At 34.9% G+C, this 72089-nt stretch overlaps 1 pseudogene; it reads left to right on the top strand.

Moving 5' to 3' along the window:
- The first annotated feature begins 12404 nt into the window (after positions 1-12404).
- On the top strand, positions 12405-40796 carry LOC149203992 (DExH-box ATP-dependent RNA helicase DExH6 pseudogene; annotated as a pseudogene).
- Positions 40797-72089: the final 31293 nt, after the last annotated feature.

Raw genomic sequence — 72089 nt, 5'->3', positions numbered from 1 at the left:
ACTTTGTTTACATCTAAACATGTGTCATACATGTGTCATACCACTTCGTTTACATCTAAACATGTGTCATACATTCAAAAGTTGACAACACTGTGTCGTACACTTCCACTTCAGCCCTCTATCACACCAAGAGCCCTTTATCACACCAAGAGAAACCAATATTTTTTAAGAAAAAACAAGTAGATGGTTAGCAAGTAGGATAGTAGGAAACCAGATAGATGGTTAACAGGTTAACAAGTAGGATAGCAGGAAGGCAGAAACCAGGCAAATAGTTAGCATAATTGGAACGCAGAAACCAGGGAGACGGTTAGCACATAACATGAAGGAAGAAACTAGGTAGATGGTTAGCAAGAAGATAAAAAAAGTCGTACATATGTGTATCGCATGCCTGTGTGTATAACATGCCTATATTGCAGAACACTCATGCTCTGTCACTTTTTTTCTTGTGAGTCTTTGTGTTGTCAGTGCATTAAGGTCAATTAGATCTGAAGCTATACTGAAACTAGCTGGGACAACTAGCCAACAAGGACACTATGGACTTGAAACTAGCCAGGATGTTACGGACTTGACTTTGTCTGGTCCCATATCAATTGGATCCATTGAACCCTACCACGGACTATGTATTCTTTGGTTCACCTTGGGTGCATGCTAATATGCTGGTTCCTCATCAATAGGGGAAATTACTACAAGTCTATATCAATCAATATTGTAGTGCTTCCTCCCGCTAGCAATAAATATTGTAGCATTGTCTCCCACAAATAGAAGAAATATTAAAGTGATCTGAGCGTGGTGGCTATTGGCTCTATTGCTCCTTTCACTCGATCAATAGAATAAGAAACTGCTGCTAGCTAATAATGGTGGTCACACTGCTAGTTTTTTTAAAGGCCTTCTAATTTGCGGCTTGCCGCTTAATCTTCTCCTTCAACTGCCAAGTTGGCTTGAGCTTAATCTGTCCATCCATCAGGCTCAATCCTCGGAAGAGAAAGCCACCCACTAAGGAGTTGCTACAAAAAAACAACACTGAACCTGAGCGTCAGTAGTCAAGAGGAAATCACTGATTTCTTGAATGGGGGAGCTAACCTTATATTTGCATATGATGACTTACCGTCCAGCAACATTCTCTGCAACTAATGAACGGATGAATCTGATGATTGGACACAAGAAATGATTGGAGTAAAGGTAAAAAAAAGGTAATATTCTTCCCCAACAGAATATACTAATTCTTTAGGAGGCACTAGTTTGATTTTTGGTCCAGTCAAAGATCCAACACAACACAAGTAGATTCACCACCTTGCCTCGCATCTCTTCCTATCCCAACAACTGATTCAGTTGTTTAAGCCAGTGATTTTGTATATTATTAAGACCCAGCACCAGTAATAGGAGCATATACAACACCAATAACAGAGCCAATCCCCAGTGAATAACCAGCAGATTAAAATGTGTTCCTAGTTTTGGTACATTCACCCTTGTTCCTCTATGCACATTCTAGTATGCCTACCCTTTTAATTCCCATGCCTTACCTACTACCAAGAATAGAGGTAGAAAAGGTAGGAGCTTATCCATAGTGAGCTTATCCACATCCACCTAATCCCATATCCATTTATAGAAGAGACTCAAAGTGAAGGTAAGCCCCTGTACTAGTTTCATATCCTTCAGTAGGAGTAGATGTAGCATATACTGTTGGAGACCCACCAGCAAAAGGTGATCCACCAGCATAAGTCGATCCAGCACCAGTGTTAGTAGATCTAGTAGCAGAGATAGCATCAGCTTAAGTCCCAGCCATAGAGGGAGCTTAAGTAGAATAGGCAAAGGTAGTAGCAGATCCAGATGTTCCAGATCCCCCAGGAGCAGATGCAGTTGACCGAGCACAACCACTAGCAAAGGTAGATATATCTACTGTACCTCAAGCAGTAGCATAAGTAGATCTACAACCAGCAACAAAGACAATAGCGCAAGAAGTTCCAGATCCAGCTGCAGTACTAGCTCTAGTTCCAGCACCAATAACAGAGTAGTACTCCAATTCCAGCGCCAGCAACAGAGGCATAGAAAAGAGCAGAGGCAGCAGCACTGGTGGTTAAAGCAACAAAGGCATTGGGAAACTTTTTTATTTATTCATTGGATCCAGCACCTTACATGCCCTCACACTACTATTCTGGTGTGTCAAAGTGTCCATCTAGAGAGAAACTTGAGAATCAGTTCCTGTGACGCCTATGATGCATGCATGGTCAGCGTCACCATAGTCTAATTTTAATTTAATTTTACTTTATTTATTAGTTTTTTTTTATTATAACTTTCCCATTCATTGTATCTATTCAAATGTAATTTAAGTGCAGAGCAATATTCCGATCTCAATCAAGTGGTGGATAAACACAACGATCAATCAGGGATCTAACCTAGGAGTGTTGAATGCTTTTTCCTTGTGAATAGTGGAGTCCAAAGAGAATAAGCCTCTGACTACAGAGGATTTCAATAAAGCTATGGTTGATTTGGTACGAGGATCACTTTTCTCAGTAGATTCATTTGTTGATTCCTCTTCGTGATTGAATGTGCTTTAAATGCCGTAAAATTTCATGGTTTTGAATAATACTTGTGGGGATGCATTTCAGGAATGTGTGCCTTTGGACGAGATGATTGAATAGCTATGATGTAGTTGTTCAAGAGCAAGACTTACATCTCAAGAAAGGGCGTTTCATTTGCAAATTTTTGGTTTCAACAAATTAGAAGAGAAACCCTAAGTATCCCATACTTTCTATGAGATTCACTACCCTCGCAAATGTCAACTTTTACTTTCTCAAATACAGGACATTATAGTCTATCCAGTGTTTGTAAAATGGAAATGTCTATATTAAGTATAGCGTGACATGTTTTTTTAGCATCCACAGTTTGACTATTTACTGCCGCTAGTATGTGTTTTCATTCATAATGATGATGGAATAAAAAAATAAATTAGTAATCAATCAAATCATGTTGTGTTGTTTATCATACAACTCACATCACATGTTCTCATACATTTTTTTTCACAAACTCATTGTAACTAGTTGCAATACACTTATTTTTGTCCACAACTTGTTGTAAAGAATGAAAATACTGGAACTCACCAGAAAACATGGAATCCAATATGACGATTTCCCTTTTAAACAATGTCGAAAATAGTTTTCTGACCTAACATCCCATGGAGGCAGTTCTTTGTTTTACACTATTTAAGTAAAATTAGGAGTATAAGAGTTGCTCGAGTCAAATCCCTTGATAGAAAAATAAAGGAGAAATTACAAAGTGCAAGACTATTAAACTGGATTAGGTGTATCAAGGCTCTCATCCATTTTTATATCTTTCCAAGAAAACGCATTCACTCTTACCCTGGGATCCTCAGGGCTGAAAAATCTATTCCATTTTTCCATAGTTTCTCAGAAATTAAAAAACAAAAAATCCTATTTTATCTCAATTCCCTCTTCTTGGATTGTAGTGGTAAAAAAAACATTTTGGCATAGAGAATCTCAAATTTATAATGCTCAACAGAACATTTTACATTTTCACAGCGTCGTTAAGTTTATCATTTTTAGTATTATTTTCAAATTTTGACCTACAAGCTCAGATTCAGGGTCTCGTATATATTGTTGACCCATCTATAGTTTTACAATTTATATAATTTTTTCCCATTTTTTTCTTTATATTTATATTGTTTCCCCAATCAATCAGCAATTTTGGATGCCCAAAAATTTTCACTCTTCCATCCATCGTAATGTCCTTATCTTACTTGGAAACTCGAAGAGATATTTTCCTTTGTACATATTTTAATAGGTCTGGTAGTGTATTTGTGGGTATTGTTCTCACATGTGGCCTTTTGACAACATCACTCGATTCTTGGATTAATAATTTTAAATTTCTGTTTTCGCTATCAAGGAATGAAAATGAAGGAGAATTGATCCAAATGTCAAAATAGAACATTCTTCCCAGCAGAGGTATTCTATTTTGAATAATAATATGCCAGAGTTGTTTACTAGTTATCTGTCAGCACTTAAGGCTATTGTTCTTGCTAATGGAGCAGTAAGATTGGACAAGTTTGTGCAAACCTTTCTTACATTCTGGTCAGTTTACTTGTTTAATCTTGTTAATTTGGAGGAATCAATTAATTGCAATCATTTTTCTGTTGTTTATAAAATCAACAATCAGCTTCCTAGAAGAGAAAAATGAAGGTAATGTTGCAGCTGCTCTCATGGTGTGTTTAGCTCCTAAAATGAAGGTCTGGATTCTCCTCTTTTATAAACAAAGTCAGCCAAAACAAGGAAGATTACAAGCTAGATAATGCAACTTATACATTATCACGACAACCGTAATCAGTGAATTGTTTTTATTTAGGTTCTCGGAGATGGGCAATGGCAAGAACAAGATGCAACAATTCTGGTTCCAAGGGATGTTATTAGCATTAAACTATGAGATATTGTTCCTGCAGATGCTAGTTTAGGTGATCCTTTAAAAAATGACTAGGTATGAGCACGCGTACCACTTATCGTGTATGTCATGCCAATTAAAGCATCAGTTCCTCTTTTTTGAGTGTAATATATCGATGTAGGGATACATGCCCCTGTTTTGATAGAGTCGGGTTTTTTTTTCTCTCTTTCGTAATGGATTTATGTTTTCCTCTTACAAAGAAGCCTCAAGATGAAGTCTTCTCCTATTCAATGTGTAAGCGAGGAGATTTTTCATTGCTACTGTTGTTCATACATTCTTTGGTAAAGCTTCCCATCTTGTTGATTTGACAGAAGTTGTGGGGCATTTCCAAAAGGTAAGAGGATCATTAACTTGAAGATCAAAGTGTCGAATTGGTGGGTTCTCAGTCATGTAGACGTACTAAATTTAATGAAATATCATACATTCAATCCTATATTTTACTGACTTAAGCCAAAGCACTTTAAGTCTGATTTTGCAGTGGAAAAACTAGTCAACTTGTTGGATGCAGGGTTTCCTGACATTTCAAAGTAAGTGAAGTCGGAAATGCCTTCAACTACAGTCACCTTTCATGAAATATCTTGTGATGCCCCGGGATAAAAATGTAAATATTTAATTTATTGTGGTAAATGTAAACTGAACCTGTTATTTTTGTCTATTTAAAAATTTAAATATAATTTGTTTTCATGATGAGATAAAGAAAAGTGTTTCCTTAAAAGGAGGAAAAATTCTCAAGGAGGAAGTTGTCCTCTTGAGGTGGAAAGATAGTTGTTGTGAAAGCAACCCTAACTACCTCCCCTAACTGGAAAAGTTTCCAGAGAAAAGGAGGGGAGGAGGGAAAAATCTGCGCTGTAGGGACAGGCAGAGGAAAAGGAAAAAAAAGAATCCAAAAGGAAAGGAATGTGGCTAATTCTGGTGATGACTAAATAGCCCTGCTCACTACACAAGCACTTGCAGAAGACTGCGGTCTACAAAGAAGAAAGGGGGGAGATTCTGGTCCCGAAGGACAAATCTCATGGAAAAGTGGATTGAAAGACAGCAGACCCTGATTCAGGTGACTGTCAGGAACAACTCTTCAGCCGGAGGACTCCAAGTATGTAGGAAAACTATGTGTTGGGACTTTTTAGAAAGCTATATAATGTTATTCTTGTTTTCCCTCCTTGTTTTCCTCTTTATGTTGTGCAAGGGGAATGGGAGGAATTTTCTTACAGGAAATCAGGACAAGTAACTGAGCAGAGGATTGACTGTCCTCCTGGGGAAACCTTTACTGACAATAGTGTTTGTAGCTTGTGAAGATTTGCATCTTGTTTTTTATTCTTCTTTTTTTAAATTCTGAGAGTCAAATACGAGAGTAGTCTACTGGGAAATTCTTTCAGAGATTATAGAAGAAAAATAGTAAAACAGAACAATAAAACCACAGGTTCACCATAGATTCAGAATCTTCCAAAGATTGCCATTGTAGTAAAATGAAATGCATTCTATTAACAACAAGAGGACCAACAGAGCTCTTTCTTTAATTCTCTTCACATGCTTTATCACAGAGGAAATGTAGAAAAATATAATGTTTCAAATTAGAACCCTGAAGCATTTGCGGAATAATGATATATTAAAAAAAAAAGATTCTGAGTAGCATAGTCGCGACTGCGAGGGATGCATACTTCATAACTAGTGTTTAGTTGCTCCTTCTCGCATACAAATAAATCTATGAGACAGCGAGGTAAGTACTTCAATATATATATATATATATATATATATATATATATATATATATATATATATATATATATATATATACAAAATGACCGCAAAGCAAATCTTTTAAGTCTGGGCCTCAAGCAGAAACAAATAATTCAGAGAGAATGCATAAAAGAATGAACCAAACTCTGAGGGCAAAATCAGGTAATAATCATGTAGGTTATACAACAAGAATCTAGTGGTGTGCAGAGCCAAATTCTTATTCAGTGTCAAGAAAAAACATAAATCTGTGTAGCAAAAACCCTTTGCCATCATGCGGTGTGCAATATGCCATACATCATATGTTATGAAATTTCCGTGCACCATTTAATACAAAATGAAAACCCCGCTGGCAATGGAGGAGTGTACAAAACAACAATATATATATATATATATATATATATATATATATATATATATATATATATATATATTTGCAAGGATGCACAGTTACAGTGATAAATACACCATAATTCCATAACTTATGAAACTTAACGAGGGTTTGTAGATACAGATAATTTCAAGGAAAAAGGTAATACGCCACAGGGTAGGCATTTACCACTTAACCGACAAAACTTAGGTCGTAAAGACCAGACCAATAGTAGGAAAACTAGAGGTATACATAAATACATTGTGTGCATGAACAATCTTAAAAACATAGGAGCCACAAAATGTTCTCCAATGGTAAGAACCTGAATAAAATTACTTAACAAAGTATCCATTACATGAGAAAATGTATAACAGAGCCTGAGGGCTCTTCAAAGCATAGTTAATAGTTTAAAAACCCTTTCGAAGGATGGATTCCCAACCCTTACATGAGCTAGGCAAACCTGTCAGTCTCAAATCCTGCCAACACTCCGTACATTAAGCAAAAGAGAGAAGTTGTAAGGGATGGTTCAGAGGGCCATCACTAGTTGACAGAGATAAGGAGCTCTTCTTAACATACTAAGAGGCCTTTCACTTATTGTTGTAGCTAAGTAATAAATAGAACGCAAAGAAAACAAGAGAACATACCCGTCTGCCGAACTTTGAGAGAATAGAACCTGGAAGCTGGGTAGCAACACCAGTACCCATGCATCACTCGCTAGAGCAAGAACTGTAACCCTCATCCATAGAGAAACAAAGATAATCCTATAATATGTTAGAAATTCGGGCCGAACAAAAATCAACAAGAAAATAAAACTTACAGACAGACATCATAGTAATAGAGTTCAGGATTCTATGATCCATATCAAGTTAAGAAAGATTCTTCGGCGAAAATCACATGGAATATCATTTGTCGACGCGTTTCGAACCAACTAGTGTGGCTCATCGTCAGGACAAGTTGAAGAAACAGATCCAGCTTAGCATGATAAATAGTCTGAGCAGAATCTCCAACGGCTAAATTAACGGCTAATTTTGACCTTAGGACCCAGGTCAAATTCTTATTTACTAATTTAATCAGAGGATTAGCGAGCACACAGCGGATCTTAAGCATAGGAGAGCTAAGTCTTCCGCTTTGGCTGAACATGCTGAGAAAACCAATCATCATGTTTGTATTGAAGAGGCCAGTGTTATTGCTAAGGTTTCGCATTTCCACCATCGGAAATTCAGGGAAGCGCTTGAGATTGAAAAGAGACCAAGAAATCTCAATAGGGATGATGGATGGAAAGTCAGTAGGTGTTGGGTCCCTGCGCTCTCGTCGTAGTCGTTTTTTCATCCTCTTTGTTTTTTTGTCGTTTTTCGTTACTATTATTTTATTTTATTTTATTTTATATATATATAATTATTTTATTTATTTATTTATTATTTATTTATTTATTTTTATTTTTATTTTATTTTTTTAATTCATTTCTTTTTTTAACTAATTTATTTTTATTTTAATTTTAGTGTCATTTCTATTTTTTGTTTTCTCCTTTCTTTCTATGTCTTCTGATATTTTGTAGCCCTCTTATTTTGATTTCCTTCTTTTAACTAATTTTGTCCTTGTTGTTCTTATAAGGTCCTTTTTTACCTTTTCTGTATGATTCTTCTAAATAATATTAATTTATTTTATTATATCTTGTTCCTTTAACTTATGGTAATAATTTCCTTTTATTTATTAATGAAATTTAAATTAAATTATTATTTTTATATTAATAAAATGGAAATAAAATTATTATTTTAGGTCATTTATTTAACTAACTTTAAATTATTAATCAAATGATTCTTTTAATTAACATTATTTTATTTATATATTCTATTGAGGCATTTACTAATTTTCCCATTAACTTATAATAGTTATCTTTGATTTTCTAACTTAATTACCTTTTATCTATTAATAAAAATTAAATAAAATTATTATTATTTTTATATTAATATAATTTAAATAAAATTATTATTTCTATATTTATTTTTTATTATAATATCTAGTCAACTTATAATATGAATAAAAATACAAGTCAATTTATGATTTTAATTAAAATATATATATATATATATATATATATATATATATATATATATATATATATAGAATACCAATAATAATTATTTAATAATTTGAATAAAAAATAAATAAATAAATAAATTATCTAACCAACCATTAAAATTATTAATCCTACCTTTATAACCTAAAATATATATATATATATATATATATATATATATATATATATATTAATTTAAATAAATAAATAGATTCCCTTTTTAAAACCAACCTTTTTACCTAATTTAACTTATTTCCATAAGAAAGATAATAATAATTATAATTATAATAATATCATTAAATTAGTAAATAAGAATTTGACCTGGGTCCTAAGGTCAAAATTAGCCGTTAATTTAGTCGTTGGAGACTCTGCTCAGACTATTTATCATGCTAAGCTCGATCTGTTTCTTCAACTTGTCCTGACGATGAGCCACACTAGTTGGTTCGAAACGCGTCGACAAAAGACAGCGTAGTGTTAACACTTACCACAAGGCAACCGCCGTTAAATGAAAACATGTCCAAGTCGATCCGAAACGTAGCTAAGCATCAGGGCCATAACCATTCCTTGTCAAGCATAGGTTCTGAGCATGTTCAGCAACGGGAAGAAAATGGAGTAGTGCAGAGCCGAAGCCAATTGTTTTGTTTTTTGGAAGCCTTAATGGAGCAATAAACTGAGTTGATGTGTATCGAGCCAGTCTCACCCTCGGATGGGCTATCTCACCTTCCCACCGTCGATGCAAGGAGGAGTCCGAGGGCGCGGAGGCAAAGGGTTCATAGACCACGCCCTCATCACGTGAATGAGCCAGCAAACATAAATGCCATAGGCCAGGTGTAAGGAAACAACATGCCAACATTAAATCTGGCTGACAATTCCCTACCCTCCACGGGATATTTCCAAATACATTCATAGATGACCAGATAATTCTACACATAGCCCTTTTCTATGGTGTTGCCACATGTAGGTGGCGTTAAAATTGAAACGTTTGCATACAGAATCATGCAGGGTGGTATAAAATATGTGTAGATATTAAAAAAAAAATTATTATCATGTAGGTTATTTCGTGGGCTCATTACAAGTGGTATCAGAGCCAAGTTATCAAAAATTGTGGCCTTTGGGGGATTGGAGTTGATATACAGATCAAATATAATTTATTTCCATCTCTACTGAGCACTTAAAAAAAAAGTTGATGCGTGACTACTCACCTGTTATTTTTATGTTTAAGTATAGGACAAATATTGACATCATGAGGAGAATAGATAGTGCGTCACACAGATTTGTAGTGGGACAGGGACCTGCAGAGAATAACCCTGAATTATGGGTACAGCTTGGAGAGGAGGCTCGCAATACAAACCTTGCAATTTTGGAGACAGTGCAGGAATTGAAAAATGAGATGGCCCGATTAAGGGAGGATAACGCAAGGTTAACAATGGAACAGGAAAGAATTATAAAGAGCCTATCTGACAAGCAAAATCAGCAACCACTGAATCCCAGTGCTGAACAACAAAGGATGTTAGGGGAACAGAATCAAAATACAGAACCTGAAGAGTCAGAAGGAAGGGAAGAGGAACGATCTGATAATGCCTCCGAATAGCAAACATCAAAAAGGCAACGGATAGAGTTGCAAGGGGAATTCCGCAAGATCAAACCGCCACATTTTGATGGAGAACAGGAGGAGGCAGCTGAGGCGTGGTTGATTAATATGAACAAATATTTTCAATTGTATGAATATGATCACAATCTTAAGGCAAGGTTGGCCATTTTCCAATTGTAGGGGAAAGCCACCCTGTGGTGGGAGGAGGTTAAAATGGTAAAAGGAGTGAGTGAACAGACTATCACTTGGGAAAATTTTCAAAAATACTTTAAAGAAAGATACTTGACAGAACGCTTCTATGATGAAAAGGCAAGAGAGTTCCATGACCTACGATTGGGACAGCAAACTATGGATGATTTCATCACTCGTTTTGCTTCAATACTACGTTATGTGCCTTATATTTGGGAAGAAAAAGCTAAAGTACAAAGGTTTGTCAGCAATTTAACCTTGAGTATGAGAGAAAGAATCGAATTTGACAACCCAAAGACTATGGATGAGGCTATACGCAAAGCCCAAATTTGCTACCAGCAAAGCAAACAGAAGGGAGAAATCCTGGGTAAGAGATGGGCCGATAAGAAAAGAAGCAAGCTGGATGGAAGTACTGAGGGTAATCACGGAGGTGGTAACAAAGGATTTGCCAAGGGACAAAACAACAGAAGCATATAGAAAAACTCACTCCAATTAAAGCCCCCCATTGATTCCAAAACAAATGAACAACCCAAAAAAATAGACAACGAAGGGACAGCAAGACCTCCTGTGCAATGTTGGGGCTGTGGTGGACCCCATTACGTTAAAAACTGCCCTCAATGAAAAGGAACTGAACAAGTTTCCCAATTCTATGAAGCTTCTACGGTTGGTGATGTAGGACGGAGTCTACCGAAGATTAATGTTGCTCTAGAGGATCGTCAAGTGGAGTACCAGTCGACCATGGTGGAATTTGAAGGTAAACTCTTAGACATTGTTGTAACTATTTTAATTGACCCTGGTGCAACGTTAAGTTATATTAGTCCTAGAATTGTGGAGATATGTAAGTTGCAACCCGTTAAGTTTAAGGACCCTTGGCTAGTTCAATTGGCAACAGGGGCAAAAAGACAGGTAAATGCTAAGATCAAAAATTGCCCTTTAAAAATAGCAGGACAATCAGTTACAGCAGATTTAAATGTGCTTCCCCTTGGTTCGTACGATGTATTAATTGGTATGGACTGGTTGGAGAAACACTGGTCCATAATTAATTGTAAAACCAAGACTATCAGTTATAAGGATGAGCTTGGAATAAAGCAAGAAATGCAGGGAATCAAGTGGCCAGTGCAAATTCGGCCCATAACCGCCTCACAGTTAACAAAATGTATTAGGAAAGGATGTTGGATTTATGTTGTCCAAGTGGGCTATGCCAACTCGAAAGATAAAACAACCACAATGGAGAATATTCCTGTGATACAGGAATTTGTTGATGTGTTTCTGGAGGAGATTCCCGGATTACCACCTAAAAGAGATATAGACTTTACCATTGAATTAGTGCCAGGAGTAGCCCGATATCCCAGGCACCCTACAGAATGAGCATACCAGAATTGACAGAATTAAAAATGCAATTACAGGAGCTGTTGGACAAAAACTATATCCGCCCCAGTGTGTCACCCTAGGGAGCCCCGGTGTTGTTCGTTAAGAAGAAAGACGGGACCCTTTGCATGTGTATAGATTACCATCAATTAAACAAATTGACGATAAAAAACAAATATCCTTTGCCCCGTATCGATGAACTATTTGATCAGGTAAAGGGAGCAACAGTTTTCTCAAAGATTGACTTGCGATCAGGATATCACCAAGTCAGGATTAAAGAAGAGGATATAGCTAAGACAACCTTTAGAACACGATATGGCCATTATGAATTTGTGGTGTTACCCTTTGGATTGACTAATGCCCCCACAACTTTTATGTGTCTAATGAACAGTGTCTTTCACCAGTGTTTGGATGAGTTCATACTGCTTTTCATTGATGATGTATTGATTTATTCTCGAACTATGGAGGAGCACCAGGAGCACCTCAAATTAGTGTTACAAACCCTCCGAGAACACCAACTATATGTTAAGTTTGGAAAATGTGAATTTTACAAAGAACAAATATAATATTTGGGGCATATAATTTCTAAGGAAGGAATCACAGTGGATCCTGAAAAGATAAGGACTATAATGGAATGGCCGGTGCCTAAGGATGTGACGGACATCCGATCCTTCATGGGGTTAGTAGGCTATTACAGACGGTTTGTGGAAGGATTTTCGAGGGTAGCTTATCCCATTACTTCCTTACAGAAAAAGGGAAGGGCCTTTAGGTGGACCCCTGAATGTCAAAACAATTTCGAGCAACTTAAGTACATGCTCACCAATGCACCCATTTTGACCATAGCAGACCCCAACAAAGATTATGTGGTGTGCACAGATGCAAGTAAAGAAGGAGTAGGTGGTGTGTTGATGCAGAAAGGGAAGGTAATAGCTTATGAATCAAGAAAATGAAAGGAGCATGAGCAGAAATATTCTGCTTACGATCTAGGGTTGGCAGCTGTGATTCACGCCATGAAAATGTGGTGCCATTACCTTATGGGAAGAAAATTTATGTTGTTGACAAATCACCATAGTCTGACCAATTATTTTAGCCAGCCCACTCTAAATGCAAGGCAAGCACGGTGGGTGCATTTCCTAAGTGGTTTTCATTTTGAGATCAAGCATTTAAAAGGGAAAGAGAATCGGGTGGCAAACGCTTTGAGTTGGAAATTGCAATGCCTATACGAAATTTCTTGCAGTGAAGGGAAAAGCCCCTTCGAGGAAATGATTAAAAAGGCAACAAAACAAGATGTTGTTTATCAGAAAATAAAACAGCAAGTGCAGCAACCAACCAGCAAAGAAAAACAGTTGGATTATGCCTTGGATGATGCTGGAATGTTGTATTATAAAGGAAGGTTGTACGTGCCCAATCAAAACAACATTAAAAATCTAATATTGGATGAGTATCATAAGAGTCATTACGCTGGACACCAAGGATATCAAAATATGGTTATGGCACTTCGAAAAGAATATTATTGGCTGGGAATGAAGAAAGATGTGGCTGGTTATTTGGCATGCTATCTAGAATGTCAACAAATTAAAGCAGAACATCAACATCCTGCGGGTTTATTACAACCATTACCCATTTCAGAATGGAAGTGGGAAACCATCTCTATGGATTTTATAACCGGTTTGCCTAGGTCAAAGAAAAATAACGACTCCATAATGGTGGTGGTGGACAAGCTGAGTAAGTCAACACACTTTATACCAGTACAATCTACCTACAGAGCTGTGCAGATTGCCCACATGTTCATGCAAAATATATTTAAGCTGCATGGGTTACCAAAGACAACATTGTTTGAAGAATTAGGAACTCCGTTGAACTTTAGCACGGCTTATCACCCTCAATATGACGGGCGAACTGGACGGATGAACCAGGTGGTGGAAGATATGTTGAGAGCATATGTGATGCAACAACCAACCAGGTGGGAGGACTATCTACACTTGGTTGAATTCGCATACAATAATGGCTACCACACATCATTGCTAATGAGCCCTTTTGAAGTATTGTATGGACGGAAGTGCCGCACCCCCTCGAGCTGGAGTGGACAGGAAGACAAATTGATGTTAGGTCCTGAAATGCTTAAGGAGATGGAGGAACTGGTTAAAAGGGTACGATCTAATCTGAAGGCAGCTCAGGATAGGCAAAAGAACTTCGCTGACCAGAAAAGGAGGTTTAAGGAATATCAGGTCGGTGATCATGTGTATGTGAGAATTCGAGCAAAAAAGAGCACATTACAGTGGAGCGGGTGCGCTAAGTTGGCACCTCGATACTGTGGACCATTTTAGATCTTAGCAAGAATTGGGTCGGTAGCTTACCAACTCACTCTGCCAAGTCACATACGAGTCCACAATATCTTTCACGTCTCCATGTTAAAGAAATATGTATATGATCCTAAACATGTGATTGAATGGTAGAATATTTAGATAGAACCGGAAGGAGAAATCCAGGTCGAACCGCTGAGCATCCTCAACCACAGAGAAGTAGCGCTGCAGAAGCAGGATATTACCCAAGTTAAAGTGCAGTGCCAGCACTTTGGGCCTGATGAGGCCACTTGGGAAGATGAAGAACTTATGAAAAGGGCTTATCCATGGCTATTCATAGCTGAAAGACATCAGGACAATGTCCAATCTCAGGGGGGAAGATGTGATGCCCCAGGAGAAAAATGTAAATATTTAATTTACTGTGGTAAATGTAAACTGAACCTGTTATTTTTGTCTATTTAAAAATTTAAATATAATTTGTTTTCATGATGAGATAAAGAAAAGTGTTTCCTTAAAAAGAGGAATTTGTCCTCTTGAGGTGGAAAGACAGTTGTTGTGAAAGCAACCCTAACTACCTCCCCTAGCTGGAAAAGATTCTAGAGAAAAGGAGGGGAGGAGGGAAAAATCTGCGTTGTAGGGACAGGCAAAGGAAAAAGAAAAAAAAAGAATCCAAAAGGAAAGGAATGTGGCTAAGTCTAGTGATGACCAGATAGCCCTGCTCGTTGCACGAGCACTTGCAGAATACTGTGGTCTAGCAAGAAGCAAGGGGATAGATTCTGGTGTCGAAGGACGAATCTCATGGTCGGGTGGATTGAAAGACAACAGACCTTGATTCGGGTGACTGTTAGAAACAACTCTTCAGCCGGAGGACTCCAGGTACATAGGAAAACTATGTGTTGGGACTGTTTAGAAAGTTGTATAATGTTATTCTTGTTTTCCCTCCTTGTTTTCCTCTTTATATTGTGCAAGGGGAATGGGAGGAATTTTCTTACAGGAAATCAGGACAGGTAACTGAGCAGAGGATTGACTGTCCTCCTGGGGAAACCTATACTGACAATAGTGTTTGTAGCTTGTGAAGAATTTGAATCTTGTTTTTTCTTCTTCTTTTTTTAAAGTTCTGAGAGTCAAATGCGAGAGTAATCTACTTGGAAATTCTTTCAGAGATTATAGAAGAAAAATAGTAAAACAGAACAAGAAAACCACAGGTTCACCATAGATTCAGAATCTTTCAAAGATTGCAATTGTAGTAAAACGAAATGCATTCTATTAACAACAGGAGGACCAACAGAGCTCTTTCTTTAATTATCTTCACATGGTTTATCACAGAGGAAATGTAGAAAAATATAATGTTTCAAATTAGAACCCTGAAGCATTTGCGGAATAACAATATATTAAAAAAAAAAATTCTGAGTAGCATAGTCATGACTTCGAGGGATGCAGACTTCATAACTAGGGTTTAGCTGCTCCTTCTCGCAAGCAAATAAATCTATGAGACATCGAGCTAAGCACTCAAATATATAGATATACAAAATGACCGCAAAGGAAATCTTGTAAGTCTCGGCCTCAAACATAAACGAATAATTCAAAGAGAATGCATAAAAGAATGAACCAGACTCTGAGGGTGAAATCAGGTAATAATCCTATAGGTTATACAACAAGAATCTAGTGGTGTGCAGAGCCAGATTCTTGTTCAGTGTCAAGCAAAAACATAAACCTGTGTAGCACAAACCCTTTTCCATCATGTGGTGTGCAATATGCCATACATCATACGTTATGAAATTGTCGTGCACCATATAATACAAAATGAAAACCCCGCTGACAACGGAGGAGTGTATAGAACAACAACAATATATATATATATATATATATATATATATATATTTGCAAGGATGCACTGTTATAGTGATAAATACACCATATTTGCATAACTTATTAAACTTAATGAGGGTTTGTAGATACAGAGAATTTCAAGGAAAACGATAATGCATCATAGGGTAGGAATTTACCCCTTAACAGACAGAACTCGAGTCATAGAGACCAGACCAATAGCAGGAAAACTGGAGGTATACATAAATACATTGTGTGCATGAACAATCTTAAAAATGTGGGAGCCACAAAATGTTCTCCAAGGGTAAGAACCTGAATAAAATTACTTAACAGAGTATCCATTACATAAGAAAATGTATAACAGAGCTTAAGGGCTCTTCAAAACATAGTTAACAATTTAAAAACCCTTTCGAAGGATGGATTCCCAACCCTTACATGAGTTGGGCAGACCTGTCAGGCTCAAATCCTGCCAACACTTTGTACATTAAGCAAAAGAGAGAAGCTGTAAGGGATGGGTCAGAGGGCCATCACTAGTTGACAGAGATAAGGAGCTCTTCTTAATGTACTAAGAGGCCTTTCACTTCTTGTTGTAGCTAAGTAATAAATAGAACGCGGAGAAGGCATGAGAACATACCCGTCTGCCGAACTTTGAGAGAATAGAACTTGGAAGCTGGGCAGCAACACCAGTACCCATGCATCACTCACTGGAGCAAGGATTGTAACCCTCGTCCATAGAGAAACAAAGACAAGCCCGTAATGTGTTAGAAATTCGGGCCAAACAAAAATCAAAAGGAAAATAAAACTTACAGATAGACAACGTAGTGTTAACACTTACCACAAGGCAACTGTCGCTAAACAAAAATAGGTCCAAGTCGATCCAGAACGTGGCTAAGCATCAGGGCCATAACCATTCCTCGTCAAGTAGAGGTTCTGAGCATGTTCGACGCTAGGAAGAAAATGGAGCAGTGCAGAGCCGAAGCCAAGTGTTTTATTTTTTGGAAGCCTTAATGGAGCAATAAACTAAGTTAATGTGTATTGAGCCAGTCTCACCCTCGGATGGGCTATCTCACCTTCCCACCATCGATGCAGGGAGGAGTCCGATGGTGTGGAGGCAAAGGGTTCATAGACCATGCCCTCATCACGTGAACGAGCCAGCAAACATAAATGCCATAGGCGAGGTGTAAGGAAACAGCATGCCAACATTAAATCCCATTGACAATTCCCTACCCTCCACGGAATATTTCCAAATACGTTCTTAAATGCGCTGATAATTCTACACATAGCCCTTTTCTATGGTGTTGCCGCGTGTAGGTGGTGTTAAAATTGAAACGCTTGCATACAAAATCATGCAGGGTGGTATAAAATATGTGTAGATATTAAAAAAAATTATTATCATGTAGGTTATTTCGTGGGGTCATTACATATCTATACCTTCCATAGTGGACAGACGAAGTTTTCTTGTGTGGCTTACAAAGAAAGAACTGGAAAAATCCTCGTGATCAAATCCAGAAAAGACTTCTTTGCAATCATTCACAGGAGTACAAAGTTAGTGATTGCAATCATTCACAGGAGTACAAAGTTAGTGATTACAAGCGGTTCAGAGAAATAGCCTTCCAATCTATACCTTTTCTCGTGTTGGTGGGTCAACCATGATCTAAATCTGGCTTTCGCTGATTGCCTTTGTCGTTTATTATATCATTGTCTGACACTTATGACTCTCCCAGCGAAAAGCAGGGAGTAGCTGCGATGCAACTTCTCCTGTTTGAATTACATTTTTGCCCGCCCCTTTTATCATGGGGGATTTGGGCTGGCTCTAAACGCAAAAGTTTTCCATGAAAAATCCACCATAATGCCTGAACGAGTGGCTGGGCAATCCATTGCAATATTTTCTATGTTTTGACGCATCGGAATCTCATTTTTCATAAGAAACTATTGACCAATCCTTTTCGTGGAGCCGTTTTATACATTTCTGCAAATCACTATTTTAAAATGAAAAAGTGGTTTGCTTCGTGGAACCAATAATTTCTCTGAGCTCACGAGTCCATCCTTTTCGTGGAGCCGTTTTATACATTTAGGCACATCACTTTTTAAAAATGAAAATGTGGTTTCGTCGTGGAACCAATAATTTCTCTGAGCTCACGAGTCTTAAGCTACGGTTGTTTTTTTGGTGTTATTGAACAGAATGTTCATAAAATACAAATTTTAAGTGACACCAAGATTGTAATAAATTGGTTAACAACATTGGTAGATGTCATATGTATACACTATACCCTATTATTGAAGAAATATATGTCTTAAATCAATCTTTTGACTATGCCTCATGCTGCCACATCAATTCTTTCGTTGACTCCCTGGTTTCCTATTATTGAAGAAATATATTTCTTAAATCAATCTTTTGACTATGTCTCATGCTGCCACATCAATTCTTTCGTTGACTCCCTGTTTAAAGGAGGGGCTGCTGAGGTTATGGGAAAATGCCAGATTCTGAATTTGTAGACGATCGGGAGCTAGATTCATATCACTTGCTATGCAGGGAGGGCATGTTTCAGGACACATGAGTTTATATGTCTTCATATTTTTGAGATTTAAATAGATAGAGATGTCATTCTTTTTGGACCTCTACATAGATCAGTTTAGTCGATTTATTTTGTTTACAATTTATCTATATTTTGAATATGGGAAAAGTTTGATGTTTTTTTAAAGGACTGAACAGTCCGAGTTTTGCTGAATTACTATAGACTAGATTTGACCGGTGGATTATCCCAGTGCACAACTGGATTTGGCTGGTGGATTATCAGTTATAATAGAAGTTGTAATTTTTTTTTTTAAAAATACATTTTTAACTATAAAAATACATTTTTAAATATAAAAATAAGTTTATTCTAACCAAAATTATTAAACATTCATATTAACCTTATTAAATAATTATATTCTTAAATATAAAAATAAATTTAACCATAATTAAACATTCAAATTAAGCCAATTAAATAATTTAAAATTACAACCATTAAATTGTATTTTTGAACTTATACATAAATTCAGTACTTTCAAAATTTCTTCGCATTTAAAATATACGAACTAAACCATTTAAAATTACAATTAATCTAATTCGCCAGCTCCAGAAATCATCTCTTTAGACCCCAGCGTTCTGCGTTCTCAATGTAATTAAAGTTCAGTTGTTGTTTTTATTTTTATTATTATTATTATTATATGTTAGAGAATTTTACGTAGGTTATAGCTACCGCTATGGCTACACCAGGTTTTGTTGGGAAATTTTCATTATGGTAATTTGTTTGGTTGTAAAATTTTAAATTTTATATTATTTTTTTTGTTTTTTTATTAAATATTTTTAAAAATAAATTTGTAAAATTTTTTGGAAATAAGAAGTAAATTCAAAGTTATAATAGTAATTTTATTAAAAACTGAGGTTAAATTTTATTAAAATAAAATAACAATACAAAATAATTTGAATTTTTCTGGTTAGTGTTTGAGAAATTATGATAAAAATAATACAAGTGTTACTTAAACATGTTATGTTTTGGAGTTTTTTTTTTTAAATCTAACCAATCTTATGTTTTGGAATTTTATTAAATTTAACGGATATTTTTTATTAATTAAAATAAATTTTTTAATTATATATAAATTCAACATCCTAAAAATTATGAAAAACACAATTAAAATAAATTTTTTAATTATATATAAATTCAACATCCTAAAAATTATGAAAAACACTCCAATTATAAAACATTTACAACTCAAAAATATTATTGCAAGAAAACCCTAAAATTCTAAACAAATTAAACCATAAAATAAGAAAGAATACCTTAAAAAAATAAATGAAAGAGATAGACTACGTCATATACACCAAAACAAACACGATACAATGCACACATATCTAAATTGTCCAATGCCAATTTATCGAAATTGCCTTGGTTAATGCTCATTTATTGAAATAAGAGCATTAAGGTGGCGAATTAAGGTGAAACTTGGTGCATGTTGGTATTCATTAGTTGGCTTATATCCCCAAGTTTAGTTACCATAACGAACGCAATTTCCGCACACAACAATCTAAGTGGCTCTCCTCAATGCAGGGAAAAGTGGGTGGGACAAGGGATTCACGGATATATATATATATATATATATATATATATATATATATATATATGGGGGAGGACAAGGGATTCACGGATATACATATAAAACTTGTAATCTTTTTAGTTTTAAATTGTAATCATTAATAAAAAACAAAAATTAATTAATTAATTAACATAAACCTTAAATACACACCAAAAGCTTTTATACCATCACATGCGCAATGCTCATAGTCCAGTACGAACAGGCTGTCTTTGTCGTTCTATTTGGGTAGAAGAGGAAGTCTTAACCAATGGAGAAAACTACGTAAAGTCTTTAACATTGTGTATAAGAATAGAGGAAAACAACGCTTTGGTCGGCCTCTTGATTGAGTACGATGCACAACAAAATTCATATTTGAATCTTCAACCGCAAATGAAAACAGTTGAAGCCTCTCCAAAATGTCCAGTAGACTGAACAGATAGGAGATGTATACCCTTGATCCTATTTCCATCATCCACTTTTACATAGTGCCATTGTTCTTTCTGACTTGTAGTTGTTCATAGCGCCCTTAATATATTGTCAGGATTATTGGTTTTCATGTGCAACCAATAATCTAATTCCTGGATGGCTTGTGATTTGATAATTGGGTACCAATTTCAATTTCATCACTATTTCCCTGTAGTTTGACAGTTCCTTGATGCAATGACCAATACCTTTTTGTCCAAAATGTCCTCGGGATGTCAGCAGCCAAGGGAAAAGCTTCCATAACCATGAATCGTAGAAGGGAACACGGTAAATAAAATCTATTGACAGACCAATGGTGGACCGTCATGAGATACATGATCAGGTTATTACACCAACTGGGTTGGAGTTTCACAATATAGCATAAATTTTATTTGAAAAAGTGGAATTCAACTATTCGTTTTCACAGACATGTTTTAAACCCGTTTTTTCTCTTTTTATTGTATTTTTTAAATTATATTGTTATTATTATAAATATAAATTATATTGTTATTATTACTGGTAGAATGTAGGTGGGAAGGATAATAGTTTTTTCTCCCCATTACTCATAATAAATTTAATTGACAAAGTTATATATTAACATAGATCTATCTCCAATACAGATTTAACATGAGCCCAGAAAGATCTAATTTTTTCACATGCAATTTTTTGTGAGACTACATTATTTAAATCTTTTGTATAGTTCTTTGATTTTTTAATTTTATTTTCATTTTGGCCAATATGAGAAAAATTTCAACTAACTATGATGACAGACGTACATGGTTACACATCATAGTGCACTGTAGAATGACCCTCTCTACTTAATGATGACACATGAACATGGTTACACATCATACTGGGTTGTAGAATGACCCTATGGTTACACATCATAGTGCACTGTAGAATGACCCTCTCTACTTAATGATGACACACGAACATGGTTACACATCATACTGGGTTGTAGAATGAGCCTCTCGACTCAATAAATATATATATTTAGCTTAAACATATGTTAACTCTAAAAATATCATAGAATAAAATTCCTCAAATAAACCTTTCTTAAATCTAAAAAATTTAAAAAAATATTTGCTTTCTAATAAATTTCATCTCCCTCCACACATAATAAATTTCAAATTAAAATGAATCTCTAATTATATATACAATAAAATATATCATTTAAAAAATCAAAAATCTAAATAAATTAAATAAAAATATTACAATACTTTTATACCAAAAAAATTATGACAATGAAACTCAACAAATGCCATATTAATACCGTGAACCAAAATCTTTACTACAACAACAACAAAGAATAATCAAAGTTTTCACTACCTCATTATTACTACCTCATTATTATTGTGTACACAATTTATAATATCACAATAATCCAAAGTAGTAATTTAACCCTTTAAAGGATATAGATATAACAAGCCTCTTAATAATACACGGAAACGTATCACTATTTTGTATTCATTTCTTAAATTAGTTTTTTATTTTCCAGATAATGGAATATATTTTTTTTTATAAATGTATTTTATTGGTACATTTGGTTTTCAGTATTAATATGAATAAATGGATGGATCAAATTTATTTAAGTGCAATACATCAATTTCATAATTAGAATGAAAAGAAACATGAATCTTTTTCATTTTAGGAAACACAATAATAAAATATTATGTTAAATTTTTTTTAGGATTGTAATTTTTTTTTAGCTTAAATTGTATTAATTAAGGTATAAATGAATGACAGAATTCTTACTCGTAATTCTAAGAGTTTTTATGTAGGAGCATTAGAGTTACCCAAAATTATTAAGTTTTTTTTAAGAAAAGTTTCAAGATTAGCTTCAATATCGTAAAGAAATTATATTTTCTTTTAAGAAAAGTTTCAAGATTAGTTTTAATATTATAAAGAAATTATATTTCTTTTATTGTAAACATTGATAGCTTCTTTTAATTATTATAGAATAGTTTTAGAAAAACTATAGATAGGAGAGAATTTTTAAATAAGACAAAAGAAAAGCTATCTTAAAAATCATATTAATTTTAGTGAAAAAATCATGAGAGATTTAGGGAATAAAAGAATGGTTGATTTAGGGATTTAGGAAATGCTATTTTTCTTCTAGATTTGTATTTAGTCATTATAAGCCTAAGGGAAATTCTAATGGCCAAATAAATATAGAATGAGGTCAAGAGAGGAAGATAGTTTATCTAAGTATCTTTGTATGTAGATATTTTCATTTAGTGGAATATATTTTCATACTTTCTGTGAATGAATTATCTACATGCATGATTTCTTGAAGAATTCTTATTTGTCTATGAAATTTGCAATTAATATAAAATTCAATCTCTGAATTGGTGTGTTTCTTAAATATAATTGACAGCGTTTGAAAGAATTACCATATGGAATTCTAGGTAAAATTAAGACAAAATTTGATAGAGGCTATATAGGTTCCAAATTCTATTGAAGTATCCATGACTTACAAGAATCTAGTGATGGATTATGGATTTTAGTGTGAATAAATCTAGAGAATAAGTATGAGACTTGTTCTTTTAAAGAATTCTTTATTTTGTGGATAGAAGGGTTGCAAGAAAGAATTGTCGTATGGAATTCTAGCTAAAATCAAGATAGAATTTGGGCAGAACCTATATCCAAATTATGTAGAAGTCTCCATGACTTACAAGAATCTAGTGATGGATTTCTAGGTAAAATTAAGACAAAATTTGGGTAGAACCTATATAGGTTCCAAATTCTACATAAGTCTCCATGACTTACAACAATCTAGTGATGGATTATGGATTTTAGTGTGAATAAATCCAAGGAATAAGTATGAGACTTATTGTTTTAAAGAATTTTTGTTTTTTGGATTGAAGCGTTGCAGGAAAGAATTACCTTATGGAATTCCAGCTAAAATCAAGATAGAATTTGGGTAGAACCTATATAGATTCCAAATTCTATAGAAGTCTTCATGACTTACAAGAATCTAGTGATGGATTATGGATTTCAGTGTGAGAAAATCCAGGGAATAAGTATTAAAATTTTTGTTTTAAAGAATTATTTGTTTTGTGGATGGAAGGGTTGCAGGAGAATTAGATTTTTCCTGCATCAAATTCTTTGCTAGATTTTCAAATTTTGTGTGAAAATATTTACTCTTACTAGATTTATATCAATATTCACCTAAAATTATACTTGAAAAAGGGTCAAAACTTAGAATAGTTAGACCATACTAAATGTTTTAATCACGGAAATTTATCTTCAAATTACTTTATATAATATATATGCTGAGCCTAGATATCACAATAAGAATGTTGCCACTCACAAGGCTACAAACTTTAATTATCAATCTGGAATTCGTACAAACATAAGAATATATGATGAGCCATGATATTACAATAAGAATGTTGCAACTCCCAAGGCTACCAACTTTAATTATCAATCTGGAATTCGTACAAACATAAGAGTCGTAAGTTCTATCTCCACAGGGAGCAAGGTTCTACTTAAGATGATTTGAAGCAATGAACCAAATGAGGATGCACAGAGACCACTTTGGAAAATCCAGTCACAAGCAAACTACTTAACTTATCTTTGCAAGAAAAGGGATGGCCAAAACATAACATATTCTAGTGTGGAGATTATGGAAGAAACCTCTGCGTGTTTGAATGAAATTAAATTCCAGAAAGTAACTTTGATATATTTTGTAGGAAACAAGCCTATTATATTGAAGAAAAAACAAATTCTATTATACTTGCTAAAAGACAACCAAATGCTCAAGAGTGTTGAAGGTAAATCATTTTAATTCTATCTAACACGCAACATAAACAATATGACCTAGTTGTTGGACTGAATATACAACTATGAAAGTAAAGTATCTAATAGGTATTTGGTCTTATAATGTTTATATTCAAGGCTTAAAGGATATTGTGGAGTGATGAGAAATGAATGGAAAGCTTTGGAGGAAATTTTGGACACGTTTTGAAGGAACTTATGTATTACTATAGGATTTCTATAGGATGACTTGATTAGCTACAAGAAAGAATCCAAGAGCAATCTTCTGGGGCCTATGAGTGGTTTGAAGATGGAAGAAGGTGTTCGGAGGTTACAGCAGGGTGCAAGAGACCTTACCAAGCGAAGTTCTACTTAGTAAGGTAATTTTTGCAAGGAAGGAGAAAGACTAAAAGTCTCTTGCACCTTCGTGATGAAATTTTGAGTGCGCCAACAATTTACAGAAATGAGAGGTAATGGAAGGAAAGGTGTTGAAGGAAATGATGATCATGCATTAAAAATGATGTCAATCTACCCTATGAATGAATATTTTCCATCTACACATAAAGCACATGTTTAGCTAGTAGAAAAAAGATGATCAAATGACTATCAAACTAGTAACTGCAAAAAAAAAAAAATTACAGGGAAAGGTTGAGTTGGATCTGGAATAGAATCTACTCATTACATAAAAGAAAACTAGTTTTGGTTCTTGTCAACATATAGTACACAACCAAGCTTCTAGTGAAATCACACTTATCAACCAGTAGAGACAATGTTTTTCTAATTAACTACATTTGCATAAAACCATAGCTAGACTAATTGCATGAACAAGAAATGCATAAAGAAATGTAAAAAGGAAGGGGTTTGAGCCCATGGGTTGGGCCCTAACACAAGGAGTCTCAAGTCCCTTGAAGGAAACTCAGGTTGAGAACAAAATTATTCTTTTCATTAACCTCAAAATTCTTTAAACATGTAACATAACAATGGAAATAATAAGAAGACGTCTCCTTCTTTGATAGCGACTATATTCTCTATAGAATTTGAATCCCTAATGCGTTGCTAAGATTGGTTATTTATTAAAAAAGGTGAGTGAGGGGTAGTCTCCTTGAAGGGATGACAAATTCCCTGCAAAACTCCTAAAAAGGTGGATCTGGTATATTGGTTTACTCAAAACCATTGACGGGTAGTAGTTGTTCATGAGCCAACTAAGTTTTTGATGGGCCTGAAGCAAGGAACAAGAGTCCCTAATATTATATTGTTGGCCTCTAATGTGTTATGCACAATAAATCATTAATGTCATGAAAATTTAACGCATTAAGCCACATGATATAGCATATATCTCATAAAATTCGTAAGAACACTCTCTAGCTTGGAAAAGATTTTATCAAATGAAAAAGGAGAGGATAAAATGTGCCAAATTATGGTCAAATGGGCCTTGAATTGTACCTACTTGAATTTTACCTATTTAGGAGACTCATCAGTATGCATAATTGACACTGAAATATTTTATTCAACATGAAATTCAATTATCTTATTTATGTTCTAGATTGTCCGCATAATTTTTTTGTTATTTATATATTTTAAAATACAAAGAAATATTACTTATTTCTAAGTATTGAAATATTTTTCTTATAATACATATTGTCACATTAAAAAAAAATCTTCTAATTAATATATTTTAAAATACACATCAATATTACTCAATTTTACTTATTGAAACATTTGGTTTATTATCCATATTAAATTTTTTTATTCTTAATATTTTTAAAATTTCTCATACCAAATTTAAAAATTGAATGGACTACACATCTTCCTCTTATTACTTTCAATTACTTTTTCTCTTTTCTCTTTAGTGAACACACATATATCATAGTGATATATATATATTAATTAATAGATATTAAGTTAATATATTTAAAGTTTGTATTTAAAATTATCACAGTAAGTGAAATATTTCTATTTTATTTTTGTAAATATTACATGTCAGCTCTAATAATCATAAAAAAAAAATAACACATCCTATATCCTTTATAATGAGTTTCAATATCAACTAGTTGAATGAGATGTTTTACAATATTTCTATAATATTTTGATTTAACTAATCAAATACGTCTATTTATTTTTGTTTTTATTATAATTAATATTTATTTTCTATTTATCAAATAATTTATTTTAATTTTAAAAATAATATGTGTAAATTCCACATTAAACATGAAAACAATCCATTTATAAAATACACCTCAATACAATTAATAATCACTTTAACTTCTAAATATTGTGACAGTACAATTTTTTCTTCTAACTCTACTACACAATAACCACTTCACTTTAACTTCTAAATATTGTGACTCAGTACAATTTTTTCTTCTCACTCTACTACACAATAACCACACTAACGCTCAAAACAAAATTCAACTAACCACACTAACCATCAAAACGAAATTCAACTAAAACAATTAAATATTTTTTTAATTTCTTAATTTGCCCATAGGCATATATATGTGAACTTTGAGTGCAAAGAAGTTTATTGACTTTTGTGTTTCATTAATAATAGAGGAACATATTTTATGGGGAGCTAATATGCTACTTGTATGAAGGCGAAATCGAAAGCTCAAACGAAGAAATGCTATTTTAAATTAATTTAATTAATTAATTTAAAAATGTGCGGAGACGCATCATACAATTGACTTTCGAAGTATTGACAGTAATCTTAAACATAATTAAAGTTAAAAAATGTATTATGTAGTACTACTTCGTACTCTCTATTGAGATAACTATTTTTTCTACCATTTGTTACTTTTTTAGAATGTCATGTATCTTTTTAAAATGTGAGGTAACTTTATGGTTCATTTTTTGTTAGTTCAAGATTAGATTTTATATTTTAATTTTTTTTTGTAATTTCTGTAGCACGCTTTCGTCTTTATGGAATGGGCATATATATTACGAAATTAAATCCTTACCTTTAATTAGAATGGGCAGATATTACGAAATCAAATATTTATTTTTAATGATTGGTTAAGTGTTTTTATTATAATTTAAATATTAAATAAAATCATTAATATAGAATTATTAAATGAAATCCACTATGATTCTTTTCACATCGTTTATCGAATCTCTATATTAAGCGAAAGATGGAAAAGCATAAAACTTTATCATTAAATATGGATTGGTCAAGTGTCTTATCATCATCAAAATATTGAATAAAATTATTTGATTTTAGATTCAGAATGTAAAATTAATAAAATATTAAAATAGAATTGTTTGTGTATATGATATATAATTAAAATACTTTTGCGTCAAATGACGCAAAACTAGTGCATACGATATAGAATTAATATACTTTTGCATCAAATGATGCAAAACTAAATCATCATTTCACATCGAGAAAAATGAGCATTGTATTTTAAAAATTTGTTATAATTTCTGTACCTCTCGGATGTAAAAAACATAGCAAGAGTCGTAAAATGGAATCCCTCGAGGAGTTTTAATAAATTAACTAATAAATAAAAAATTAGTTATCATGGAAGTTAAAATTGGTGCCATCGTGGTGGATTCTAAAATGAGTTAAATGATGTTGCATGCAAAAAAAAATGGGTGGCATCATGGTGGATTCTAAAATGGGTGGGATGGTGTTGCATGCAAAAAAAATAGGTGGCATCATGGTGGATTCTAAAATGGGTGGGATGGTGTTGCATGCTATAATCAATTGAACGTGGGTGGAATTTCATCAATTGAACGTGGGTGGAATTTCATCTTTCTTCAACTTTCCAGTTGCGTTTGCTAACATTAGCGTTGCAGGAGTTGGGTTTACATTGCAGAGGTTGGATGGTCATGTTTCAATCCTTGTGGAATTTTTAAATAACTTGTCACATATGCAAGTTGATAGCAAGGGTATGAAAACCGTCCTTAATTAGACAATTGAGTTTGTCGAATTTTGTTTTTCCAGTGGTGTTTATTCCGAAGAAATCCTCTTGTGGTTGTTTACCATTACATTGTATGGTGTCGTCAAGCAATGGTGCTATTATCTACCCACTACTTCTATCTCATATTTTAAATAAACGGTTAACGAGCTTCGTTTCGTCTTCAAAAAATATGAATATGAACACATTCTTAATGAAATTGATCAGCTTGGAATGGAATCGAATGAATCTCTTTAATATTTCGCTAATCGTTTCCTTCATATTTGTTATGAATTTTTGGATGAGGATGAGGACCGGTAGTTCCTGGTTGAGAAGTTTCATTTCTTATTCTCAATGTTAAGAATTTTTTTTGAATCTGATCCATTATTTCCTCCTTATCAAAAAAAGATTCAGCATCCCAAGGAAGAACCAGATATGCCTTTTTTCCCATATCCCCCTCCTATTGATGTTACGTGTTTTCGACCTGAACCAATCATCAAACCAGAATATCAATTTGTTGATGAAGAATTATTTTTTCTTTCACATATTCCCTTGATGGTTATTCAGCTGACCTTATCAATCAACCATCTACAAATATTGATACCTCACCAGTCAATATTCTACCCATTAATGAAGTTGAATCCTTGGAAAACCATCACCCTCATGATTTCCTTTTCTCTGAATTATACATTAAAGATTATTCAAGTAACATGGATGAACCTTGGTTCCTACAAGAAGATTTATATTGCAGTAATTCCAATTAGAGTTTGATGTGATTATCGATGATTTTATTTGATGTATAATTCATTTTGATCAAGAATATGACATGATTATCACTAAGAATTTTTTTGGTAATCTAAAAAATATATTTGATCAACATGAATCCTTTTCTGAATCTCATCATTGAAATAAAGACTCTTGTTTCAATAAGAAGGTGATTGTGTTTTCTCAAAATTCAAAGTTAAGTTAGGTGAGTAGGACACTTCAGCCTACACTGATAGTTATGTCAGGCTTCTATCACCATGAGGGTATTTTTGATTTCAGTCATTTCATGATTCTTTTGCAAAATTTCATCTCTAATGTCATCATGTAGGATGTCAACTCTGTCCTAAGGGATGCTCATTTTCTTCACGTAAATTTTTTTGACCCTTTGAGGAAGAAAATTTAATTTTATAAATTAACTACCACTGCTACATCACAACTCAAGCAAATATTTAACATGTGATGTGGGAATAGAGAGTGATTTTAATGAATGTCAAATATTTGAATCTAACCTATATTCTGCATCATCCATTAAATAATTTCTCTTACACAACAACATTGATTGTGGTCAGCCTGTTAATGTTGCTTATTATGTGGATCTGTCTTTGATCAATTTTTCCTGTTGTAGTTTCCCCAAAGGTTGTTCCGTGATCCTATTGAAAATTACCTAGAAGAATCTTATCAGTTTGGACCAATGTGTCGTGGCCTATACCTGCATGTGCTTCATCGAGTTTGGTATGGTCATGGACTTGGTAATTACTATTGTTGTTTGAAAAAATCCGTCGAGTTTTTGTCATCGTTGCAATTTTACTTCTTGTTCATGTTTTTTAGTTCGTATATTTGCATGGTTTGTCCTTTTCCTTGCGCTCCATTTTATTTTTGTTCTACACGAAAATATCCTTCAACCCAAAGATTGGGAGAAACTTCTTTGGATGTACTAGAAATTCCATTTCACATGACCCAACCCTGTATTATTTAGCTTTAGGATAGGATAGGCTACATTTAGTTAGATGTATTACATTCTTGTTTTATGTTTTTGTTTTTCCTATTTTTATTCTTTGGCTTATATGTATTCTTGAATAAATCCAATTTGAACTTCGAGATGATGTGCCTCATATTTTGTGAAAGGAAAGTTATAGTAACACACAACCCTTGGCTTACCTATTACCCGTTTCTTTTTTTTTGTTTACATATTTTAAGTTGATTATTTTTCGATCGAAAAATATGATCCTTCAGTCTGGAAGCTACAAGAAAACCATGATAGTTGTACCTATTTATAATTCTCATTCTTGCACTCAATCATGTTTATGAATAGTGTGTTCTTTCTTATCTATCAGAGTAGAGTAACATAAGTAAAAACCTTTTAGCGAACAAAGCATCCAAGGCCTTGTACCTGTCTCTGAAGGAACAACCTCTTATTCTCTCAATATGCTGGGATCCCTCTTCCCCGCATTGAAAAATAATAAGTGCCTATGCACATTTTTATGAAAAAAGAAAGAAAGAAAAATAAATGGTGAAAGAAGAGAAAGGCTTCCAGTGCAGGGAGGTGAAGCAAGAAATTTTTTCAAGGTACTATCCAGGCTCACTGGTAGTGAAATGACATTTGTGTTCTTGAAGCGACTCTGCCCAGGTAGTTTCCAGTCCTTCTAGCAGCAGATCAACACTAGAGATGTAAAACTCATACTCTAGTTTTTTTGACTCATCGTACTATATTACCCTTACTTACATCAATAGGCTAATAATATGTCTTTTTTTATGTTGTGTTTCCTCAAGTAATGCAACACGAAAGACTATATCTTTAACTAGGTGAGAGTGGGAAGTTGAGGCAGCTCACTGATTGAATCAATGCTTCCTAGAGAATTGAGACTTTATGCCTAAATAAAATCATTTCAAAGATGTATAGGGTTCTCCTAATGTGTCTCCAAGTGTTTTCATTGTGACAACGACCCTCCAAAATGTTTTCCTATGTCAATTTTGGAGCCTACATGAATAGTCATTTCAAGCCACCTATTGTCGTTGTGTTGTTTGATCTGTTATTTGTGTGTTTTCTCCTAGAGTTGCATCCTCCTAATTCATTGTTTCCCAAGTGTTGTCACCTAACCATTATAAGCGCTTATGTTATCTATTCCATTGTTAGGTGAACGCATGACTTATCTTGACTTAGGAACTAGCATTTCCATGATGTACATGCTCAAAAAGAACTCATAAGCACACAAAAAACAAACAAAATCAAGAAAGTGTTCTTTAAGGAAAAAATGCACTTGAAGTTCATCAAGGCATGTTCTTTTATTGAGCACGCTCCTTCGGGCTGAAGAAGTACACCCTCTTTGAGCGCACTTCTTCATGTTGAGCAAGTGTACCCTCCTTGAGCACACTCCTTCATGCTGAAGACATGTGCTCTTCCTAGATGCATGCATGAGCCTCTTTGTTGCATGTGGGCCAATGAAAATTTTAGGGGCGAATCTTAGCCCATGGGAGAAATTTAAGGGGTTTTATATTTTGGAGGGGCGATGCTTTTATATTACACTTTATTTATATAGTTTACCAAAATAATATTTAAAAAATAAATAAATATTATAATTTAGCCACAATATTATGAAAAATAAGGATGATAAAACTTGGTTTCGCCTCTCGAAATTTCATTCCAAGCATGATTCACCTTGAAAATATGGTTTACAGATGGGATTTGTTTCTAGTCACCATGATTTCCTGGAACTGTTTATGGCTATTTTTCCCTCTAGCATTGGGGATTAAGAAAAACAACATAATCGCAAAAATTGGGGCATTACCAACACAGTGAATGCGGGCATAGCATTACTAATGGATTGGGACAACTGAGAGTTCTCCTCTTCATTGGTTGTCAATGTTCGTCATCTTTTTGAATTTCTGCTACAATTTGGTATGTGGGTTTCTATTATTATCTCACACTTTTAGCTCTGAAATTTTGGGAATTTTTTTAGGCTGCATCTAGCTTGGAATGAATGTGGGTTTCATATATTTATTATTAATTTTACTAATAAATTTTATCTATGAAGACAATTATTCAATGGATCCGTTGAAATCTTGTGTACTATAAATACAAAAACCTATATTTTCTAATGAAAGGGAATACTTTTAAACAGTGATATATTTCTCTTAATTTATATATGACAAATTTCTATGATGATCCCCAATATGGTCTTCCATATATTAGTTCGCATAACTAACACATACCCATCTAAACCTCCCTTTTATGCACCTCAAGGTCATGGAGTTCTTAGTTACATATCTCATGAATTTCAATATATGATATATTGCACATTTGTGTGAATTCAAATGTGCATTATGTAGCTGGAAAATGTGCAACCTCAGTGCATATATCACACCCTGTTTTAGATGGGTCTTTGTTCTATTCACATAATTCATCATCTAGATTCACTAAATCATTTCACATACAAACACAAAATGTGTTGATATATCCCCTACCCTATCATGGAATGTTGATCACCTGGCTTTTCGTAGTGCAATAATAAGGGTTTCATATAAATAGGTTCTCCATTTTTCCAGCATTGAGTTATGAGAATAAAAAATCATTTGGAATTGTTTTATATATAGTAGTTTTTCTTTTGTTTTTAGTGTACTTTTATGCCAGGAGGTTATTTCATATTTACCCTTTTTTTAGAGGCCTCGACTAAAAGCAAGTTAGCAGTGCTGAATGAAAAACTGAGCACATTGGAGCGTCGGCTAGAGTTACCCGAAGCCAAGGTCAAAATTTCATTAGGTACTTTGGGATTGACTTGATCCATGCCCTTTGCCTACTGGAGACAAGGAAAGAGCAAGTTTTCAGACCAAAATGATAAAATTAACACCTCGAGACATGAGGCATAACATCCTTGAGCATGATCAAACAATGCACTAAACTATGGGAGCAATGGATATTGCCTTACCTCATATAGCTATATCTATAAAATATATTTACCTATGAATTATTGATACGTAAACTCTATTTCTCCAACATTTTATGCAAAATCCAAGATCAATATCATGATATCTTAATTAATTCAAAATCCCCGTAGATGATGTTTTTGCTCCCAATATTTTAATATGTCTTCTTATACTAATTTCATCTATAACCAGAGATGGATTTTAATGAAATGTTGACATATCAGGAAAGTTGAGGTTTTCATGTAGGCTGATGTGTGTAAAGCTAAAGTTATCTATACTAAAATACAATGCAAGGTTTCCTAGGATGTCATATTGGTAACTGTTGCAATAGTGATTCTTTCTTTGTTTCTTTTTCTCATGGTAACATTATTCATCCATTTAGTCTTTCCACTTTGTTTTATTTTTCATGGTATCGTTTTTCATCCATTCTGTCATTTTAATTTTATATGTGCATTGTAATTTGCAATGAAATTTGTAGTATATCATAAATTTGGGCATCGAATTGGGCACTTGCTAGTTCTACTTAATATTCTTTTTATTTTTCTTGAACTCTCACCTTGCTTAGTTTCAAGCGTCATTTCTCTTGAATCATGGTCTGTCTTTTTAGTTTATGGTTAGTTATAAAATTGTTTTCTAGAAAAATAAATTTCCTTGCAATTCATGTTTACACAATGGCTTGTACTTTGGTGCTTATCCTCCTCCTTTTTGGGCACATGAAAATAAACATGAAGGGTTCTCATTTTCATGGGAATGGATAGTCAAAGAAAATTATGCAACATCCCTACAATTTAAAAACACAGATGCATAAGAAATGGAAATGGATAGTGAATCTCCAACTTTGGAGCATGATATTGAAACAATGTGTTTGCCAAAGGAATTTGACATGGTTAATAAAGCAAAGTGAACTGACATTGAAGCTCATTTCCTCATAAAAGAATCACTTGATAAAATTGCACTAAAACAAGCTAGTATCAACATACCTACATGACACAAAAAAATGTTTCACATGTGTGCCAGCCAATGTGTAACGAATAAAATATATATATAAATAATGTCAAATAATATAAATAATAATAAGCATAAATAATAGTTAGTTAAGCTAGTAATTAGGTTGAAGAGGTATGTCTAATAGGACATGACTCTTCATGAAGAGACACTTTCTTGGTATATAAGCAAGCCTCTCGTTCTCATTTGTAAATCATTCATTCTTATTCTCATTCTTATTCATATTTAATATATAATATTTGTATCCTCATGGATATCTATACAATTCCAAGTCTTCTGGAGTAATTAATTTGTAGAAGGAACTTTGTTCGCTTCATTTGGTATCAGAGGAGTTCGGTCCTCTAGGTTGCTTAATCAGTGCACAGAGCTCATTCTCCAATCCGGGTCCTTGGCTATCGAAATTTGTCAACCTTGTTGGCGTACAATTGAAGCATTTTGCTTAGAATTTGGGAGTTTCTCCTTTTCTCTATTTTTCTAGGCCTTTGGCCCATAAAAAATAAAAATAAAAAAATAAAAATAAAAATTAACCTATATATATATATATATATATATATATATATATATATATATATATATATATAGTAAATAAAACAAAAAAAAGAAGAAGAAAAAAAATTAAAAGAGAAAACAAAACAGATACAAAATCTCATACCAAGTATATTTAAAACATTTTACATGGAGAAGCCCGTGGTTTTAAAACAACCCATGGTAATAGCCCATAGTATTTTAAAAGTTAAATAAAAAATAGTGATACAAAATCTCTTACGTGAAACGTAAATATTACTTTTTATAGGAGCTTTTAAAAACAACCCATGGTAATAGCCCATGGTATGTTAAAAGTTAAAGAAAAAACAAGGATACAAAAGCTCTTACGTGAAAGGTAAATATTACTTTTTACTTAAAAAGTATTGTGAACATCGTGACCATGTCATATGAAAAGACGTGACCTTTATATTTATCAAGTGTGGTGATATCATAAAATTTTATATTAAGTGTGACTTTTATATTAGGTGGGGTGACATTAAAAGTTATCAAGGGAGTAATTAAGTATATATAAAAAAGGACCAATTTATTATTAAAAGAAAGAAGTGAAACTATTATTATTATAAGATAATAAAGTTATTTTGGAAAGGGGTCTTAATATAAAGAAATACATACCGATATAGAGGGCAACAATATAAAAGAGTATTTTTTTTTTAATAAAAGGGTATTCAAGTTTTTAACAATCCACATTAAGGGAGAATATGGGAAATATATATATATATATATATATATATATATAGAAGGGAGATAAAATAAGCTAGAAACAAAAAAAATAAAAAAATAAAAAATAAAAAAATTCCATACAAAGTTAAAAGAAGTAAAGAAAAAGAAAAATTATGGAATCCCTGAGTAGGGAACAAAAACAATCAATCGCAAGAGATATAGAACAATTGATTACAATAATGGAGAGATAGGCTGAGAAGAGAAAGAGAATGGATTCCTTCTTCCATTCTCTACATCCATCATCACTTCCACAGAATGATGTTATCCAGTGTACCGAGAAAGTGCAGTGAAAAGATTAAGAGAATGACAAAATAGCCAAAATTCAACAAAGCAAGGAAGTGTTAGAACGCGAACATAAAAATCTTGTGGATATACAATACAAAGAATTAATGGAAAAGGACGAAGAATTTTCTCGTCTGAAAGACCACGTCGAAAAATTACTAGCACAAGTGAAGAAGACTAAAGTCACAAAGAAAGAACTCAAGAAGCACTTATGAAAACAAGAAGAGGAAACTTTGCGTTTAAAGAACCTTAATAAAAATTTATTAGAACAAATTAGAGATCTAAAAGATGAAAAACTTAAAATTCAAAACACTGAAATGAAAGTTGATGAATCAAAAACCAAAGAACTTTTATGTCTAAGAAACCGTAATCAAAGTCTGCTCAATCAAACTAAGAAGCTTAAGGAGGATAAGAAAGCATTAAAAGATAAGTTGGAACAAGTCACTCAAGAAGAAGTATCGAAATCTCCAGTCATAACAGTTCAAGTTGAAAATAAGGGAACGAATACCGATCCAGTGAATATGACAACTCAAGAAGAGAAGTTAGTGGAAGAAATGACACACATAGATGTTGCAGTTCAGACAATGGACATCGCAAGTGAATGTTCCATAACTAATTCAGCAACATCTTTGCCAGAAGAAAATCTAAAAACTTTATATCGGCATCCAAATCATGAGATTAGACAAATCAGCCAAGCTGTGAATCAGGACCATTCAAACCGTAGACAACAAATTAATGTTTCAGAAAATAATGACGTAACATCAATTCCGTCTTATGCTGACAAGTTGTTACAAAATTCTAGTGATCAGAATACTACACAGAAGATTAATCTGGGATGGTCTGATCCCTTCTCAGTGTGACAATTCTATTTGTCACTAAGAAGATCATATCATCTTGTATTGACAAAGATGACTGTTCCAAGACAGAAAGATATTCAAAGCCGAAAAAGAGACCAAGCCTTTTTTCATTGACAAGCTTTGAGGACAAAGCTCTTTGAGGAAGGAGGCAATGTAACAAATATATATATATATATATATATAATGTAAAATAATATAAATAATAATAAGCATAAATAATAGTTAGTTAAGCTAGTAATTAGGTTGAAGAGGCATGTTTAATAAGACATGACTCTTCATGAAGAGACACTTGCTTGGTATATAAACAAGCCTCTCATTCTCATTTGTAAATCATTCATTCTTATTCTCATTCTTATTCATATTTAATATATAATATTTATATCCTCATGGATATCTATACATTCCAAGTCTTCTGGAGTAATTAATTTGTAGAAGGAACTTTGTTCGCTTCACAATGAGAGCTCTCTGTTTGTTGCTTGCTACCAACAAGAAAATAAATATTCTTAAGGATCTGGAAACCTTAAAATTTCTTTCCAAAATTGTGATTGAATACTCAACTACATTCTATGAAGAAAGAATTTGTATAATGGCCTTTAACATAATATTTTCCTTTGATGAATATATCTACCTCAGACACGAAAGGAAAACATCTAGAGTTTTCTAGATCAAAGCATTGATAAAATTAAGGATGTTAATGTTGTTAGCAAAGTTAACCTGATGGAGAGAAGACACCATCTTTATTCCTGTTAATCCTTCCATAGTGACTGGACAATTAGGGATATTGTTAAACACATCATATTTTGAAGATTGTAGTGCTAGTGAGGAATTCTTAAGTGATACTAGAGGTGGCATAACATAAGTTTGTTCTATGCTAATGAGAGTTGGATCCAAGTTATACATGGGGGATGGAGTTAATTTTCCTTTAGATATAATATGTCTTCATCTTGAAAAGGAAGTATCAAAGAGGAACTCAAATCAACCCTGGGTTGTGAGGTGAGTAATGATCCATTTTACGATCAACTTTTCAGTGTCAAACCTCAGTCTATTTAATTAGGGGTTGAAGGAGTAGGTAAATTTCTAGGGACTGGTATGCAGGGGCCAAAGGAAAAACCTAGAGTTGGGGAGTGGTGGGATAATGAATCAAACATGAGTGATATTACAAACCATATGGGACAACTTTCTCAGGACTCACCCAACTCTTCATATTCCTCTGGAAAAGAAAAATTCATGCAAACATCTTTCAACATTTCACCTAAAATCTTCAATCACACCTATGTATATTAGCATGTTTGTAAGTCCTTGGTGTTCGAGAAAGTTGATCCCATTGTTGTTGTAAGCAACTAGTTAGGTTTGTTATGTACAACATATTTTGAAATATTAAATGGAAGTGTCAATAGTTGTGTATGACTCTGGGTAGTTTGAGATATATGGATAATTAGTTGTATTGTAACTCCCTTTAAAGTCCAATATACAAAAAACCATCCATTCCCTTGATCTACATGTTGCTAATGCTTTTGAGATAACTTGCGTATGATTGTGTTTTAAAAGAGAAAACTAGTGGTAGATTTGTTTCAGTTGCAATATATTTGAGAGCTACCTTTGTACAACTCTTGATACTAAGTTGTTGTCCCTAGAGTCCTTAGCTGTGTAAAATCCTACCATTGACATTCAACATGCTCCAAAATGACAATTTTGTCACTTTGAACCATTATACTACAATTCTAATTTGTACCCTGCCTAAAATGTATTGACTCAAGCTTCCAACTAGACACGTCTTTTACTAGAGAAAGTGAAATGATTTCGGTCTCACAGCTACCTGCAATGTTATCCCTATGTAATTCTCTGGATTTTTAGGATGATGATGATTTTGTATGAGTTAGTAAGACTGTAGGAGGCTAGGAGGCTATATATGATGGTTGACTTTGTTACTGGATTCTCATTGGAAGTCTCCAATGGAAATACTAATGACATGAAACAATTGTAGTTCTTTATAGCTAGAATGAGCTAAGGCTTTGGAACTAGTATTTCCCAAATTCGATTTCATTACACGATTTCATTACACGAGAGTGATTCTTTGGCTATATATATTTTGGCATGACTATATAAACTATGTTTCTCTATGTTAAGTTGCTATTCAAAAACTTCTCTGTTTTCTTGCTGCTTATTTATTAATGCAATTTGGAACCATGTTTAAACCTAATGAGAACGTACCTTGTGTCAATCATAATATGAATTGAGATAAGAAAGTAAGTAGCTTTTCTTATATACTAATATTTGTTAAAATTCAAAGGGCACTGGAATTTCTTGGGTATAATACATCGAAAAGAAGTTCGAGAATTTCTATGTTGATCATAGAGATGCAAGATAGCAAACCCAAAGTACAAGCAACTCGTATGGCATTGGTGTGAATCATATTATTGTGGTTGAAATCCATGAACGAGATCTCTATGTTGATTTATGTTGATTATACTTAGAGATTTGCTTCCTTCTCCACTATATTTGTGCCTGATATTAATGAGCACCACTCTTGATGCCGACTTTTTTTTTTTTGAAGTATTTCAATGATTTTCCTATCATTAATATCCCTGGGTTCACTTACCTAGTCTACCCATTATTTGGAGGATGTACTTGCTCTTGTAGAATTTGGGATGGATGAGAAACAGTTAACTGATCATAATGGTCAAAATTCAGCAAGTTGAAAGACCCCATCATTGACTCAGGAAGATGCGAGTGCTATGGATGAGGCTATCACTCTTGTCTGGCTATAGAATGATTTTGATTTGCTAATGGACATAATTTCAGGGAATCCAAGCCCTGGATTATGTAATTATAAACATTTTTTAACTGGAGCTACACCACTAATTGTGGCTGCTGGAAAAGGCAGAGTGGATGATGTTTCACTACTGCTCTCATATGGTTTCGATTGTATTTTATAGGCACAAGATGGGAGTATGGCTTTAGAATGGGCTCAGAGGGAGCATCAAGACGAAGTTGTGGAACTTATCACGAAACCAATCAAAGAGGATAGCCAAGTGCAGGTGCAGTCAGCAGCTAAAGAAGCACAATTGCTTAGAGTTATATGGTCACAATTTATATGGATGAGGTTGAGGTTAAACTTATTGAAAATTTGTTTAAAAAATATGCAAAAGCCCTAATATGGCCAATTCTGAATCCGAGGAAGGAGTTGTGCTAGTTTTTTTACCAAGATGCGAGGAAATATATCATTGTAGGGATTGCTTGTAAGATTCTCCTATATTTAGATATAATTCAAAGTATCTACTACTGTCTCTTCACTCCATGGTTCCCTTTGCTAAGAAGAAGAAATTTTTCAAAACATCCACCACCCGGTGTTCGTAAGTTTGTTCTCTCCACAAATATTGTTGAAACTGCAATAATTGTTGATGATATCAATTTTGTTATTGATAGTGGGCACATGAAAGAGAAAATTTATGACCCTTATAGTAATGTCTCCATGCTTCAGACAAATTGGATATCTAAGACAAGTTCTAAGAAGAAAGCAGGGCGTGCTGGTCCGTGCCAACCAGGAACCTGTTATCATCTCTTCTCAAAAGTTTGTGCTGCAGCTTTGCCTGACTATCAGGTCCCTGAAATTATGTGAACTCCACTTGAGGATCTCTATTTGAAGGTAAACATACTAGCTCCTGATTTTAATATTAGTGAATTCATTTACAAGGAAATTGATGCACCAGTCGATCTAGTTGTTTGTAATGATTTCACATTACTCCAAGATATAGGGGCTTTAACATGAGGAGAAAAGATTACAACTGGGAAATCAGTTGGATTCCTTACAAGTTCATCCTTTAACAAGTATGATGTTACTATTTTTAATATTATTCGACTTCCTTGATCCTGACTTAACAATGGCCTCTGTCGCAGGCTACAGAGAACCTTTTGTTTTTCCAATGGCACCACGAGAAAAAAAACGAGCCTTTGCATCAAAGATGGAGTTCATGTCATGCTATGGTGGCTACAGTGATCATTTGGAAGTGGTTACAACATTTGACCATTGGAGAGAAGAAAAGAAAAAAGAACATCAAGCTACATTTTATGCTAATAATTTTGTTTCTCATGGAACCATGGTTATGTTGGATGGTATACGCAAGCAGTTGTGGAATGAGCTTACTTAGAAGGGATTAGTCTTAGATGATTTAGAGTCTTGTAGCTTGAATTCTCAGCATCCAGGTATTCTACGTGTAGTTCTATTAGCTGGTTTGTATCCAATGGTAGGAATCTTGTTGCCACCTCTTCCCAGTGGTTAAAAAGCAGTAGTGTAGACTGTCAAGGGTGAAAAAGTACGTATTCATCCTCATACTCAAAATTTTAGGTTGATACATTATAATTCAAATTCACAGAGAAAGGAATTCTTTAATAGGCCTCTGATTGTGTTTGATTAGGTAACACGCGGTGAGGCATCAATGTCCATTAAAAACTGTACTCTAGTCTAGCCCTATCCACTACTATTGCTTGCTACAAAAATGGTGGTTGCTTTGCTTGATCTTGATGAAGAAATGGGTGATGGGGAGACAATGAACTGTGGATGAAGATGAGAACAACAAAGCCGAAGATAATAGCAAGGCACATCTTCACAAGTCAAAAAAGAAGAAATGCAAGGCGGAGGATGTGATGCTCACATCTTCTCGAAGACATGTCAAGAAGAGATATGTAGAAGAGACTACTATGACAAAATTTGTGTGAAATGAGTTGACCGGGTACCTTTGGGAGCTATATATATTTGGGAGCTACCTTTGTACAAATCTTGATTCTGATTTGTTTTCCCCGGAGTCCTTAGCTGCGTACAATCCAACCATTGACATTCCAAATGCTCCATAATGACAGTTTTGTCGCTTTGAACCATTATAATACAATTCTGATTTGCACGCTTCCTAAAGCATATTGAATCAAGCTTCTCACTAGACACGTCTTTTACTAGAGAAAATAAAATGCTTTCGGTCTCACACCTACTTGCAATGTTATCCCTATATAATTCTTTATATTTTTAGGAGGCTAATAATTTTGTATGAGCCAATAAGACTATAGGAGGCTAGGAGGCTATATATGACGGTTGACTTTGTTATCTTGGAATAAAAAAACTCCTAAAGAGACTCTAAATGCCCCCTGTAATTCATCCAATAAGGAGATCATTCTTTGGAGAAATATTTTGTCACTGGATTCTCATTGGAAGTCTCCAGTGGAAGTACTAATGACATGAAACAACTATAGTTCTTTTTAGCTAGAATGAGCTAAGGCTTTGGAACTAGTATTTTCCCAATTGGATGTCATTCCACCTATAGATAATACTGGAAAGAATAAGTTTTTGGCTATATATATTTTGAGATGAATATATAAACTATGTTTCCCTATGTTATGTTGCTACTCAAAACCTTCTCTGTTTTCTTGTTGCTTATTTATTAATGCAATCTGGAACCATGTTTAAACCTGATGAGAATGTACCTTGTGTCAATCGTAATATGAATTGAGATAGCGAAAGGAAGTAGCTTTATCTCTAAGGAAAAAATAAACTAAAGGAGTTTCCACCTGGTGATATATTGATATTTGTTAAAAGTCAAAGAGCAGTGGAATTGTTGGGGTATAATACATAGAAAAGTAGTTCGATAATTTCTATGTTGATCAAGAATTTTTATATATTCTATAGTGGGAAGGGGATTAAATGAGAGTTACATAGTCATCATGTACTAGGAAAGTAGTTTTTTCCTTGTCAGCACATAGAAAACTAGTAAAATTGGCCTACAAGAATTTTTCTGCATGGAGTGCACTGACTGTTTATGGTTAGTTATAAAATTGTTTTCTAGAAAAATAAATTTCCTTGGAATTTATTTTTACACCGTGGCTTGTACATTAGTTCTTATCATCCTCCAAGTTCAGCACATGAAGAGTTTTCATTTTCATCGGAATGGATAGTTAAAGGAAATTATGCAACATCCCTACACTTTAAAAACACAGATGCACAAGAAAGGGAAATGGACAATGAATCTCAAACTTTGGAGCATGATATTGCAACAATGTGTTTGCTAAAGGACTTTGACATAGATAATAAAGTGAAGTCAACTTTCGTTGAAGCTCATTTCCTCACAAAAGAATCACTTGATAAACTTGCACTAAAACAAGCTAGCATCAACATACCTACATGACACAAAAAAAAATGTTTCTCATGTGTACTAGCCACTGAAAGCTCCATATTTTCTCCTTGTTACCAACAAGAAAAGAAATATTATTAAGGATATGGAAAACTTAAAAGTTAATTCCAAAATTTGCTTGAATACTCAACTACATTTAGTGAAGAAAGCATTTGTAGAATGGCCTTTAAGATAATATTTTCCTTTGATGAATACATCTCCCTCAGACACAAAAGGAAAACATCTAGAGTTTTCTAGATCAAAGCATTGATAAAATTAAGGATCTTAATTTTGTCAGCAAAGTTAACCTAATGGAGAGAAGACACTATCTTTAAACTTGTTAATCCTTCCATAGTGACTAAACAATTAGGGATACTTTTAAACACATCATCTTTTGCAGATTGTAGTGCCAGTGAGGCATTCTTAGGTGGTAATAGAGGTGGCATAGCAGAAGTTTGTTTTATGCTGATGAGAGTTGGATCCAAGTTATACTTGGGGGATGGAGTTAGTTTTCCTTTAGATATAATACATATTCACCTTGAAAAGTAAGTATCAAAGAGGAACTCAAATCAACCCTGGGCTGTGAGGTGAGTAATGGTCCATTTTACGATCAACATTTCAGTGTCAAACCTTAGTCTATTTAACCAAGGGTTGAAGGAGTAAGTGAATCTATGGGGACTGGTATGCAGGGTCCCTAGGAAAAACCTAGAGCTAGGGAATGGTGGGATAATGAATCATGAGTGAGATTGAAAACCATATGGGACAACGTTCTCAAGACTCACCCAACTCTTGATATTCCTCTAGCAAAGAAAAATTCCATGTAGACTTCTTTCAGAATTTCACTTAAAATGTTCAATCACCACTCTGTATATTAGCATGTTTGAAATTTAGTCCTTGATGATCAATAAAGTCGATTCCATTGCTGTTGTAAGTAGACTAGGTAGGTTTGTTATGTACAACATATTTTGACATATTAAATGGGAAAGTGTCAATAGTTTTGTATGATTCTAAGTAGTTTTAGGTATCTGGATAATTACTTATATTGTAACTCCCTTTAAAGTCCAATACAAGAAACCATCCATTCCCTTGATCTACATGTTGTTTATGATTTTTTGATAACTTGTTGTCCTATGTATTATTTTGTTTTAAAAGAGACAATTGGTGGCATATTTGTATTAGTTGCAACATATTTCAGAGCTACCTTTGCACAACTCTAAATTCTGAGTTGTTTTCCTTGGAGTCATTTGTTGCATAGAATCCAGCCATTAACATTCTAAATGCTCCATAATGACAATTTTGTCACTTTAAACCATTACAATGAAATTCTGATTTGCACCCTACCTAAACTAGATTGACTCAAGCTTCCCATTAGACACATCCTTTACTAGAGAAAGTGAAATTCTTTCAGTATCATACCTACTTGCAATGTTATCCCTATATAATTATTTGGAGTCTTAGGAGGTTGATTATTCTGTATGAATCAGTACGACTGTAGGAGGCTATGTAATCCATCTTTGAGAGCTTGTTGCACCTATTGAGTGGGCATTATATTTAACATGTCGTTGGAAGTAGTTTGATATCCATTCAAAAGTGAACTCGATAATTGAAATTATACTAAAATATCTAAAAATTGTGAGATTATTCTCACTTGTACACCAATTGGAAATGTGAAAATGTTTAGTATGTGAATATGGTTTGACGTCTATAAAATGATGTTGAACTAATAAAATGGGGGAGAAAAATAGATTCATTCTACTTGAAGTATGGAATCTATATGGAAAATTGAGAGGATATTGGTGTTAGCTACTTCTTTATGTGTATTCGATGTGATAGTTGTAAATGGCCATTGAAGATGGCTCTAGATGTGAAAGCTCTAGTAGAAGAAAAATATTGGCAATAATCCTTGTGCTACATCACAAGTAAGGAGGACCCTCAAAAAATTTCATGGAAGCAACAATCTTAGTACTACAATGCCACGAAACAAAGATCATTATGATACATTTCTAGCAAGGAAGGATCCTTGCACTAGATCATAAGGTAGAAGGGTTAGTCATAATACATTGCAAACTAGGGAACCTAATTGTGTTAAATTACAAACTAGGGAGGACAATTGCACTAAATTGCATACTAAGGAATCTAATTATGCTCAATTTCAAGCCAAGTAATCTAATTATACTCAATTGTAATCTAGGAAAGCTTATCACATTAGTTCATCACAAGACAGTTACATTTGGTTGTTTTTCTTCCTTGTAATCATTAGAGGACATCTTAAAACCTAGGAAACCTGGTAGTTAAGCAAAGGTTTGATTGAAAAAATTATGAAGAAGTATTTATAGTTTCAGGCTCACATTTTGTATGTATCTTAATTTTTTCCATTGTGTGGAAAATTAAAATGAATAAAGAAATGTGGTAGTTAAGAAAAGGTTTTATTGACAAAATGATGAAGAAGTATTTATATTTCCAGGCTCACATTTTGTATGTATCTTAATTTTTTCCATTATGCTGTGAAATTTGAACCTCAATCTTGAAATTAATCGAACCCGATGACTTAGCATGCATAATTTCCATTTACAATACTTTATAGGAAAGTTTGAGAAAATAAAATATCATGTAAGTCTTAAATTTTATAAAGGCCAATATCATGCATGCCTTCATTGTATGTATTTGAGGCTATAAATGAACACAAGTAGAGTGTGTCGAAGTTAAGATGCAAACTATAATATTAATATTTTTTAATAAGTGAATGCAACAAGTTATAGTTTATTTAATGTCATTTATTTTAGACTCTTCATATGAAAGTATTAAAGAAGAAAATAGAGCTAATACTAATTGCACTTGTATTCTTGTTCTATTAAAATATCATTCTCAACTACAGTTATAAATTTTAAGATCTTAACAAAGAGACTTAAAGTTGGGATGGTAGATCATCTTCAAAAGGAGGGAGAAAAAGGACCATGTTAAAGCCTATGAAAGACTAATACACTTTTTAAGAATGTTTACAATTTTTTACCTAAAAGTTTGACTAAAATAATTTAATACTCTCTTTGTGCAAGACCTTACCTTTGTGGAAGGTTCTGTTGATTTGGGGTAGCATCGGATGTGCTCTAGCCACGAAATTTGGTGGAGAGGTTAGAGCAAATGAGATCTCCAATACCCAGAAAGGGTTTGGGAAAATTCTAAACATATCAGGAGATATTAAAATAATTAATATTTTTAATGGGGTCCCTAAGTCTAAACTTAGGGAAAATAAAATATTAATGTGTATTAATATGACTCTATGTTAGTGTGGTCCAAAATACATGGATCAATCCAGATCTAATCTTAGCCGTTGATTAGGGACTTAATCTCAGCCGTTGAGATGTCAACAAGAAAAGCATAAGAGGAGGTTTGAGGGTCACTTGGAGAACACACCAAAGTGATTAGTTATTCCATTCTCTAGAGCGGGGTTTGCTAAGAGAGATAGAATTAGTGATCGAGCGAGCAGCTGAGGGGCATTAAGTACAGAGAAACATCGAAGGCAGAGATTGTGCCAGGAGAGCAACGCAACAACCAAGGAGAGTGACGCAAAGCCAACAAGGGCTCACGCAGGACCATACAGAGGCAACCAAGTGTTGCGCAAAGCACTAGAGGGGCTAGTGTAGCTGACACAAAGGCTCCCAGAGCTGACATAGGGCCTCCTGGGCTAACGCAGGGCCAACACTAGGCTAGGAGAGGCTAAGGAAATCAAGATTTGGAAGATGCTAGGGTTGCAGGGCAGTTTGGGCTGAGGAATTGCCAGAAGCGTTTTCTGGGGCTTCAGCCAGGAGATTTCTCTCAAACTGTGAGGTATAACTGCTAAGGAAAGTCTCTGTTGGGTAGGCCAGTTTTAAAACCCGGATTGTACTCTGATATTGCTTAATAAGAAAATGCTGAGATAGTTGTACCGATTTTCCTGCATTGGGTTTTTCCAGGGACATTGGTCCAAAAATAATCGTGTCATGTGGTGCGTTTGTTCTTGTTTCTTTTATTTGCTGATCTATAATATGTTTAGCATGCACTGGTGTTTATTTTCAGTATTTACTTTGTAAATAACTTGTTAAAGAATAATAACAAGTAGGTAGGAATAAATCAGAAAAAGTGCATGAAGGGTTTTGAAACTAAGTAAAGTTAGAAACTTCAATATGGTATCATAGCGTGATTGCAGATCATAGTAGGACTAAAAGACATCGGCCGAGGGGAGCAATAACAGTAAAAAACAGTTGTCCCAAGGTGACAAAAGATTTTTCTAGCAATGCGGAAGCCAAGAAGTGTGACACAGAGCTAGCAAGAGCCACGAAGAAGAAGTTGGGAGCTGTACAGAGCCTCAAAGAGGCTAGTGTTGCTGCCACAGAGGGCCAGAGGGCTAATGCAAGGCATCCTAGGGCTGACGCAGAGCTAGCATGAGGCAGAGAGGGGCTGACGCAGTTCACAGAGAGGCAGTTGCTAGAGTCTAGAAGGTTGCAAAAATATTCCAGAGTGGAGCTGGTGAGGTACTGTAGTCAGAACAATACCTAACAGAGCAGGGATAGAGGTGTTGTTACCAAGGGTTTCTAGCTAAGGAACCTAGATCAGAAGTGTAGTTGCACAAGGCGATTAGAGTAGGGAGCATCTCGACAAGTGGCAAAAGGATTTCCAGGAGGGAAATAAGGACTTAGAGGGAGTCCAGAAGAGAACTTCCAGACGGGAAGTAAAGACTCAGAGGAGTCAAACAGAGAACTTCTAGGAGGGAAGTAGAGGAGCGTCATGGCACTACACGGGGTAAGAGACTAGGATAGGCTTAATGGAGCATCAAACTTCGCAGTCTGCAAGGCTAGAATCTTATTAGTGCTTGACAGGAATCATGTCAAGAACTTCGCCTTGAAGGTTATAGCTATCCTAGTCAACCCCAATGAAAATGAAAGGACAAAGAGGTGATGGTGAGGGCCAAGTGCATTATCCTTAACAGGGTCAAGGATCATGTGGTACCACATATAGCCGAGAAGGAAATGATAGTTGATATGTGGGAGGCTCTCAAGAACCTGTACCAACATACTTCTGTGTAGAGAAGAATGCTACTCAAGAACCAGATGAGGTCGTATCAGATGAGGAAGGGTCAATCTATTGACACCTTCCTCGGAGGACTGAATGAGATCCGAGACCAGTTGACTGTTATAGGAGCGACACCAGATCAAGAGCTTATGGTGAGGACAACCCTGAATGATGTTTCAGAAGATTGGCAAGTGTTTGTCCAGAGTATCCTAGGCAGAGGAACTCTCCTACCTCGGGATGAGATGTGGGCAGCTCTTTGCCAGGAAGATATCAGACGATAGTCAAAGACAGGTAGCAGCACCGAAGGGATCAAATCTCACTAGGAGGAAGAGGATGTGGCCCTAACATCTGAGGGAAAGCGAGAGAAGTAGAAGAAGAAAGATATCTCCAAAATCAAGTGCTTCCACTGTGGGGAGATGGGTCATTATCCGACCCAATGCCCAAGGAAGAGGAGTAAGTGAGAGGCTTCTGAGACTAAGCCAGCGCCAACACGGGCAGAGAAGGAAGTTTTGACAGACGATGATTGTGCCATGAGTGCACATGCACCACTTGAGCGGAATTGGGAACATCGAGCTGTAGTTAGGCGGACTACAGGCGATGTGGGCCAGGATCCTTGAGGTACCCAGCCTCTTGGATTAGACCTTGCTACAAGAACCTCGACGAGGAGTAGTAGGATTGGCTGAGTGGGTAGAGACGGATGTGGATGGAGCGATAGAGAGAGCTACAGTTCATGAGTCCTGAGACAGTGCACAGCTAGTAGGCCGTAGCAGTGCGAGAGGCACAGGAGTGTTGCACTAGTGCAGGAAGGCGTAAAGAGGTGTGTAATGGTGTGAGATGTAGGGAGTTGTTGCAGCAGCACAGAGGTCAGAGAGGGAACACTTGTCATCGGCAGAGGGAGCTTCAACATTAGAGGGTGTTTTTGCCCAATAGGGAGGTCGGTTGGGAGATTAGTTACTTACTTCTCAGTAACTGAGTTGCAGTGCAACAGTGGGCAGCACAATGGAGCATGATGAGAGGAGGTGTAGTGCGGATGTAGTGCTGGGAGAAAGGACCAACGTCAGCAGGGATGCAGAGGGAGTCATTTTACAGATGCAGCAGTGGTAGTGGCAAAACCATGGGAAGTAGTACAGGATGCAGCAGTGCAAGGGATGTTGGGCAGGAAGGCCTAGCATCAGCACAAGTACCGATGCTGGATGATTAGAGTCATACTCAGTGAGGAATATTGCTAGAGCGCAGTCCTCGCTAAGAGGAAGTGTTGATTTTGGGTAGCATCGGATGTGCTCTAGCCACAAAATTTGGTGGAGAGGTTGTGGCACATGAGATCTCCAATACCTAGAAAGGGTTTGGGCAGATTCTAAACATATCAGGAGATATTAAAATAATTAATATTTTTAATGGAGTCCCTAAGTCTAAACTTAGGGAAAATAAAATATTAATGTGTATTAATATGAATCTGTGTTCGAGTGGTCCAAAAGACATGGATCATGCTAGATATAATCTTATTCGTTGATTAGGGACTCAATCTTAGTCGTTGAGATGTCAACGGGAAAAGTATAAGAGGAGGCTTGAGTGTCACTTGGAGAACACACCAGAGTGATCAGTTATCCTATTCTCTAGAGCGGGGTTTGCTAAGAGAGATAGAATCAGTGATCGGGAGAGAAGCTAAGGGGCATTGAGTACAAAGAAACAGAGAAGGTATAGATTATGCTGGGAGAGCAACGCAGCATCCAAGGGGAGTGACGTAGAGCCAGCAAGGGCTCACGCAGGGCCACACAGAGGCAGCCATGTGTTGCGCAGAGCACCAGAGGGGCCAACATAGCTGACGCAAAGGCTCCTAGAGCTGATGCAGGGCCTCCTGGGGATGATGCAGGCCAAGGAAGGGTGACGCAGAGCTAGCACTGGGCTAGGAGAGGTTGACGTAGTCCAGATTAGGCAGACGCTAGGGTTGTAGAGAAGTTTTGTGCTGAGGAACTACCGGAAGGTTTTTCTAGGGTTTCGGCCAGGAGATTTCTCTCACACTATGAGATATAGATTCTAAGGAAATTCTTCGTTGGGTAGGCCAGTTTCGGCACCCAAATTTTGCTCTGATATTGCTTAATAAGAAATCCCTCAGATAGCTGCATTGGTTTTCCCCCATTAGGTTTTTCCGAGGACATTGGTCCAAAAATAATGGTGTCATGTGGTGTGTTTGTTCTTGTTTCTTTTAGTTGTTGATCTGTAACATGTTGAGCATGCATTGATGTTTATTTTCAGTATTTACTTTGTAAATAACTTGTTAAAGAATAATAACAAGTATGTAGGAATAAATCAGAAAAAGTGCATGAAGGGTTTCTAAACTAAGTTAGAAACTTCAACAAGTTCAAACAAAATGAACCTTCCATATCACAAAAGCTAAAAAGTATGTTTCCTCTAATTCTCAAGAGAAGAGGAGCATTGCAACACAAAAGTGCATTCTCACCACACCCGTGTTCACCTTTTTGGGTGGTGAGGGTATTTTTGGATAGCTAGATGTGAAATAAAGGAATGGGAACTTATGGAACAATTGTATTCTTTAAGGACCAAGTTTCTTCATAGGTTAGGCGTGCAAGCTTATTTTCTTAAAAAATATATAAAATGAAATGGTAGTAATCTCATTGCTTTTATTAAGAGAAGTATTTTCTCAATGATATTGAAGTGGGAAATAATATTGTTCTAGATGAATCAAAATGCAATTTAAAGCTGAGACAAAAATTCCAAGAGAAGAAACATTAAAATGTGTTAAAAATTACAAGGAATCATGGCATCAATGATGTATAGTGGATGTATATAGGTCTTTTTTAATTTGGAATTGGATATATATTTGATTTAATTTTTTGAGGAAATTCACATGAACATATCCAAGTGACACCACCATATTTGTGGATGATGCGATTAATAAACTTGTAACATTGATTAATGTGTTTCATCTAGGAAGATTTGATTCAGGTGCCTATTGGCATAGAACTAGCCAAATGTGCAACAATATTGGAAACAACTAGTTAACCTCTTGGACTTATATATACTTCAAATATATTTTTATATGCTTGCACATTAGTCATACATAAAACATTTGAATTACAAGGCAACAATGGAAATACCTTTTTGTGTTGTCACACAATAGTCATTTTGTGGCTTCAATGGCCACCTTTGGGAGATTAGAAAGAAATAAGCACAAAAGAAAGGTGAAGTTGCAATGGTGATTATCAAGTTAGTTGTTAAAAAGTTTCACACTTAATGAGATAGACACATATTGATATATAAAGATGGGGCATCTATCATCCTTCCTTATTAAGTGCTCCCCACTTCCTTAGTGGGAATTGCAATATGATTTTGTGTTCAAAACTAAGATCAATTGATCAAAAATTATCATCAATGTCATAAATCTCTTATATAAGGATTTCCAGTTGACATGAAATATGCAATGCTTTCTTAATTAGAAAGTCCATGTAGCTAGTATAAATAAAACAAGTAATAGTTAAACCCTTGTGCACTTTACAAAATGGTTTTTTCTTAGTTAATTTTTCAAATATAATCTAGTTCATTAAAAGGTCATTGGAAAGAAACACATAAATAGAGATTGCATGTATGAGAGAAAAAAAGGTATTTGTTTGAATAGCTAGTTAAATAGTACATATTAGTATCTAGTGTTCGCTGGAAAATATAAAATGTTTAGAATAATTAGAAAGAGAGGAATTCAGATTACCCCAAGGAGATGGTCCTTGCAAAAGAAACATTAAGAGCATGGGTTTGTTTTGCTACATTCCTCTAGGCTCTAGAATGAAGGTCCCATATCAATATTACTTTTTCCAAACATGATAACATATGGATATACATGTTTTAGTTTGTCATGAGTGTCGTTACATGGAATATTTTTTCCTAATTAACTCATTTTCACTTGTGGTAGAGAGAGATGAAGAATGAAAACTACATAAGAAATGAATAAAAGCATGGATCAAGAATATGTAACAAATACTTGACAAATTTTTTATTCATGAATTATATGTTTAAAACAAAAAACAAGTTTAATAAGCAAGGCTTTATTATTTAATGAAAAACAAGTTTAATACTCAATGTTTTGTTATTTTATATTATTTGTTAGAAGATTAAAATTGTGAAAAAATAAAATTAATAGATGAGGAGATTTTAAAGCTAAAGTTAATTGGTTTGAACCTATCCAATTATATTGAATTCATTCATTTTTTAGAAATAATAACAATAGGGTGATATACCAAGATAAAAAAGCAAATAAAAAAACCCCGTCCTTATTCTTCTATTTCTAGCATTATGGAAACCTAAAATCCTTCTATTGCTAGGCTTTTGACTTAGGAATATACTTTTTTTAGTTCTTTATGGATTTCTTAACAAGGCTTGAAGACATTAAAAGAAATACTCATTATGAACTTGTTATCCTTTTACAAATTCTTTATTATTCAGTGAAAGATTCACCAAGTTCTTACAAAATTCTATAATTGAGTGAAATATTGGTCATGATTTTACAAGATAATATAATCTAGTGAGAGATTTGCCAAAAATTTTATATATACATACTATATCATTGATAAAATCACCTTCCATTTTTCCTATGTTTGCAGCACCTAAGGGTACATACATCAGATGTTTTGGCTGACAAATATCCCCTCATGTCATGTTGTGATTTATGACGAATAAGTTGGTCATGCAATAAGTAGAAAATCAATGGGATAGAGGATTTTCAGTAGTTCTTTGCAAGAGGAACAAAGCCCCTTGGCCCATCTTACCTTCGATGATCAGACTATATGTGTTGAATATCCACATTATGGAAACAAAAAAATACAAGAGGATGATTGCTTTCCCTTCTCAACTAAAGACTTTCATGGATATGATCCTAAGAAAGTGTGCAACCAAAATTGTGAAAGGATCGATTTCAATTCACAGTATTCATCAATCTCTACAATAGATGATGAGAAGGTGAAGAACTGGTATAATGCAGTTGGAAAGGTACATCAAGGGATGGATACTAGTTCACCCCAAGATCCACCAACTCGAGACATGCAAGCATATGAGGAATAACATATAACCCCTCAACCAAGGAAAGTGGCTCCTAAAAGGAGGATTAGGTATGATTTGATAGGAGAAAGAAATAGGAAATTGAAAGTTGATCCTTTAAACACAAGAGCTAGTCGAGGAGAACAAGAGAGGAGAGAATTGGAAGAAGAGGAGAAGAGGAAGGAAGATGAGTTGCTTAAGAAGAAATAAGAAGAGGAAGAGGAGAGGATATGAATAGAAGAAGAATAACAAATGTAGTCCCAGTAGGAAGAAGCAGCACAAAGACTAGAAGAAGAGAAGTTGACTTAGGAGATAAAAGAGGAAGAGTTGGAGAAGAATATAGCATCCAACCCATGGATGATGAACCGGGTACTCCAGATGAACCATGTTCTCTATAAGGTTATCCTCCATTCGAAGAAATGGGAATCGCACTTCCACCCATAGAGAGAGTCATGGATGTGTGCAGTGTAACATTTTATCAGGTTAAGAAGAGGATCCTACAACAAAGACATAGATACTTTTTGAATAAGCCTCAGAATCTTGTCTCAGCTTCTACAAAGAAGGTTATAATTACGAACACCATAAGGAATCCATGAGAAATCATGGCGGAAAATGTTGCTCTTGCTACAACGATAAAGAATAACTCTGAATATTTACTAAATGAGAATGCTAGATTGAGGAGATACTTTTCTCTATTGAATCAACAAGCGGAACACCTTACGGTAGAGAATAAACAGTTATCGTCATAGAGCTTCAACACTTTAGAATGGAATTCAACCATGCAGTGGGAAATGGGGCCAATGGAGGACTCCATGCCATGTTTATATGATGATATGATACTTCTACAACAAGTGGTGGCTCCTCTTGTTGGCATTAAGAAGAAAGCACAAGAAGTGGTGAAACTCCTAAAAGTGAGAAACAAAGTAGTTAACCAACTTTACGAGTCGGATTCCAAGTATCCATATGCTCTACAATGTTTGGAAAGAAAAGACAGGATACCATAGAGATAGAAAAAGTGTAGTTGAGACTCCACCACCATAACCTCATGTGTCATTCAGAATAGTTGATTAGTACTATTGATGCTTATATCAACTCCACAATTCTTTTGAGTCTGTAACAAAGATACATGGCATGCCTGTAATAGGATCACTTGAACAAATCAAAGGAAAATAAGTCATCTTCTAGGAGATTAGGAAATACATTCAACATATCAAGCAAGAAAAAGAACAAGAAGGCTTGGACATTACCAAATACATTATTCTACAATATGCCATCACACCAGTGAAATCTCTTCTGAAACTGTCATGGCTATGGAATAATGTAAAGTCAAGCTCCAAGACTATATTGACAGAGTCATTGGAGGTGAATATGTGGTATAAAGGGGACTTGCCAGTTTAGGTTAAAGTCATCTCAACGGAGTTCATGACATGGCACACATACATCACAAATGAGCTGAATGAGGAAGAAAATGATTTCTCAATTTGAGACATTGTCTTATTATAATTTTTGTCTTATATAGCCACCATTTCATTTGTAATTTTCCTTTTGTAATAAATGGTATGTAATGAAGTCGAAGAGACACATGTGGAATGTGAATAGCCACATATGGAATGTAATAAGTCATGTATATAATATGAACAATAATAGAAGTGAAAGAGTCATTAGGAAGCTCAAAGGTCATTTTTATTTGCTATAAATAACTCCTCATAACTCAAGTTGTGGGGCTTGTATTCTTGGATTCTTCCCTTGGATTCTCTTGTAGTGCATAGGAGATAGATCATTCTTTGGAGAAGAAAGTTGTGGATTCATGTTCCATTAGTGGATATAATGTTACATCTATGTAACAATGTACTTGGGATATTTTATTCTTAATCATAAGCTCCATGTGTTGACACTTCTTCATACATGTATCGTACATATATTAGGACTATTCTTGTTATGTTTATGGTATATGTTACTTTAGTTACACACTAAGTAAATAAACAAATTCATTGCTTAGCTATGGTTATTATTGAATAAGTATCGTTATGCTTTCATGGTTGTTGTTTATTATGTGGACTAATATGTAGGCAATCAACAAGTCTTTCTCTTTGTTACTAGGTCCCCCTTTAGGATACTACTATTGCTTTTCTAACAAGAGACTCGTTTCCTCTACCAATGATGAAAGTTCCTTCATGCACCTTACATTGAATGTCTCACAAAGCTTACATACTTTCTACCCCAAAGAGGTGTTGGGTTCTCTTTTGTGTGTGTAACCAAGACATATCTTTGAAACTTTTCCAATGGTGGTAGGACCGTATAGCCAGATGGGGCTCTTACACGAAACTGTGTGAGGTTTAATTAGGACTTCACATAGGGAAGATCCCCTTAGATGTTGGCGGCATCAAAAAACTTCAATAGAGTCCATATACAATAAGAATGGGGGGAAATGAAAAGGCAAGTATACAACATTTTCTTGATTAATGTGATTCATATATTTTTACAATTTCTTAGAATTATAAGTTTGAGATATTAAGTCTATAAAACAAGATTAAATTACGAGCTTGTGGAGACAATGAATCCATTTATACATTCCAAGATATTAATTTAAATGACATAAAATAGTGATGTCAACAAAAATTGTATATTAACATATTCTAGTGAAAATTGCTAAAACATAAAATGTTTAGACTTTTCATTGCTTTATTGATAGCATAACCACACTCACTTAATCATTTGCAAAATAGTTTTTAATCATCCTTATAAAATTATAAAATTACTTTTTATGAAATTATATATATATATATATATATATATATATATATATATATATATATAAATAAATATAAAACATATCTTTATTGATACGAATATGGTAAAATTATTGTGGATAGTTAATCAAATTTTCCTCTTATTTTATTTTAATTACTTTAACAATAACACATATAGTTCATAACATTGCTATAAAAAGTCAATATTAAAAAAAATAAGATAAAAAAACATATTAAAGTGGGAAGAAACAATTGCTATAAAAAAGTAGGATTAGACAAAGTCCATTTGATAGCAAGAAAATACAATTTAACTTATAACATTATAGAAACAGGTTAAAAATGTTCATACTTGTAAATAATTTTGAACACTTACTTTGATTACTAGTTAAAGATCAAGACTTAACATCACATATATTTTTATTAGCATATCTATGGTGGGTGGTTACAAGATAAGCACTAGGATCAACCAGTGCAACACTCTTGTAAAGATTGTCAAAAGCAAAAAGCGGACTGCATCTCTTGCTTCTTCAAACACCAAAACAAATTAACCATAGCAAAATTGGATTGTTAAGATTGTTAGTGGAGTTGTCCCCTCCCCTTTTAACACTAAATCTTCTTAATGTTTATCAAATTAATAAAAAAATATATATTTTTAATATTAATATATTTTTTAATAATAAAGTAAATATATATTATTATGAACGCTTTTAGGGTTAATCGCCAGTAAGAGTTGAGATATTTCTAAAACCATGCACCACTTGTAACCATTTAAAAAAAAAAAACCAGAAATAAAACAAAAATTTAAATGGCGAAGACTCGTTTAAGAAATAACGCGTACATTATTTAAAAATCAAACAATATTATAAAAATACTTGTGTTATTATTAAAAATAAATATATAACCAGAAACAAGAATTAACAAATATATAACTTTCAAAGAAAACTTTTACATTTTTATTATGATTTTGAATTGTTTTTTGAATCATCAAAGCAATCTTACATTTTCATTATAAGTTTTTATTTTTATGGTGCATTATAACCTAAATAAGTTAAATGATTGGTATATAGGAATTATTTAAAAAAAAAATTATCATTTTTAAATAGTGGGGAGCCTTATTATAATTAATTTGTCAAATCAGTAGTGGGAGATTTTTATCCGTGGAATATGGTTAACTCATGATTTTCATTCAAGGAAAACTATGACACTTGGAATAACATGTTTGTGGTCTAAAAGGGGGCAGCTGTTCACTCTTGCCAGTTGCCTCTAGATCTTGGAATTTTAACCTGTTTCCCTAAGTCCAAGAAAGATGAGACAAGAAACAGTTTTAGAAAATAATCAAAGGAAACTATAAATAAAGCATTTAGTTTTCACAGCTTTTAATATAACAAATTGATATGTGTTCATTCCTACCGGATAAGAGTTACCATGTAATAACCAAACTAAGTACCATGCAATAACCAAATTATTGGTTTACTATTTTTACATATTATCCTATCTTATCCATAAGAATAAAATGGGATTCAATAAACATAATAGGAAAAGAAATAAATCAATCATTCACTTACTAAACAAGTGTTGTAGGGTAACATAGTCCCTCTCATTGAGATAAGATTATGTTGCTAAAAAATTTGCATATAGAAGCTTGTATCATGGTACATATAAAGCATACAATGAAATATTCAAGTTAATATTAATATAATATGGAGAATATTAATATATATCTTTCATATCTATGAGATAAAAAAAATTGATCATTCTATGAAAATTGTTTTACAAAGCACAATTGTATTCATAGTTATATAACAAAGTTTGACAATTTATTCCCCCCAAAAGAAAAGGAAATCTTGTAATTCAATTATAAAGTAATAATAGTTGTATAATTTGTTCAAATCATATTTACATTATGTGCATACCCAACTAAATAGATGTCACATTCCTATAGATTTGAATTACAAATTGTTTAGTACAATACACAATTTGGAGTGTTGGTGGATTTGGCATGTCACTTAATATGTTCCTATAGTTTTTTGCTGAGATTAATAATGTGAAATTTGTGAGAGATTTTTCTTAGGTTCCTTTTGGCCTCAGCATTCAACTAATGAGCATAAAAAATTGTGAGAGATTTTTTCGAGTTTCTTTTGGCCTAAGCATTCAACCATTGACCATGTCATAACTCTTGTTGATGTTTTGAAAAAGAGATGAAGAAACAATATTTATTAATGCTTGTTTCGTTCTTCTAAAAATTATCATACTATGTCTAATAATTTTGAAAAGAAATGGAGAAGGTAAGAATTCAATTAGTGTGAAGAAGACTTAATTTCTAAATATATGAAAAGTTCATTGTAAAATTGAGGATTTCAATAAATGATAAAATTAGAAGGACTTGTTGAAATCAAAAGTAAAATAGGAATGAAATAAGAATGTATCTTCTATTTGACTTACATAAAATTACTTAGATAATTGAATCATAAATAATAAAGGAAGTATACATATAAGAAGTCATATTTTGTTATTTTTAATTTACATTGATGATGTTATGTTATTAACAAATCGTCAAGAAACTTGTGATTAAAAGATAATAATTTCTTATAGTAATGACATTTTCTTCTTAGTAACCACAACAATTTTATGTAGTTATTGTTTGAGTTACAAAGTTCCTTAAACAATATTGAAAGAACAACATCTATTCTATAAATAGTGATTGGAAAAGAATGTAACAACACATTTATATAGTTGTTGTATGAGTTATAGAATTAGTTGAATAATCATAGAGTAACACTGAAAATGGTGACACAATGTGTTTACTAAAACAATTATGCATTACAATACAAATTGGTTGGATAATAATTAATTTATTATATATATTATCAGGTTTAATCATAAAAATATAAATAAATACAAATAAAAAATATTTACTCAAATAAAAGTTAAACAATGTAATGCCCTAGGATAAATGTAACTATTTGATTTTACTGTGGTAAATGATGAACTGGATTGACAACATTATGGTTTTGAATTTAAATAATATTAGTTCTTTTCTTTGAAAGAAATTTTTTAAGAAATGTTTTCAAAAGAAACTGGCCACTTCTCAAGGGGGAAGTTAGAGGCAAGACAGTTGCCATGATTCCCAACCCTAATTGTTTTTCCCCTGACTGGAAAGGTTTCCAAAGGAAAACAGGAAGGGGGAAAGGGAATGCTCTGTGTTGTTGGGACAGACAGAGGGAGGAAAAAAACAAATGAAATTGGCTAAGTCTGGTGATGACCAGATAGCCAGGCACTAAGTGCGAACATCTTGCTGCGGACAGTGGTCCTACAAGAGAGCAAGGGGGGAGATTCTGGTCCTGGAGGACAAATCTCATGGATGGGTGGTAGATTGAAAGCAGGAGAACAGAGATGCGTAGAGGTAATCTCAGCTTTCAAGTAATTAACAAGCAACAGTGACCCAGGTAAGGACTGAACTGTTCTCTGTTTCTTTTTACAAAAAAAAGAAAAGGAAACTCTAAACATTGAGGAGGCATGCTGTATTAAATGATTGTAATGTTGCAATTATTTATTTAGAGATGGGGAAAGTGGGGTCTTAACCTAGAGTGCTGATAAGAAAATATATGGTAGCTATTATTGTAGGCTTGGTAGTAAGAGTTGAATTGATGACTGCAAAAGAATGTATAATGTATATTGTACTTATACCCAAAACCCTAGGGGCAGGGTTCCGTTTTCCCGAACCCTAGGTGTAGGGTAGTATTTCCAGTAGCTCAAATATAGGGTATTACTTCTAGAATTGCTCTAAGAATTAACTGTGGCTGAGAATGAAGTCAAAACACTTTCACAGGGGAAGACTACTAACGAAATTAGCTTACTGTCCAGTAAAACTATAGACAGGGTGGCTACGCTACTTCTGTTAGTTTATAACCTAGAAACTACTCTTTTAAAACAAATCGAGTATGCTCAGTGGCCATGCGTAAATTAAAACCCAACAGTCATAATCTGTTACCCTCACTTTAGGGGATCCGAGATAGACACATGACTGCACAGAGCATTTATACCACAATAGACAAATAAACCTCAATTGAGGCGTACTGCCAAAATGTGCCGCAAGGTAACCGGGACAGATTCATATACACAAAAAATACAATTGAGTGACTGTAGTTATAATTCTCAGGGTGAATCGAGCAAACAGCTCTCAGGTGAGAGCGCACAAGCAATTCATTTGTTATCAAAAAAAAAAAAACTCAGTAGGAAATTACAAGAGCAGAAGACGTAGAAATTGTAACTACGAAAATCCTGTCACTGTGCGTGAAGCTGGTAATTCAAAGAAAGTAAGGCATCATAGCAAAAACTATAACGTATAACCAAACACAAAGGAAAGCAAGTATAATCCATAGATGCATTGACCCAGGAGGGGTAGATTCGTTATTGATCAAATCCGAACAAACCATTCAATAAACTGAGTACTGTATCATGACATTCTGAATAGTCAAGAAAATTAATGGAACCATACAATATTACAGCCAAATCCATTGTAAGAAGTCAGGGAACTTGATAAACATATGTATATATTGCACGAGTACCAAAAACCGACTTGTCGGGAAATTATAAGAGTTTGGCTCTCGACATGTGTCACTAGGCCGAATACTACCCAAACTGAAGTGTTCCTTTAAATTAAAAAAAAAAACTCTACATTCAACTGGAATAATACAGTAGTTACATTTACAGAAAAGTAGGGGAAGCCAACAGAGGGCTCGATCCCAATGTCTTCATGAAACCTAGCAGGGACCCAAATAACTGAAAGCATAAATACAACTGAGCTAGCCAGAGGCGTTGAGCCTGAGAGAGGCCTCGATGAGGCTGGTCCCCTGTACAGGACAAATTGTCGGAGAACCTAAGCATCATATACACAATTTTAAACACAGTTCCAGTCTAGAAACCCTCATGCAACAGTTTTCTAGGAGAAAAGAGGGAAACAATTGACGTATTCGACCGGCCTTAGACCTCATACCTGGAACGTCGGAGCTTGAATCCATTTTTGTGGCACTGGGTTCCCAAGCAAAGCCAAATCCAAGGGCGGACGTGTGAGAACCCTGCACAGAAGGAACGGTATCAGCTAGTGATTGAGCCATAAAACATTCTGCTTCACACAAGGTGAGTAAAACGAAAGAGATTCCTAGCATTTATAATAGTGGCAAACGATGCCGCATGTGGAAATAGGAATGGATTACCCGTAGCTGAGTTCGAGTGCATAATTCACGCGGTAGCAACACGAACACCACCTGGTAGAAAACTGGAATCCAAGAGTCGAACGCACAGACCCATGAATGAGAACGACATTCAAGCAGCAGCCTGGGCAAATGGCAGAGGAATGAGCTTCTGCGAAGAGACCATGCAATGTGAATAGACCTGCACTGTCTACCACCGTCGGATCATCGAGCTAACTCCCAAACTGTTGATTGAGTAAGGATCCCGAGGCGATAGCTGTGTTTGGGCAGCGCTGCACCTGCCACGTATAGTGGCAGTGCAGACATTAATGAAACATACCAAATCAACAACAGTAAGGTGGTGGAGTCGACGGTCTCGGACTCATGACTCATCCTCCCACACCCAATCGACGGCGTATAACAAACCTTTCCGTAACCAGAGTAAATGCTAAGGATTGCCATCTTCGTTGGGAGATGGATCCTTGTACACGTAGGCGGAAGAATTAATTTACTTTGAAATTGCATAAGTTTAATATAACATGCCGAGCGAAGTAATGGCATGAGAATATGTGTAAATGCATGGTATTTAACAGTGACGATTTACATAGGTGGTAAATGCTGGTAATTAAAAAAAAAAAATTGTTTAGGGAGTATGACAAACAAAGGTGATGCATCTCACATATAATGTTAAGAAATCTATAAATAAATATCAATTAATAATACATCTAAAGGAAAATTTATATACATAAAAATATGTACTTTACAAAAAAAATGAGAATTGAGCAAATGAAAATACTCAATGCAAATATAAAAAAAAAATTTCCCAGTCCCACATAGCTTTAATATATATATCCATAGAGCATATAAAGTTTGTCTCATGCCATTTTGCATGTAATGTAAAAATGGATTAAAATGTTCAATGCAAATATAAACTTTTTTTGTTCTCAATCCCACCTAGCTTTAATATATATATCCATAGAGCATATAATGTTTGTCTCATTCCATTTTGCAGGTAATGTAAAAATGGATTAAAATGTTTGTGTTTTCGGAGTTAAAAGTACTTCGATTCAAATACTCTTCTTTAACCTCATTCTTCTCGCCCTCTTTTTTACGGCCTGATAACTGCACTTCTTTGCCATTCCTTAACTACAATATTTGAAAACAAATTCAAGGCAAGACATCTAAAATAAGAAAAAAGAAGCAGAAAAAACCAAACAAATGTTCATTACTATGGAATGTTTATATTAAAAAGTAGGTATACATTTCTTTTGTAAAAAGTTCCTAAAAACACTATTTCCAAAAGCATAATTTAAAACTGTTAATCTATTTCTAATAATTCTAATTTTTTTATTTTTTTTAATCATATATTATTTTATATAAAAAATAAATTAATATATAATAATAAAGAAAATCTCTATCATATATATAAAATACTAAATAATTTTTAAATACCCTATTTTATATATATACACATACACATATATACTATTTTTAGGAATCCAATTATCTATAATAATAAAGTCAATCTAAATACTATTCCTTGTATTATTACAGATGAAAAAATAATAATTAGTGATTCAAAATAAAAATCAATGTATTATTTTTTCTTCATATAAATTTGATTGAAAACAACAATATCAATTATAACGAGCAAAATATAGGATGAAAAAATAAAATCTATAATTAAGTTGGTTTAAAATGAAGCTATATAAAATGAGACACCGTGTTGACTTATGAAATAACCAATGTCTTGACGTTTGAATTTTTTTAACTTAATTATTATTGTAAGATGTTCGTATTTAAGAGTGATTTTTGATATCATAGTTCAAAGAATTCGGTAGCATAAATGTATATATGCTTTTATTACGACCATATTTGAATCCATTGTTTCTCATTTTCAAGTATAACATCACTAAAAAAATATTTTTTGAAATTAAATTTTATAGAATTACAAAATATTTTTAAAAATTTATAACTAATGGAACTAGTGTTTAATGTAATAATGAAATGAAACTCACCTACTCTATATAAAACTAGTAAATCGACACCTTTTTTAGTTTTTTACAATTTGCATAAACATGAACAAAAACAAAATATTAGCTATTATTATTACAGGAAACGCAACTATTTCATAAATTTAAGAAAAGAATAATTATAATATGTTTCGAAAAACTTCAACCTACATCTCTATTAAGAAAAATTATTTACCAAACCTCTAAAACTAAAATCTTTTATAATTATTACATATAAAATAATTTATCAACAAAATTAAATAAAATTAATATTATCCATAACTAAAATGTTTTAAAATTATTACATATAAAATATTTTATAATAAAATTAAATAAAATTAATATTGTCTATTAATTATTGCAGTGTTTTCATAATTAAAATTAAATTCCATTTAAAAATTCTTAATATATTTCTAAAATTTCTAGTTTCTTCTTCTTATTTTAAAAATCTATATTTTGTATATAAGATTGTAAGCCATTTTTAAATATTAAATATTAAATTAGTTTTTTTATTTTACATATTACCAAGTGTAATCTTTTATTATTTTTAATTATTCAATTATTTATAAAAAATAACTAATACATATACTATTACATATATTACAATAACAACAGAATTCTTAGGGATTCAAAACATAAATTAGTGTATAATTTTTTCGTTGAGAGAAAAAAATGCAATATCAATGCTTCAATTGAAAAGAAAAATATTAGTTCGAATAACCATACAATGTAATGAAAAAATAAAATATGTAGATAAGTTGTTTTAAATTTAAGCTATATTGTAATGCTCCTAGTAAAGCGATAATGTTAAGTAAGACAGTAAATTTAATTGTGAACTAAAGTTCTATTTGGTAAAATCATAATAACTATGTTGCTATTGCTATTAATTATTATGATAATTAATTGTGCTACTACTATTTAATTAAGTATGTGATTAATTGTTGTTAGTAGCTATTGAGGTAGTTGAAACAAAAGAAAAACCTAACTACCTTCATGTGACGGTTGAGACCCCAGAGGAAAAGGGGGAAAAAGAGGAATGCCAAGTCTGGTAAGGATCAGATGGCAGTAAAACAGAGAAATGCTATGTCTGGTAGAGATCAGATGGCATGTGCTTGGAAGTGAGAGGCTTCCTGAACCGCTACGTCTGGTTAGGACCAGATAGCGTGACTCTAGTATAACCAGAGGGTTGCAGACAGTGAAGATCTGCAGAAGTGCTTGGGGGTGGAAGATCGAGGAGGATCTTCCTAAGGTCGGGAGGTTGACAAGCGCTACGAAGAGGTTTGCTTTTGCTCAGGTACGGCTTGCTAAAGCACTAAAGAATCTGTTTATAATCTGTGGAATTATTTAAGGTCTTTGATAGGGAGGTAAAGGTAATGGGAAAAATGATTTGACCATTTTTAAGAATTAGTCTCTGCGCAACTGGCAGAGATGGAATTAGATCTTTCAATCAAAAGAAAAACAGCGAATCAATGCCAAAATAAAACCTCTGTAGCATAAGCGGTAAAGAAATAAAACAGGAAAAACGATTATTGTGTAAGCCATCTACTGTAGCCTAGGTAGCAATTAATCAAGAGAATTCAACACTGTGCATAATCATTGAGTTTACTTCTCGAACCGAGAACAACGGTAAAGTACCCGAAAATACCCAGACTTACTACCAAGAAAATACAAGCCGTTCGAATCAACTGTGGAACAATGTATATATTCTAGAGCAATAATCCATTACCAAGTATACAACCGCAACATTTAATAGAATATTTAAGTATGCAGAGAGAAAACAATAACGGAAATACTCTTGTTCTCGAGGAACAGAGGAGGGGCCGTGCCCACCATGCACATGTACTAAACGATAACAGGTGTTCCTAAGCCGGAAAAGAATCACCGAAGCTATGTTTGAATCATTCATAGCCAGCAAGGGCTTTCATTGCCAGACCGGCGTCACAAGACAAACTAACAGTAGAAGCGAACATACATTGAAAACAAACAAGGATACATGCTTAAAATTTATATTCACAATAAAAGTCACAGAGAGGGCAAGTACGCCCAATATACACTGAGTAAAAGTATTGGAACCCAGGTAAAGGCTTCCATATGAACCAGTAATATTTCTTTAAACAAAAACTAAATTCGAAACAGTATCATAGAGGAAAGAAAAACCCAGTAAATCAACCGGTAACATTCGTCCGTCTTCAACAACTAACAGTCCATAATATTGAAACAAATTATACAACACATGTCGGGCATACAGCACCTCTCAACTGAGGTACCCGCCTGAATGCAGGCGAAGAGACCAAATAAATTACAAACAACAAAATGTGAGAAAAACGTAAATTTCCTCATGGAAGGAAACCCCTGTACATGGTGAAGGGATTCTGATGCATAAGCAAACCCTGATTTCCTGCCAAAACGGACAGTGGCTCAGTCCGTGACCATGCAAAAGCCCTACGAGCCTTACAGTAGATGCATAAATTCTTACCCGGCATGGGATGGCGGAGAAGCGGGGTAGACTCTTCGACGTCGTTGGCTTTAGCAACCGAACCCTTCACCTGGAAAACACCATCGTAACCAGAACTGTGAGTTTCAAAAACCCGCGGAAGAATATGAATACAAAGACTAAAAGAATCGTAACCATAACCTGTACTGTGAAATTTAAAAGCCTGCGGAGAACATGAGCACAAAACGAAAAAAAATGGTAACCATGAATAATAGGAAATCCGTTACCTTAACTGGTGTTGGAAGGCAAAGATTTCCTGCTGCGTACCAGACCGCCTGGAGGGAAGGAGTGCTGAGTAAGGTGGAGCGCCATAGAGCTATGAGCGACAGGAGGTCACTCATCAATGAAACGAGCTAAAGGATTAACCACGCATAAGACCATTAAATCTTACCCACCACCTCATGGCTCGACGACAGCCCTTGATTTGGGCGGGTTCGTCTCCGCCGTAGGATCAAACCTAGATTAACCGGGAAAACAGCTGCCAAGTGGTAAGTTCGAGGTAATGTCAGTCCGCATGAGTCCTGGAGCATTGAGCACGCGGAGAGCACATGGTGCCTGCTGGCCGGCCGTTCATCGTGCCAGATGGACGATGTGGAGCAGGCCAGTTGGGACAAGCATCAGAGCCAGACGTGACTCGCGACATCAATTAAACTCGGCGATATAAACCAGTACGCAAATAGAAATTGCCATAAAATCATTCATACCTGAAGTACCCGCTCATATAACTTTTGTACATACATATGTAATGTCAACCGCATGATTAACCCAAGACAGATCAAGAGTCAACTATTGTTTATTCGCCATTGTATCATGGTTATGTATAGTGATCGGTACAACAAATCACATTTCAATTCTTGTATGAGTGGGTAAGAGTATAAAGACATTTAAGTGTTTCTTATTACATTGTTTGACAGTAATGATATATATATATAACATGATTGCATTCGAAGGACCAATGAACATGTATGCATATTTATACTGTGGTAAAAAAAAAAAAAATTATTTCTGTATTGGAGTGTGACAAGTGGTATCAGAGCCCAGGTTACAACTCTGTGACCTCGGGTTAATTTTAATGGAGACAGCAATGCATAAGTAACTCCCTAACAAGCAAGCAAGGGGTATATTGAAATATAAAAATTACATCTGTTGAAATGAGCTAATTTTGTTCAGGTGACAGCAGAATGAGGAGAACAAGTAGCGCTCCTCATGGAAATTTGAATCGACCAGATAACGTTACTCACCCTCAGGGGAATCCTGAGATATGGGTACAACTGGGAGAGGAAGGCCGCAACACTGATTTGACTATATTGAAGACAGTCCAGGAACTGAAGGACGAAATGGCCCGTTTGCGTGAGGACAACGCAAGACTAAACATGGAACAAGAGAGGATCCTGAAAAGTTTATCCGATAAACAAAACCAACAGCAGTCTCATCCTAGGCCTGAGCAGACACGAGTATCAGATGAACAAGGCTATCACACCGAACAAGAGGAAACAGAGGAAAGGGTGGAGGTTCGAGGAGAGAAGTCTATTAACGCTTCTAAATATCAAACTCCAAAGAGACAGCGGATAGAACTGCAAGGGGAGTTTCGGAAGATTAAACCACCACATTTTGATGGGGAATCGGAGGAAGCTGCAGAGGCTTGGCTAATCAACATGAAAAATTATTTCCAAGTGTACAAGTATGATCACCATCTTAAGGCACGGCTGGCCATCTTCCAGCTGCAGGCCAAGGCTACATTATGGTGGGAAGAAGTCAAGATGGTGTGGGGCGTGAGTGAGCAAGATGTGACTTGGGAGACTTTTCAAGGATATTTCAAGGAAAAGTACCTGACAGAACGCTTCTATGATGAAAAAGCACGAGAATTTCATGATATGCGGCTTGGGCAGCAGACCATAGATGAGTTCATAACTAAATTTACATCTCTGCTTCACTATGTACTGTACATTCGGGAGGAAAAGGCTAAGGTGCAGCGGTTTGTTAGTAGCCTACCTCAGGCAATGCGGGAAAGGATCGAATTTGATAATCTGAAAACGATGGACGAAGCAATACGGAAGGCTAGAATATGTTATCAGCAGAACAAACAAAAAGGAGAAAATTCTGGGAAGCGCTGGGCGGATAAAAAGGGCAGCAGAATGACTGTAGGAGTTAAGGGAACTCGCAGCAATTTTCACAAGGGATTCTCAAAAGGGGCCAGCAGTAGAAACCCATCAAGGAATCAGATCAGATTTAAGCCACCTACTGAATCTAAATACAGTGAACAGTCGGGTAGAGCTGATAATGAGGGCTCAGCTAGGCCATCGGTTCAGTGCTAGGGTTGTGGCGGCCCACATTATATTAAAAATTGCCCTCACCGGAAGGAAAGCGATCAGGTGTCCCAGATTTACGAAGCCTCCACAGTGGGAGATGTGGCTCGGTCCATACCCAGAATAAATGCCGCACTTAAGGATCGACAAGCTGATTACCAGCCAACAATGATAGAGTTTGAAGGTAAGATCCTTGATCGAACTATTTCCATTTAAGTAGACCCAGGAGCTACTTTAAGCTACATAAGTCCCAAAGTTGTGGAAAATTGTAGTTTGCAAGCTATTAAGTTTAAGAATCCATGGTTAATACAGCTTGCCACCGGGGCCAAAAGACGAGTGCTGGCTAAGGTCAGCAACTGTCCATTAACGTTAGCCAGTCAGACAGTAATGACAGAATTGAATGTACTCCCTCTTGGTTCGTATGATGTGTTGATAGGGATGGATTGGTTGGAATGGCGGTGGTCTGTAATAAACTGCAAGACGAAAACAATTTCTTACCGAGATGAACTGGGAAAAGAAAAGGAAATTCAAGGTATCCAAAAACCGGTGCAGATCCGGCCAATTACGGCCTCACAGCTAGCTAAAAGTATCCGGAAGAAATGTCAAATATATGCAGTACAAGTAGGATATGCTAGATCTGAAGATAAAATTGCGACTGTGGAAAGTATACCAGTAGTGCGAGATTTTACAGATGTATTTCCTGAAGAAATACCAGGGCTGCCGCCCAAAAGAGATTTGGATTTCACCATAGAATTGGTACCCGGTGCAGCCCCAGTATCCCGAGCACCATACCGGATGAGTGTGCCGGAATTAACTGAATTAAAGATGCAGCTGCAAGAGTTGTTAGACAAGAAGTATATTCGTCCCAGCGTATCTCCTTGGGGAGCCCCTGTATTGTTTGTTAGGAAAAAGGACGGAACTCTCCGTATGTGCATAGATTATAGACAGCTGAATAAATTGACAGTTAAAAACAAATATCCACTACCCCGCATTGATGAACTGTTTGATCAGGTGAAGGGGGCGACAATCTTCTCAAAGATCGACTTGAGGTCAGGCTATCATCAAATCAGAATTAAGGATGAGGACATAGCCAAAACAGCTTTTCGAACCCGTTACGGGCACTACGAGTTTGTGGTACTGCCTTTCGGGTTGACCAATGCACCTGCGACATTTATGTGCGTGATGAATAGTGTATTTCATCAGTACCTAGACAAATTCGTGTTAATCTTTATTGATGATATACTTATATACTCCCAGAACATTAAAGAGCATGAGGAGCATCTCAGATTAGTGTTACAGACACTACGGGAACATCAGCTATATGGTAAATTTAGCAAATGTGATTTTTATAAAGAACAGATCCAGTATTAGGGGCATATCGTCACTAAAGAAGGTATAGCTGTGGACCCCGAAAAGATCAAAACCATAATGGAATGGCCAATACCAAAGGACGTGGCAGATATCAGATCTTTCATGGGGCTGGCTGGATATTATCGGCGGTTTGTGGAAGGTTTCTCCAGGGTTGCATATCCTATCACCTCTTTGCAAAAGAAGGGAAAAATATTCAAGTGGACAGCAGATTGTCAACGGAGCTTCAAACAGCTCAAAAACTTGCTCACCACTGCACCTGTGCTGAGTGTTGCAGACCCAGAAAAGGAGTATGTAGTTTGCACAGATGCAAGCAAAGAGGGTGTAGGAGGGGTGCTAATGCAGGAAGGGAAGGTGATTGCGTACGAATCCAGAAAATTGAAAGAGCATGAGCAAAAGTATTCTACCTATGATCTGGAACTAACTGTTGTAGTTCATGCACTGAAAATGTGGCTCCATTATTTGGTGGGAAGAAAATTCTTGTTGATGACCGATCACCATAGCTTAACTAGCTACTTTAGTCAACCAACTTTAAACGCTAGGTAAGCTAGGTGGGTAGACTTTTTGGGGAGTTTCGATTTTGAAATTAAGCACCTGAAAGGAAAAGAAAACAGGGTGGCCGATGCACTGAGTCGAAAAGTGCATTGCATTTATGAAATTGGTATTAGTGAAGGACATTCCACCCTTGGTAAAGAAATTGAAGAGGTCGCTGCACAAGATCAAATCTACCTACAAAAGAAGCAGCTGGTGCAGAATTTAAATACCCACATAATACAACAAGGTTATGAATTGAATGCAGCCGGAATTCTGTGTTACCAGAAAAGAATTTATGTACCCAATCAGAGCGATATTAAAGAAAAGATTCTGGATGAATATCATAAAATCCCTTATGCGGGACATCCAGGCTATCAAAAATTAATCACCTCGCTTTGGAAGGAATATCATTGGCCAGGCATGAAAAGGGATGTGGTAGAATATCTGGCGCGATGCTTAGAATGTCAACAGGTTAAGGCTGAACATCAACACCCTGCGGGTTTACTACAGCCATTACCTATACCAGAATGGAAGTGGGAGATTATCACCATGGACTTCATTACGGGGTTACCAAAGTCCAAGAAGAACAATGACTCTATAATGGTTGTAGTAGACAAACTCAGTAAGTCAGCTCACTTCATACCAGTTCAATCTACATATCGTGCGGCTCAAATCGCAAATGTTTTCATGCAGAACATATTTAAGCTCCATGGGCTGCCAAAAACTATAATATCCGATCGCGATGTCAAATTCACATCAGCCTTTTGGAAGACCTTGTTTGAAGGTCTGGGGACTCAATTGAATTTTAGCACCGCTTATCATCCGCAAACTGACGGGCAGACTGAGCGGGTGAATCAGGTGGTGGAGGACATGCTGAGGTCATATGTGATGCAACAACCCACTCGATGGGAGGAGTACTTACACCTTGTAGAGTTTGCTTATAACAATGGATATCATGCATCCTTGCGGATGAGTCCATTCGAAGTACTTTACGGCCGAAAATGTCGTACGCCATCCAGTTGGGGTGGACCGGAAGACAGACTCATGCTGGGTCCTGAAATGTTGGAGGAGATGGAAGCTATGGTCAAGAGAGTCCGGGCTAATTTAAAAATAACTCAGGACAGACAAAAAAAATTTGCAGATCGGAAAAGAACCTTTAAAGAGTACCAGGTGGGTGAACATGTATATGTCAGAATCTGGGCAAGGAGAAGTACTCTACAATGGAACGCTTGTGCCAAATTGGCACCCCGCTTTTGTGGGCCCTTCCAGATTTTAGCACAAGTGGGGCCGGTAGCTTATCAGCTAGCCCTACCTAGCCATATCCGGGTCCATAATGTTTTCCATGTATCCGTTTTAAAGAAATATGTTTATGACCCTAGACACATAATAAGTTGGCAGGACATTCAGGTAAGAAGATGATGTAAGATAAACAAAATCGAAATGGAATGTTAGGAAATTGCTAATCTAAATATTATGTGTTTCAGGTGGAACCGGAAGGAGAGTTCCTGGTCGAGCCAGTGAACATACTAGATCGGAGAAGGGTCGAGCTGCGGAAAAAGGTCATCAACCAGGTTAAAGTGCAATGGCAGCACTTTGGGCCAGATGAGGCCACCTGGGAGGATGAGCAAAGTATGAAAGAAGCTTATCCCGGATTGTTTCTGGGTGAACAACAACATGGGGATGATGTTGAACTTCAGAAGGGGGAGATGTAATGCTCCTAGTAAAGCGATAATGTTAAGTAAGACAGTAAATTTAATTGTGAACTAAAGTTCTGTTTGGTAAAATCATAATAACTATGTTGCTATTGTTGTTAATTATTATGATAATTAATTGTGCTACTACTGTTTAATTAAGTATGTGATTAATTGTTGTTAGTAGCTATTGAGGTAGTTGAAACAAGAGAAAAACCTAACTACCTTCATGTGACGGTTGAGACCCCAGAGGAAAAGGGGGAAAAGAGGAATGCCAAGTCTGGTAAAGATCAGATGGCAGTAGAACTGAGATATGCTATGTCTAGTAGAGATCAGATGGCATGTGCTTGGAAGTGAGAGGCTTCCTGAACTGCTACGTCTAGTTAGGACCAGATAGCGTGACTCTGGTATAACCAGAGGGTTGCAGACAGTGAAGATCTGCAGAAGTGCTTGGGGGTGGAAGATCGAGGAGGATCTTCCTAAGGTCGGGAGGTTGACAAGCGCTACGAAGAGGTTTTCTTTTGCTCAGGTACTGCTTGCTAAAGTACTAAAGAATCTGTTTATAATCTGTGGAATTATTTAAGGTCTTTGATAGGCAGGTAAAGGTAATGGGAAAAATGATTTGACCATTTTTAAGAATTAGTCTCTGCGCAACTGGCAGAGATGGAATTAGATCTTTCAATCAAAAGAAAAACAGCGAATCAATGCCAAAATAAAACCTCTGTAGCATAAGCGGTAAAGAAATAAAACAGGAAAAACAATTATTTTGTAAGCCATCTACTGTAGCCTAGGTAGCAGTTAATCAAGAGAATTCAACACTGTGCATAATCATTGAGTTTACTTCTCGAACCGAGAACAACGATAAAGTACCCAGAAATACCCAGACTTACTACCAAGAAAATACAAGCCGTTCGAATCAACTGTGGAACAATGTATATATTCTAGAGCAATAATCCATTACCAAGTATACAACTGCAACGTTTAATAGAATATTTAAGTATGCAGAGAGAAAACAATAACGGAAATACTCTTGTTCTCGAGGAACAGAGGAGGGGTCGTGCCCACCATGCACATGTACTAAACGATAACAGGTGTTCCTAAGCCGGAAAAGAATCACCGAAGCTATGTTTGAATCATTCATAGCCAGCAAGGGCTTTCATTGCCAGACCGGCGTCACAAGACAAACTAACAGTAGAAGCGAACATACATTGAAAACGAACAAGGATACATGCTTAAAATTTATATTCATAATAAAAGTCACAGA

Source organism: Pinus tabuliformis, chromosome 1_2 (assembly GCF_031772625.1).
Source record: "Pinus tabuliformis cultivar Carrire ecotype Pingquan chromosome 1_2, CPIR1, whole genome shotgun sequence".
Classification (NCBI taxonomy): domain Eukaryota; kingdom Viridiplantae; phylum Streptophyta; class Pinopsida; order Pinales; family Pinaceae; genus Pinus; species Pinus tabuliformis.
The sequence above is the reverse complement of the archived record's forward strand: the minus strand, read 5'-3'. Positions and strand labels throughout refer to the sequence as shown.